This window comes from Monodelphis domestica, chromosome 7 (genome assembly GCF_027887165.1).
Source record: "Monodelphis domestica isolate mMonDom1 chromosome 7, mMonDom1.pri, whole genome shotgun sequence".
Lineage (NCBI taxonomy): Eukaryota > Metazoa > Chordata > Mammalia > Didelphimorphia > Didelphidae > Monodelphis > Monodelphis domestica.
Genome location: NC_077233.1, coordinates 247,201,185 through 247,264,565, shown reverse-complemented (window position 1 = coordinate 247,264,565; position 63,381 = coordinate 247,201,185). Strand labels below are relative to the sequence as shown.

The 63,381-nt window shown below is 34.7% G+C and overlaps 1 protein-coding gene across 1 annotated transcript; it reads right to left on the bottom strand.

The window, feature by feature from the left end:
- Window positions 1–4,330: 4,330 nt before the first annotated feature.
- Window positions 4,331–39,480, bottom strand: EQTN (equatorin). The gene is made up of 5 exons (XM_007498096.2): window positions 39,335–39,480; window positions 22,418–22,633; window positions 21,172–21,255; window positions 9,525–9,666; window positions 4,331–4,749 (listed from the first exon to the last, which is right to left on the bottom strand). Exons 1-5 carry the CDS (start codon window positions 39,402–39,404, stop codon window positions 4,377–4,379), a joined length of 885 nt encoding a protein of 294 aa, XP_007498158.2. The 5' UTR covers window positions 39,405–39,480; the 3' UTR covers window positions 4,331–4,376.
- Between the last annotated feature and the right edge of the window lie 23,901 nt (window positions 39,481–63,381).

The window sequence follows — 63,381 nt, the reverse complement described above, 5'->3', positions numbered from 1 at the left end:
TATTTTTATCAGTGACTTGGAATGGAGTCATCTTTGTAGATGATACAGAACTAGAAGGGAAAATTGTAATACTGGATAACAGTGCAAAAAGATCTTGGCAGTCTAGAGCACTGAAGAGACTCCAATAACATGAAATTCATTTGTGATATATAGTAAATATTGTAGTTGAGTTTAAATAAGCTAGAGGGGGAGGTATGATTAGATAGCAATTTGTCTGAAAAGAACCCAAGGTTTTGATGGACTAGACTTAGCATGAGTCAACTATTAATGTGGTAGCCAAATTAGTTAATGAAATCTTGAGCTGCATTGAGATATTTCATTTTCAGTAATAATGAGGCAATATTATTTATTTTCTCAGCTCTGGTCAGAACACATCCTGGAATACTGTGTGGGTGCTACAGTTTAAAATATATGCTCATAATCTGAAAATCATCAGAAGAAAACAGACAAAATCAAGAAGGACATTGTATTCATATATGAGGATTAATTGAAGAGAAGATTCAGAGGGTTAGAGCATTTGAAGTGTTTTCATGTCAAAGATGAGTTAGATTTATTCTGTTTGATAGAATAGAAGCAATGGATAGAAAATTTAGATGGATCAAATTTAGGTTTGTTATCATGAAAAACTTCATAATGTCGAGAGTAGTCCAAAAGTAGAATGATCTATCTTAAGAGGCATTTGGTCAATGGAGGGCTTCGAGTAAAAGTTTGATGACTTCCTCTCAGATACTTCATAATTAGATTCTCTTTTCACATATGAGTTAACTAGATTGCTAATGGGGTCCCTTCCAGCTCTTAAAATATATGATAGGTCAGTGATGGTTAACCAATGGCACAGGTGCCTAGAGTGCTCTCTGTGGGCATGCAGCCTCCCAAACCATCACCACCCCCAGTTTGTTATTAGAAAGGCAGAGGGCCTTGGGCAGAGCTGCTCTCTTATCCTTCCTCACCGTGCCTGAACATTTTTTCACATCATCCACCCCTCTGCCTAGCAGCCAAATGGGAGTGCTTTCTCCCTCCCCCTGTGTGGAGAAGGGTAGGGGCAGATCTCACCTGACACTCAATGGGGGGGGGGGGAAGGGGCACAGCACTTGGTCTGGATGTTGGGATGGGGATGGGGCTCGGCTCTCCACCTCTAAAAGGTTCACCATCACTGTGATAGGTCATACAGTAGGAGGGATCACAGAATCACAATAAATCTGAAATCCATTATACTGAGGACAAGGACTGTTTTTGCCATTCTTCCTTTTACTAGCACTTAGCACAGTGCCTGGAATATAGTAGATAATATACAAATATTATCATTATTATTATGTAATTATTATTGTCTAGTATTAGTCTGGGCCTTATTTTTCTCAACTGTGAAATAAAACAACACTCCCTACTTAATGATGTGATGTAGGTAATCCATATTAAATGTGATAGTGTATGTAATATATTTTGTAACCATTGATCCCTATAGAAATGAGCTGTTTTTAATATCATTAGGTAAGGGATAATACTGAAAATTCCAATTCACTTGTTTTTCTAAGCTCCCTACTTAAGAAAAATTGTCACACATCTTGAAAATGAGACATCCATGCTATTTGGAGATTATAAACTTTGAAATACCGTACCGGTATTTCAAATATACATACCGTGTCCCTTGGCAGCCTCTTCTTAGGAATTGCTTCAAAAAATTATCTACTACAGGGACTCATTTTAGATGCATTCTTTAACATAATGTCACACCTCCTAAGACATTATGTTAAAGAATGCATCTAAAATGAGATCATTCATATAATACGTTATAAAGCATCATCATTGTCCCTGCCTACCTAAACATTTGGAAAGGAGGCAGTATCAACATAATAATAATTTGCATTCATATACTGCTTTGAGGTTTGCAAAGTGCTTTGTGCATAACCACTCTGTGGGCTGGGGATGTTATTATTCCTATTTTATAGATGAGGAAATTTAGGTGGAAAAAAAGATTAAGTAATTTTCTAAATGACAGCTGGAAAATTCCAGAGCCAGGATTCAAACTCCTGTCTCTCCCAAACCTCAACTTTTCCCACAATGCTTTATTTTTCTTCAATATGATGGGAAGATCACTAGAGAAGGAGGCAAGACATCCTGATGCCGGTCCCAGTTATGTCATTTATTAGCTGAGTGCCTTTGGGCAAATTACAAGAAGTCTCATTAAATTGTGAGCTCCTCGGGAGCAGGGACTGACCTTTTCCTCTCTAGATATCCCTATCTCTTAGCACAGTGCCTGGCACATATGGTAGTCAGTTTATTAATTAACAACTCCAGGGTTCAGTTTCCCATTTATGAAATAAAAACTGAATAGATAATCTCTAATATTCTTTTTCATTTCTAATATTATATCATGATATGATTTATTTACTTTTAATATATTACTTTTTTCTAGACTTTTTAACAACTTAGACTTCCCCTACTTTGGGTACATTTAATTCATTTTCAATGGATTGAATATGAAACGATTATTTTCCATCTATTTCTTGATTTTGCAAGAGCATCTCAATTTGAGCTTTGAAATGTTCAATGGTAGAAATTCCTTCTACATGAATAATTCAGTCTTATCTCTACAATTAGGCAATTGATCTACCAACCTATGAAAAATCTTTCAATATGTCCCTATATGATCTAGTTTAAAGTTAATAATTTTCTAAAGTCCTTTTATATCTTCTTTTGTTCCTATTCACAAGTGAGGACTTGTCCACGTTGAAAACATCATTCTATAGCTTGTCCTTTCAAAAACAGATATTAATAATCAAGGAATTTCATTAATTTATTCATTCAACAAATAATCATTAGCTATTATTGGTAGGGAATAATTGAAGTGTTTTTGATAATAGAATGCTATTGTTTACCAAGAAGGCCAATCTAGCTGTGGTGTGTAGAGCGAATTAAAGGCGAGTACATGCTGTAGTACAGATTATCTATTAGTATGCTACAGTTATAGTTCAGATGAAAGGCTATAAGGACCTGAATGGTAACTTTGGGAATGGTAGGATGAGAACAAAGAAAAGAGAGAACCTAAGTATATTAAAAATAAAAATATTTAATGACTGGTTGGATGTGTAGAAAAAACAAGAGGGAGAAATCAAATATAACCTGGAGATTAAAAGAAATAGGTGATTTTATGATGACAAAGATAGGGAAATCAGGAAAAGGATTTGTGTAGTGATATGATAAGTTCAATTTTTGTTTGACATGTTAAACTTGCAATACTAGTTATGGTTGGAGAAGGCTAGTAGACAGTTGGAAAGATGAATCTAAAGCTTCCAAACAGAAATGTGAATATAGATTTGAGAGTCATCTGTATAGAGGTCACTGTTGAAGTCATATGAATGAATGTGTTCATCATTAGTTTAGAAGAAAGAATATTAAGTCCCATTTTGGAGAATGGAATGGATATGCAACCAGAGTATGATAAATGTTTTAACAATTGGCTTCTCATCTCCCCTAAAAATCAAATGTATTCAAGACATGCTTTAAAATTTAATGCAAATTATTGTCATTTTCTCCATCATTTTCTTGTATCTGGATAATCAACAGAACAATAAATCAAATCCCAATTTGTAGGGGGCAGCTGGGTAGCTCAGTGGATTGAGAGCCAGCTCTAGGGATGGGAGGTCCTAGGTTCAAATCTGGCCTCAGACACTTCCCAGTTGTGTGACCCTGGGCAAGTCACTTGACCCCCCATTGCCTAGCCCTTACCACTCTTCTGCCTTCGAGCCAATACACAGTATTGACTCCAAGACGTAAGGTAAGGGTTTTTATTTTTAAAAAATCCCAATTTGTAGCTGATTTCTGAGGTATAATTGCTCACATTGAAAATTTAGCAAGTGGCTCTCCCCAGACTGTTTTAGTTGGTTCCAGCACAAAGAAAAAGAAATGTTCCAAAGGAGCATTTAGAGAAGAAAATCAGATGTGCTGTGTTACAGAAGTCAAAGGAGGAAAGAATATATGGCAATTCTACAAAGAGATTTAGAAGAATAAAGAATGAAAAAAGGTCACTGGAGGAAGCAGTGCAATTTTGTAAGAAGACCACTGAATTAGAATTCATACTTGAGTTTAGTTGTGCCTTTACTATATACTAATGGTGTATCTATAGTCCCTTATTAACCTCCTTGAGCTTTAGTTATCTCACCTGCAAGATGGTGGTCTGGAATGGTTAGGGTTGATGGATTAGATGACCACTAAATTCTCTTCTTGATCTAATAGTGTGTGATTTGGATTTTAAGAAGTGAGTATGCTTGCATGGCCCATCCAAATAAAAATATGATTCTGCTAAGGCACATAATTAAAAGATAAAAATGGCTCACCAAGATAAATCATTTTTATTTTTATGAAAAAAAGATCTATTTTCAGCTATCTTGAGTTTTGGGGCAACTCCCCAGCTCCTCACTAGACATCTCCTTGCTATACATCTCATCATAAGACGTCTCCATGGTGTGTGGCTCAACACTACTTAGATCCAATTCTTTGCTTGGTACTTCATTGCCAAATACTAGCTTCATGCATCGTGCATCAGCGTCATGTAGAAGTGATAGTGCAGTTGCCTCCTTTGTTCTGAAAGTTTCTTTTTTTATTTCTCTATATTCAGGCTTCCAGACTGTGCTACTAGCTGGACTGTTAGAAAAGGAAGTGTCTGATATACCTTCTGCTGGTTGAAAATAAGACAGGTCTGCTAGTTCAGGTTTGGTGGTAACATTGTTTTGTTGTTTATATATTTTAGGACTGTAAAAAAAGAACACATATTTGGTATATTCACTAAAACATTATCTCCAAGTTTAAAGGCTTTTTCAGAACAACTAAAACATTCTTAAACTTCAGCAAATATTTTTGCAATATAATATTCAATGAAAATGCAAAAAATATTTCAATGTAAAATATACTATAATAACATGCATTATAATATAGTAATTATTATATCTAGTGATTTCTATCAGAAGAAACTAATTTTTTTTCACTTAGAAAATATGAAGTTTGGTCAGAATGTTGTGGGGCCATGTAAAAATATAAATTGAGCCAATTAAATGTCAATATTTAGCATTTTTCTCTATAGTGTTTATATAATATATATGCATACCTATATGTATTAAACACACATTTATTTATATTCAATTCATCTTGTAAGTATCATAGATCTAATGCTTGATGGGAGCTTAGAAACTTATTCCCTCATTTTATAGTTGAGGAGACTGAGACTTATGGGAAGTTAAGTGACTTGTAAGGAGCATCAAAAGCAAAATCTTGCCCCTAGTGCCTTTGATTCTGAAGCTAGTACTTTTCCTATGGTACCACCCATTCTACTTCCCATGTTAAGGCTATCTCTAAACAAGGGAACATAAATCAACAATTCTGACTGAATCAAATGATTAAGACAATCAAAGAAGTCAGTGCACATGAATATAATCTTAAAGGTTTTTGATTCTGAAATTATTCCGTAACTAACAAATATACATAAAGTTATTTTTCATATAAGAATCAAATCCATAAAAAATGTAGGCATGTTAAAATAGAAGAAGGAAGGAAACAAGCATTTATTAAATATCTGCTATGTGCCAAACACTGTGCTTAAGAGCTTTACAAATATCTAATTTGATTGTCACAATTAGGAGGTAGTTTCCATTATTATCCCCATTTTGTAGTTGAGGAAACCAAGGCAGACAGAGATTAAGTGACCTACCCAGGGTCAGACAGCTAATAAGTGTCTGAGGCTGAATTTGAACTCAAGTCTTCCAGAATCTAGACCCAATATTCTATTCATAGAGATGTGATGGAAATAGCACTGGATTTGGAATCTGAGAATTTTCTAGAATAACACTGCTAAACTACTTAATGCCAGTGTGACCTTGGGAAAATTATTGAACTTTTCTGGGTTTCTCTGTCCTCATCCATAAAACGAGTTGGTTGAAGTGGTTGGTTCCTTCCAGTCCCAAAGAATTCAAGTCCAAGCAGTGAGACCTTGGATAAATCATTGAACCTCTTGATGCTCCAAGCAATTTTATAAGGCACAGAACAATTGCTATCTGGTGTTGTCAGAGGAAGTTTTCTAACCAGTAGCTACCTATACAAATGAAATCTTAGCTTTGAGCTAAATAAAAACCCCTAAATCATAGATAACACTCTGCTACAGAAAAAATATTCCCACAGAGTTCATGTGATAGGTAACTGTTGCCAAAATTTTTCATCACAACACAGAGATTCCAGATGTTTAAAGGAGGTTTGAATAAGCTTTTCAGAATAGGTTCATGGTTTAAAAAATAACTTAGAACAAAGATTAGGATCCTAACAAAGCTTTTTATGAACAAAAATTACATCAAAGAGGCAGAAAGGTAACTTTTTGACATTTATTCCCATAATTCTTTCCTTAAAAGGCATAAAAATCACGTAGGCTTTTATTCAAACATAACTAGTTACAAGTAAGAAGATGTTTCCAAGGTTCAAAGGTTAATTGAGAGGAAGAGATTTACATGTCAAAAAGATGAGCAACAGGGATCCTTCCACAAATAAAGCAAATTAAATTATTTTGGGAAGCTCTACTTCCGTTTAGTCTTCTTATCTCAAGAATATGTTTTCAGTCAGTTTAATAATCTCTCAACTAGGAAAAAAATGGCCCTAAACCCCCAATAATAAAGATTAATCAAAGGAACTTAAACATTCTTAAAAGAACTCCTAGGCTCCTTCAATTTGCTCTCCCAGGCTGTAGGTTGAGTCTTCACTGGGATGTCTACTAAAATGTCAGAGGAAAAACAGTAGCTAGAAATACTCTCCTCCTACTCTACCCCCATTAATCTGCTGTGTAACCTTCCACAGACACATGTAGCAAGCATGCTATTCAGGGCCCAGAGGGCCTTTCTTCTCTGCATAGTCTTCTAGTTGCCCTCACTTGTAGCATCTCTACTGATGGAGTAGCCTCCTTTCCTAGTCTGGTCTTCTCCACAGCCACCTCTTTTCTTTGTTGCCACGGACCCTGTTTCATGAAGCTGTTTCCTTTCCGCTGCCATTCTGTATCCATATCCTAGAGCAGGTGTTTCTGTCCCCTTACATATGCCTCATATTCTCTCAAACCTATGAACTCTTAAACTTCTGGCTGCCAGCCTGGATGGTGGAGGGAGTGTGGAAATCCCTCCTGCCCTGCTTCAGGCACCTCCTTCATGAAGCCCTCAAGAGGCTCCATTCCCTCAGAACTGAGTTCTTTCCCCAGAGATTGGTTATTTCCATTCCTGATTATTCAAATTACTGTTGCTCCAGCCTGAAAAAGGTGTTCACATATTCCAAAGAGTTCAGGGAAGAGATGCGCATATTTATTATGTCGAAAAGGTTTTGTTTCTATTCTGGGTTTTCTGTGATTACACTATCAGCTGAGATGGGGAGAAGGAGCCACACTCTCCCCTTTTACACATTTACTGTCCCCAAGTCAATCAATCAGGGTATGTTGTGGCAAATACCATATGGCACTATTTACAAATTACCTAGAAATTAGCATCCTTCCACTAGGACGTGGGCAGTCATAACTTGTGGGTATAATTCGATTATACTCATATCCAAACTCAGAGTTAGATGCGAGCTCATTTTGCAAAATTCTCATAGGTTACTGCCTATCACTGTAATCACAAAAGATTCCCCCAGCCCAAAGTCAGTAAATAAAAAGGGAGGAAATCAAGCTTCCATTCTCAAAGGGAAAGCCTGACCCCTACAGAGCTCCAAGAATACCCTGTAATTTTCTAACAGTGATTAGGGACTTGGGGTCAATTTGAAGTCAGCCTCTCACCTTTCCAGTAAGAACCCTAATTGCCTTATCTTGGTATTTCCCTAACAACACCCTTTCGCTGGGCCCAAGGCACCTGGGATGCTCAACCTCTGGGGATCCTCTGCTTTGGACCCACTTATGTGGAACAGGTTTAATCCTGGGGGGTCCAAATTCTTCTGGACATAGGACAACAGAACAGCTCCACAGCTTCCTTAAGTACATAGGGAATCCACATAGACTACCCCATGGGTAATGGTTACCCATTCACTAGGTCCCTCAGAAAAAGCAGAGGCTTAAATTGTTAAAGCACAAAACAAATTGTTAAAAGACCCAGAGATCTGAGGTTTTCAAGTTGCCATTCAGCACTTGAGTTTGGTTATTTAGAGTTTCTAGGTCAATAGTGCAAATCACTCAAATTGTCTAGACTTACAGAACAATGAAACAAGAAGTCTTAATTTGACTTTAAATCCAAAAATGAACAAAGAAGTGTGAATTCCAACCTAGTATGTTTTAAGTGAATTGTTAGATACCAAGAATCTGGGATGTAAATATACACAACTCATATTCGCTTCCTTATTGATAATAGACATGAGAACATAATCAAAATTAATACCTAAGCTTTCAATCATACAAAAACGATCTCCAACATACAAACAAATAAAAAACAGATTCTTCTCAGAGTGAATATGAACCTCAGGAAGAATAGCCTTAAAATTGTAGTGTAATTGTAGTCTTATTAGTTGTCAGACTCCTTCATATTTGAAGAGGACCAAAATGACCTCACTGGTGACATTTGACTCACACATAATTTGAATTTAAATGAGGTAGAGATGTGCAGAATCATTGGTTTCATTCTTTCTTCCAGAATCATTGAAGTTCAGTGGCAAGACAAAAGTCAAGATGACTTAGTGATGGTTGACGATGCAGTGGATGGCCCTGCTTCCTTGATGTCTAACCAAGATCTAATGTTTCCACAAAGCTGTGGTCTCTGCTTGGAGTGTATGAGTTGTTCCAGGAAGACTAGTACCTCTGGTTGAGTCTAATGGAAGTGAGGCAAAAGAATAGCATGTATGTGTGGCAAAGGTAACTCCTGGTACCAGAGAGCCTGGACATCCTTTCTAGAGTCCTTATGCAGTTTCTTTTAGGTCAACATCTCCATTGGGTGAGTTACTAGCCGGGTTTCCAGAATCTACTCTTCTCCAAAACTGACTCTTTTCAGCTGAAAAAGGACCCATTCCTCAAAGAATATCCCTTTCTGTCTGGAGTGTATGTATCTGCTCATTCAATTGTGCCTTGAACTCTTTCAAATCACTGAACAACATGACTTGTGGATGCCATAGGCCAAGCAGGAAGGAAGAGAGAAAATCTCACCTTCCACTCATCCCACAAGTCTCAGCCAGAAACTGAATTGAGTCCTTAAGGGCTTAACAATTTAAACCTCTAAGGTCCAGTGACTTTATTCCATTCAATTTATTGAGAAAGAGCAATTATACTTGCAGAGTTCAGGGTAGAAAAGCATCTTTATATCTAGTTTAATAACTTATGATTACATTCTGGCCTTTCTTTAATTACACTAATTGAGTGTGGTACATTTTTTGTAAAATTCTATCAGGAGCTGATAAAAAGAATTATTATAAGTAGTTTTCTTTAGATCACAAGTTATCTCAAAAGAAATGTATTAGTCTCTAAATGATAGTGCTAGAGAACCATTCATAATGTGTCTTGAGTACTTATATCCAAAGTTATGAAAACTTACCATTCCTTCTGCCCTTGATAGAAGGCAAAACAACTAATAAACAAGAGGATTAGAAAAAGGAGGAGAGCCAACAATGCTATACCCAGCATTAATTTTATCTTTAGATCTTCTCTGTCTGATGGTTGGATGTGTTGCTTAGGATCTTTAGAGACAATAGAAAACAAATTAAATAAAAGTTATTAGTTATTTGAGTTACTTTCACACTGTCCACACTGAAAGAGTAAAATATTTTTGTAAAAAAATATTCCAGAACAAAAACTTTTAGAAGCTGAGATTTGAACAAAAACTATTATAATGATCTGACCATTCTACAGGGAACACCTACAGGGATTGGTTATGGCACCAAAATATTAGAAATTTGTAAGATACTATAAGCAAAAGACCAGTATTTACTAAAACAGTGGTTAACTTGTACACAATTGACCTGGTCCAAAAAAGAGAAAGAAGAAATCTTTCTTTTAGGGAGGTTTTTTTTTTGTTGTTGTTGTTTTAAACTGCAAAGTCATTTCTTTATTACACACCAAATCATAAATTCCTTCATGTTAAAGATTGTTTCTTTTGGGTCCTTGTATCTCCAGTGCCTACCATACATAGTTCTTGGACTTCGATAAAAGTTTTCTGATTTGCACTGTTTAAAAAAAAATAACACTGTGTGACCTTGGGCAAGTCACTTGACCCCCATTGCCTAGCCCTTACCACTCTTCTGCTTGGAGCCAATACACAGTATTGACTCCAAGACGGAAGGTAAGGGTTTTAAAAAAAAATACAGTATGCTTTAATACTGGCTTATTTTGCTAATTTTTTTTATTACTTAATGGGAAAGTAATTCCTCACCATTATTTTTCTAATTATTTCTTTTTGCCATAAACCTATATTAATGAACAATGTTTTATCCAATAGTGTTTATTTTTTCTCAGTTTGGAAAATTTTGACAACAAAACAAAGCACTATTATGCTAGATGCCTGTAGTACTAACTGCTCTCCAAAAAAGCCAGGGAGAATTAAATTGGATATCTTCTAGGTTCATATGAATTAGAGACGGAGAAGCATTTAGAATTTAGAAATCATATCTTTTCTGCTTTTTTCTTATAAAAGATGGCACTTTGAATAAGGAAGCTGGTAGTTGTTGATCTTCATAATCAAATAGGATGAAAATGGCATTGCTATGTTGTGATCATTGTACGTGTTTGAACTTCCAGATCACACTGTTATGAACTGGGAAGACTCGACCACAGGTCAGGCACACAATAGCACATATAAACATTTAGGATGGAGATGTCTCTAAATTTGCAGACCTCACATTTCTTTTGAGCTACTGCAGTTCTGCTTTGTTCATAGAGCACAGCCCACTTTTCAATGCAGGCATGCCATGCTGAAGAGCCCTTTGCCAGTACCTCCCATGTGTCACAATTGATTCGTGCTAGGAGACTAGCACCTCTTGTGTGAAGGTTTGCTTAATCCTTTTCATTGCTACTTTCCTCCTTTGGGGTCCACACGCCACCCAGCTCTCACTTGTGACTCCAGGTAAGCTGGTAAGGATATGTTGGACAATGAAGGAGATATGAAAACAAAATATATCAATAAAGTTGTTTAAAAGAAAAAATTGGGGGCAGCAGGGGGGCTCAGTGGATTGAGAGCCAGGCCTAGAGACAAGAGGTCCTAGGTTCAAATCTGGCCTCAGATACTTCCCAGCTGTATGACTCTGGGCAAGTCACTTAACCCCCATTGCCTAGCCCTTCCTGCTCCTCTGCCTTAGAACCAATCATGGTACTGATTCTAAGACAGAAGGTGTAAGGGTTGTACAATTTTTAAAAATTAACTAGTTGCATCTCCTTATTTCAGAGATACATATAGAAAGATAAAGATCACACAGGGGGAAAAAAAGGAATAGAGCTAAGATCTGACCCATTGTCCTCTGGCAACAAAATAAAATCTCAGTTAATTATAAAATTCTGTCTTCTGGGTCCTGTCAAATATGAATCAAGGAGTGACAGGTTCCTTGTCCTCTGTTTTGATATTAATAAATAACTCAGGGAGCAGCTGGTTAGTTCAGTGGATTGAGAGCCAGGCCTAGAGATGAGAGGTCCTATATTCAAATCTGGCCTCAGACACTTCCTAGCTGTATGACCTTGGGCAAGTCACTTAACCCCGGTTGCCCAGCTCTTATCACTCTTCCTTAGAACCAATACACAGTACTGATTCTAAGACAGAAGGCAAAGGTTTAAAAAAACAACAACTCACTTTGAAAGAGCCTAGTCTACAAACCAAGGGGATGAAATGCACACAATCATCACTTTAAGATCCTATTCAAAATCAGAAAAGAGTTGTTTTAATGATACATGTATAACCCAGTGGAATTGCTTGTCAGCTCCGGGAGGGAAGAAGGAAGAGGGGTGGGAGAAATCACGAATCACATAACCATGGAAAATATTCTAAATAATTTTTTAAAAACTAAAAAAAGAAAAGAATTGTTTTAGAAATAGCAGAAACAAATTACAGGAAAATAGATTATGCTACTGTCCTGTTTTCTGAAAAATCATTGCTCATTAGTTATTGCTTTCTTTACAAAGCAAGTTTTTGACTAAAATCAATTGTAGCATTTTATGGAGACTTAATAGAAAATAGTCTGTTAAATCTTTGACTAGAAGTACCAGAATTATAAGCAGTTTGTTAGTAGTTTCATCTTTCAAGTTTTGGTTGGTATCCCACACCTAAACAATATTACTGTAACTTGAAATTTCCTATGCCTTTCTGGTATATTAAACATCTCAGAGGGAATGAAACAAATATATGTTATCATTCTGAAGAACTTTGACTCCAAAGCAAAATTATTAAAGTGATAAATGATTAAAATATATTATGATAAAATAATAAAAATACATTATATACTATTATTATGAGTAAATTATGCAATTTGTTTCTATCTTAAAAAGTTATTTTCTCAGTTGTTGCAATTTTCTCTCTTCCTCTCCCTATTACAGTCCCTCTTTCCTTTCCTTTTTTCTCTTTCCACCTCTCTCTTTTTCTTTCTCTGTATTTCTCCCTCACTCTCTCCCCATCTATTTCTTTCTCCCCCTCTCCCTCTCTCCCTCTCTTTTCTCCTTTTGTTTAAAGTTCTATGAATGTCTGGGTAAAATGATATTCAGATGGTTTTTTCATGTGAATTTAGCTTTTGTTTTCAATTCTTGACTTTATATATATTTAATTGATTATTGAAATATCCAAATAGGACTCTCTCTTTCAAGTTTCTCCCCACTCTAACCCAACCTCCAGATGACTACCTTAAAGTCCCTAAAGTAAGTCTGACTACTTTATTGCTCTGCTCAGAAGTCTAAACTGGTTACGATTGCCTTTTGGTTTAAAATGCAAACTTCTTGATTTGATTAAAGCTCTTCGTAATCTGGCTTTGACCACATCTTTCCAGAAATAATTATTATTATTACTTTCCTCCATTCATTACTTCCAGCCAAACTGGCTTACCTACTGTTCCTCACATGATGCATTTAATCGCCTATCTTTAGCCTATAAACTCCCTTCTCATCCTCTTCTCTTAGAATCTCTGGCTTCCTTCTAAACAGTTCAAGCACTTTACTATTTTTTTTACTTTCCTTGATTTTGGAGCTGCTAATGCTATCCTTCCGTCCCAAATTTTACTTTGTATATACTTTGCATTTGTAAAATAAATCATTATTTATCCAATAAATTATATATTTCTTGGGATCAAAGAGAGTTTCATTTTTGTTCCTGTGAATTCTTTTCAACCTTATTTTATACATACATATATATACATATATATATATATATATATGAAGATCTTTTTGGACTCATATATAACACAAGCAAGACTCTGGCAATTAGATATGTTTGAACATTTGGCAAGACAGTATTCACAGAATCAGAATTAAAATCAGAATCAGTAATCATAGAATCAGAAAAACCTTGGGATTGCAGGGAAACTTAGAGATTCAATTGATACTTGCATGGAAATGCCATTTATGACATCCCCAACAATTACCCAACCTTCTCCCGAAGATCTCTTGTTAAAGACAATTCACTACCTCCTAAAGTATTTACTTCCATTTAGGGATAGCTTGAATTTTTATCAAGTTTCCCCTTACATTGACACTAAAAATCTGCTTCTCCAAAATGTTTGTTTTATCTAATGTTGCTCTCTGGGACCAAGCAGAATAAGTCCACCTTCTCTTCCATATGACAGCTGTTCAAAACTAGATTACAGCTATCATGTTCTCCTCCTGCCCTCTATCAAATCTTTCCTCCAATGGAAATCCTTGGAGCAGTTGCTACAACTTGGATGGCATGGTTTTGAGATTCCTCATCTTCATGGATACTCTCTTTAAAATACTCTCTGGATTCTCATTGATTTTCTTTAAAAAAATACATGGCACCTAGCACTGAATCCAGTATTCCATAGACCATAGTTAAAAAGATGAAATTGTATTTATTGTAATGTAAAATCAAATTATCTGATATATTTAGATCATAACTGTAACTACATGTTAGTTACATGATGTTAGAAACTATAGTCCCAGTTGTTGTTTAGCTGAGTATATGCAATGATAGAGAAGGAGAAAAGTTAGCTTAGGAGCTCCTATTATTAACCTTTAAGTACACAGTGGACTAAATCCTGTTTCTGGATAAAGATAACAGAAGTGATTACAGAGTCAGTTGTAAACGTAGGAATAGAACTTGATTTTCTAGGAATTTATGTGAGTAACAGGGTCGTCAGATTTTATGACTAAGAGAAATGATTCTGTTTATCTTTAAAGTGTCTTTTTAAGAGTTATTATCTGAATTATAAGATCAATAAAATGCTTGGACCTCATACTAGAATTGATCAACTACTAGATAGCACACTTCTGAGTATGTGGGTTTTGTTAATCACTTATTTGTATGAACTGTCAAAAGCCTGTAAAAAAACTGTGAACATCCACAAGATATCTTTCACCACAGACTGGGTGTGATGAGACCACTGACTGTATTTAACCATGACTAAAGTCTGTTTTTAGTTCAGAATTTTGGCCCAGAGATTTCTATGTTTCATATAGAGTCTGAGCAAGACACAGCATAATGGTTATTACTTACCTTGTTCTACTATGCAAATTTATTACTATATAGACCTCCCTTTTAAAACGATTTCATGGATCAATTTTACATTAAGACAAATGTCTTGATATCCCCCCTTGTCTCTTTTGTACCTCATTTCCTTACATTGTTTCTCACCTAAATTCTTTCCACAATTTTTCTCCTTTTAGTTCTTTTATTTCCTTATAAGAATATCTTAACATATGTTTCTCAACCACTTTCCATTTCTTTTGTTCCTCTTGAATAAATATTGCAGAGCTATATTCTCTTCAGGTGCCCCATTCCAGCAGATTTCAGTATTCCTGAGCAATAACTCTCCATGAATGTGGCTAGTTAGCACAATGGATAGAGCACTGGGCCTGAAGTCAGGAAGATTCATCTTCATAAGTTCAAATCTCACCTAAGACACTTGCTAGTTGTATAATACTGGGCATGTCACAACCTATTTGCCTCAGTTTCCTCTTTGGAAAATAAACTAGAGAAGGAAATGGAAAACCACTCCTGTTTCTTTACCAAGAAAACCTCAAAATGGAGTCACAAAGAATTAGACGTGACTGAACAACAGCCTCTTTATTAGAGGTAGAATGACATAACGGACCCTAATAGTACTTGTACCCATCACTTTTCCAAACAATTTTCCTGCCCCTAAATACACAATTCTGATTGCTTATACCAGGCTTAGGAATTCCAAAACAGAAATATCTGATGAAATGCAGAAATGAAAAAGATTTTGATTTACCACTCTTAGCTCTTGATGCTATGTCCTATCAGTCACTAAAATCTGCTATACTTTGTCCCAGCTAAAGAAAATAACATTAGTATATAAAACATCAAAATTAGCATATGATCTAATAGTCATTTACTTATAAGTTCATTTTGAATAAGCTTGTTCTTGGAGCTGGTGATACATTTTTATCATTAAACACTTACTTTTCCTCTTCCCTTTCCTTTCCATTTCCCAAATATCTTATTTTTATAGGCCTATGATCTATTAAATTAATAAATATGTGGTTGTGAATAAAAGTAAGTTACTGAAACATTTTCCTTTTTATTTTTATGAAGGTGTATGTATATTATTTGTGTGTGCACATCTATTAATCTATCCTTGCATTTTTCCTCCTCTTTCCTTACATAAAAGGCTCAGGGACTGAACACATTGAAAAAAAATGTCATTTCTCCCCCCAACCCCAAACATAATTAAGACTTTAAGGCAATGACTAAGAAATTACTCCTTCCAGCAAAATGTGATTCTCTTTTTTTTTTGGCCTTATTAGGTAATAAATGGCCATTTTACATAATTGTTTGCAATTTTATCTTCCCCTTTTATACACAAGATTAAGAACACAGGTACTGACATCTGGGCTCATGGAATTAGTGGGATTCATAGAAATGTCAGTTTTCATGAGCTTAAAATTCTTTTTGTTGGCGCATCATAAAAGAAAGGTCTCAAATTCTTCCTTGTATAGGTTTACCTTGATTTAACTGACATTGACCATGTGACTTTGGGCAAGTCACTTAACTTCTTTGGACCTCAGTTTCCTTATCTACAAAATGAAAGGCTTGGACTAGTTAACTAGTTAACCAGCTCTTCCCTACCCTTAATTGAAAGTGATCTTTCTCTCATATTTCTCATGGAACTTTTTCTTTCTACACAAAATTATTAGCACTAATCACCTTGTAACTTTTCTATTATTATTATATGTCAGTGTGTGTATACACATATACATACATAAGTATATATTACATTTTAAGGTCTAGATATGTATGCAACTAGACCTGTGATTTCATCCCTGTGTGAGGAATTCCTTCTACTAATAAAGATCAGCAACTTTTCTATAAGTTAGAGTCTCAGTTGTCCAAGATATAGAGAGATTTAGAGTCTTTTCTAGGATCACATAGTCAGAATAGATCAGAGGTATGACTTGAACCCAAGTTTCCCTGACTCAAAGGCTATATTTCCATCTAACATTTTCTTCTCCAATTAAATCGTCAGTTTCTTGAAGTCAGGGATTGTGTCATTTCACTTATATAGCCTCGACATATAGTACACCACCTAGTAAAAAGTAAGAACTTAGTGAATGTTAGTTGAACTTAATGGGAATGAAAATTATGATGTTATTGCTAAGTTATTCACATAAAGAACTAAATAATAAAAGTATCGTTCCAACCAAATTGACATTGTAAACTGAGCTCAATTCTAGACTTAGAGTTGTAGTAATAAGAAATTCTCCAAACATCCCATTTGAGTGTTCTCTATGATTTTTGCCCCTTTCCTGTAATGAATGTATTCAATATATATAGGATTTATATGTGTGTGTGTGTGTGTGTGTGTGTGTGTGTGATATTATATGTTTAGGATTTTGACTGTCTCAAACCTATTTTCTCATTTTAAAAACCCTATTGGGATTTCATCTCTAATTGTTATTGTGAATAATTATTATTATGAAGGTAGTTTCATTTGGTAAATCTGGATATGTGAGTACAGAGGGTACATTTGTTCCAAATCATTATCTATGAAGAGGCTGATTAAGTTTATTTTCATCTAAAATTATTGAGTCTATGATACTCTACATAAAACCATCAGCAAGTATCATCTGCATTGGGGATAAGTTAGAAGCCTTCCCAGTAAGATTAGGAGTAAAGAAAGAATGCCCATTATCACCTGTTATTTAATATTGTCCAAGAAATGTTAGCTTTAGTGATAAGAAAAGGAAGTTGAAGGAATAATTTTGATTATATTAAATTGAAAAGTTTTTGTACAAACAAAGCTAATGTAGCCAAGATTACAAGGGAAACAACAAACTGGGAAATTTTCTCAGAATTATAGAGATCTAAATCAACTTTATTAGAATAAAAATCATTCCCATTCTCCATTTGAAAAATGATCAAAGAATAACAAGCAACTTTCAGATGAAAAAATCAAAGCTATCAATAATCTTATGAAAAAAATGTTCTCAATCACTCTTAACTAGGGAAATGTAAATTAAAATAACTCTGAGGCACTACGTCATATACCTATCATCTTTGGCAATATTACAGTAAAGGAAAGTGATAAATGTTGGAGTGGATAAGACAAAATTGAGACACTAATGTATTGTTGGCTAAGTTGTGAACTGATCCAACCATTCTGGTGGGCAATTTGGAACTATACCCAAAGGGCTATAAAACTGTACATACTCTTTGATCCAATAATAATGGGTCTGTATTACAAAGAAATCATTAAAAAAAAAGAATCAACTTGTATGAAAATATTTAAAAAGCTCTTTTTGCAGTGGCAAAGAATTGAAATTGAAGGGATGTCCATCAATTGGGGAATGGCTTAACAAAATTGTGGCACCTGATGGTGATGGAATACTATTGTGCTATAAGAAAAGATAAGCAAGATGATTTCAGGAAAAAAATGGAAAGATCTACAGGAAATGATGCAGAGCAAAATAAGCAGAACTCGGAGAACATTGTACACAGTAACAATATTGTACGATAATTATCTGTGAAAACTTGGCTGCTCTCAGTAATGCAATGATCTGGGAAAATCCTGAAAGACTTACTACAGGAAATGCTATTTCTCTCCAGAGAAAGATTTGCTGAAGTCATCTTTTACATCAGTGTATTTATGGTTCTATTTTGAGTTTGTAGTTGTGTATGAGTGTGCTCTTACGACAATAATCAATATGGTAGTGTGTTTTGCATGACAATAACAATAAAATTTTTAAAAATGTATGATGCCAATCTTTTTTTGGTCACAAACCGAACAAGGAAAAGGTAAAAAGAACCATCATCATTATCATGATAGCTAGCATTTATATAGCACTTTCAGGTTCAGAAAATGTCACACATATTATTTTCATTTGATGTCTAAGGAATAAGAAAGAATAGGAAAGAAAGAAATATTGAACATTTTCCAAGTAAACATGACAAGAAATGGAAAAGGGGAAAAAGAAAACTCTTGCCTTGATAGGACTGTTTTGATTATCCAAAAAGGTAATATTAGTAATATGTTAATATTTTATATTTCATGTCCCAAATATTGTTCTTAATTATGGCAAAAACTCAGAGCCACAGAACAGCCACACTTATGTATGTGGGAAAGAGATAACTAAGATGTATCTACCACACTGTAAGTACTGATGAGGATAAGAAGAAGGGATGGGAGACACTGATGGCTGGCTGTGCATATGAAGATGGAGAGGTGGAATAAAGTTGGATCAGAAATTTCCCAGTGTGGCCACCAGGTGTCTCCATAAACCGAAAGACAGTTCTGGGAATTGTCCAGACAGGATAGCAGAGGGTAGAGTGGAAAGCAATATGAAATCAGCGCTTATTTATGTATGGAACATATGGAAATCCAGTATTTGTAACTCGGGTAATATATTTTAGGTATGCAGTTACAGAGACAAAATGCTGGTCCATGTGCCTTATTCTTTATGGTTCTCTCTGGATTTCTAGAGTCAAGAAAAGGAAATGTGGGTTAAAATGGACAAAAATTTAGATCGTAGATTATTTTTCCAGTAAGTTTTCCACATCATTTGCTTTTGCCTAAGTTGAAAGCCTAAAATAATCCTGAATAGTGTAGGTTATGCTGTTATGGAAAGAGCAATTAATGAATCCATTAAGAACACCCTGACAATGATCTTGCTGACAGAAATCTCCCACTTGGGAGATTGATTTAGAATAAGGTTAATAGTCCCATTGGCTAAAGATTTTTTTTAACTAAAGTTAAAAAGAAAAACAGGTAACCTCCTATTATATCATCCCTATCCTTTATTTTGGAGGAAGAGTGTCTAGATTAATTGAATCTATCCCTTTTCCCCTGGGTCTCAGGGGTGTACTATGGGAGTTCCACATCTAAAACCTCCTTTGGAATTCCTGGAAATGAAGTGATAAAATATACAGAAAGAATCAAATATCATTATCCTAGAGTGGGAATTTATTTTTTGACTGAACCAATGCAATGCCATTTGAAATAGCAAGAATCCCATGTTCTCTGGCAATCAGTTGAGGCAATATGAGAGTTGAAACAGTGTCACAGAAGCACCGGACTCCTACAACTTTGTTGAGAGTTCCACAATTTCCTTCAAAACTCCTCTCTCCAAAGCAAGAGTTGTTAACCTGAGAACTGCAGACTCTTTAGGTATACATGGATTGATTTCAGAGCATCTATGAGCTTGGAACCTTTAATATTTTTATAATTCTATTTTGTAATAGTTTCATATGTAATTCTTTATATTTTGTGCTTTGCATTTTAAAATATTATTCTGAGAAAGAGTCTATTGGTTTCACCAGATTAACAAAGGTATCTGTAACACAATAAAAGGTTCGGAATCCCTGCTTCTAGAGATCCATAATTTTCTAAACTACTTATGTTCTGACTTCCTACTTCTTAAGCTCCAAATGCCTTTTTCAGTATATTTTATATGTAGTTAATGAGATTCCTAATCTTGAGGTGCCTTCTTAAATGAGATGAGATGCCTCTACCCATCTTTTAAATCTTAATTCTGAAGCCTAAAATTGTTTCAAGTGCTATAAGAATAACTAGTTCTAAGAATGATTTAAGTCACTTATTCTTGTCTTTAATTCTTTGTAAACAATATTTTGTTTTTCCCTATTAAGTATAAAAACAATTTTTGACATTCATTTTTTTCAATTTTAAGTTCTAAATTCTTTCCCTTCTCCTGGCCCTCTCTCCCTTTCTGCTCTCCCTCTTCCCTAGGACAGTAAACAATCTGATATAGGTTTTTCATGTACAATCATGTAAAACAATTTTTTCCATATTAGTCACTTTGTGGAAGAGATCTCAAATGAAAAAAAAAAGAAGTATCATTATTGTCTTTTCAAGGTACTTAAACTTACCATTGAGAATCATGTCAAGAAATGTTCACTCATACTTATAAACTTACAGGCATGTATTTCAGGGAGATCTATTTCTTCATCAGATATTTCATTCAAAGGCTTTTTAACTTTGAAGTGACAGACATATAAATGTTTGTGGTCTTTTACGACTTTAGCTGATAATATTTAACCTTTACGAAGAAGTTGTGCTCGATGGGAGAGCACTGAAACAATGCCAAAGTTAAAAAGAGAAGGAAGTAGGGAAAATAAAAAGATGGGAGAATCATCTACTCTCTGACAAATTCTAGCCTCCTGAACGTCATTCATTGTAATTGTTCAAAGTCTTCTTGAAACACAGAGACACACATTCAATGATAGACAGTGTTAGTTTTTTGTCTTTGAAATTCATCCATACTGCCAATCACTGAGCTCTACATGTAGAGAGAAGGGCTTCCTACAAGATTATGCTACAGAGTGAAGTTGGTCTGAAAGTTGCCCTGTTGTAGGAAACTATCAATCAACGGATACCACAAGAGTAATCTATCTCTGCTTTCCAGGGAAATCATTTGGATTTGCTTAAATCATTTATAATTAAAAGAAAAAACTTCTTTGGTCTGTGCTGCTTTAATCCTTTTACTTCTCAATTCATTTTAGAGCCTTTTGCTCCTTATGAGAGGGGATCTTGAAACTTGAAATAGTAACTTTTAGTACTTACAGTACTTTAGCAAGGTCTGCATACTGTCATTTAATGTAGAACTCACTTCAGTAGAAAAGGAAGCTGAAGTTTCTTCAGTTGACACTAAAAAATAAAAAAAAAATCTTCAGCAATTTAGTTCTCGTTTTTGACAAATTAAATTTCCAAGGCATGTTTAGTAATTACAGCTGACATCTAAAGAGGGTTTTATGGTTGGTAAATCTCTCTACACACATTATCTCATTAAAGCTTCATAATAATTCTGGGTTGTACGCACAACAATATGACAGGTGGTATGGTGCATAAAGGCCTGGAATTAGAAAGACTCATCTTCCTGAGTTCAAATCTGGCCTCAGACCGGGGAGATTTCTGGATTTCTGGATTTTTCCCATAAACTGGAAGCCTGAAGAATTAATTTCAAATCTTAGTTTCATCACCAAGTCACAGTGGGACCTTCAGAAGGTTGTCCCCAGTTTCTTGTCTTCTAAAATGAGACCATAATATTTTCTTTTTTTACCTTACAAAATTCTTGTGAGGTTCAACTGAAGAAATATATGTGAGAACACCACAGAAATTTTATTATATTTCTGCCATCTTTTCTTTATATTTCCCCTGTTTTGCCAGACTAATACCTTTGATTAATAGTATAAAATAATGATGAAGTAGAATGATATTGAAATTTCTTCTGAAGAAATTTCCTTTAGTTCTTTTTCCATAAGATATATTATTATGCACACTTTATGAAATTGTATACTTGGTAGAAGGGGAAGACTTACTATGAATGTGAATGTATGGAGATTGGGGTTATAAATTGTATTTCTAAATTCCTGGAATTTAAAGGGACATTTGGAAGGCATCTCACGATACTTCCATGGATCCATTGACTCATTTGTTTGAATGCTTCCTCCACTCATGAAGATTGTAAGCCATACCACAAATCTTAGTCAACTCACCATAAGTCAGTTGTTGATTGTTTTAGTTGGTAATTAATCATGAGACCACAGCAAACTATAATAATCAAATAAGGGCTTCCAAATATTATTTCACTAAGATTCTTAAGTGAAATTAAGTAGGAATAAATAAGAGTTTTAGTTAATGAATGGGTTGGACTAAAGGATAAATGAGAATAAAAAAGAAATATAAAATGTAAAATAAATATACACACTTGGAAAGAAAAAATTATGACAACAAAATCAAATCATTGTAGATATTATAAGTACAATATTATTAATTTTTCCCTTTACATAAGAAAACTATAAAATCCTACATTCAAATGGAGCTATATATTCCTCAGTATCATCATCATCATCATTGTCATCATCATCATCATCGTTGTTTTCGTCATCATCGTCATCTTCATCGTCGTCGTCTTCGTCGTCATCGTCATTATCATTGTTGTTGTTAATGTCACTATTATCTTCAGTGCTTTTGTTACTGTATTCATTGTATCTTGATAAAAATGGAGTTTCTCTCCTATGGAGACCTAGGAACATAAGCATACCATGTATTAGAAATCAGAAAATAATTCCTTTGTGAAATATTGCATACATTTTTTCTTACCTATTCTTTCTGGTGAGACAATTTTGACAGGCCTTTTTTATTTCATTTTAGAAAAAAGTGTGGTAGCATTTTTATGGAATTTGAATTTCCCTCATATTCTGGTTTATACTTATGTCCATACATATATTACACTATTATTACATATGACTATTTACTTTTATTGATTTTATCTAGATCTTATGAAGTTCTCTGGATGTAATTAAAGTCAGGAAATAACACAATATATCACGTTAGAGGAAAAAAATGAAAGCCGTTTGTGAAGCAGGGAAGTAGGAGAAAGAAGGAATGAGTTCAATGATATCTTAGCCAGCAGGTAATAGAGAGTACAAAAGTATATATTTCCTTTCATCTAACTGTATCATGAAGGTTAAGAGAAGATAGAGGCATAACACTGAGTTGGAATCTCAGAGTCAACATATCAAAATACCCCTACTGTTGGCTCAGTTTCCTCATCTGTAAAATAAGCTGGAGAAGAAAATGGCAAACCATTTTAGTATCTTTGCCAAGAAAAACCCAAAAGGATCACAAAGAATCAGAGGACTAAAAATGACCAAACAGCAGTTACAGTATTCCAGATGACAGGAAAGGCCTTCACTACAGCTATGAGTGAAGAGAAGGGATGCAAGAAATGTTATGGAGACAGAATTGGCAAGACTTGTCAGTCGATTAAATATGAGGGACAAAGGAGAAGAAAGAATCTGAGATGATTATAAAGTTACTAATCTCAATGACTTAGAAGGATCAACAGAAGGAAGAAGATAATTATAGAACTATTAGAATTAGAGCTAGAAAGGGCTATGGATACCATTAATTTCAGTCCCCTCATATTTTTTCCTTCAATTTAAAAACTTATGACCTTTAAAAAATAACAAATACAAACATTGTAGTATATAAAGAAGAGAAAAAGAGGATTGTATGCAAAACGTATAAGCTTCCAATATTCAGTTTTTAAAGCATCTTCTAAATTTAATACAGTCCCAAAATAGCTTTACTTCTCTTTGATCCATTGTCTATTTTCTTATTTGTACTTTAAAATGTTTTAATACTCTTTTGTTTGTTTTTACATCACTATTAGTATTTAACCTGCTCTCCTTTACAAATCTCAGTCCCCTCTCCCTCCCTGATAAACGTTTTCCTATGTAACAAATAAGTATGGTCAGGCAGAACAAATCCACTTATTGACTATGCTTGAACCTCTCTTCTATCACCTCTCTGCCAAGAGGTAGAGGCATATGTCACTCTCCGTCTCCCAAAGTTATGATTGATCATTGATCAATATTCTTAAATCCTTCAAAGTAATTTTCCATTAAATTATTGTGGTCAGTGTATAAATTATTTTCCTGTGGTTCTCTTTCATCTGCATCAATTAATATGAATTCCCCAAGTTTCCCTAAATCCATTCATTTCCACATTTATTAGTGTCAGATTTCATTGCATTAATATACAATAATTTATTTTCCCATTAATCTATTTATAAGTATCTACTTTGTTTACAGTTCTTGAATACAACAAAAGATACATATTTCTGTGTAGATGGGTCCTTATTCTCTTTCTTTGACTTCTTTAGGGTTATATGCCTCATTTCACAGATGAAGAAATTAAAGACATAAAGAAATTAAATACCTGATATGTTCAAGTCACACTATTAGAAAGCATTAGTTTACATTCTACATGTACAATATATGTAGCACATATGTATTGAGAGTGGTATAGTTTTAATTCCATTCATCATTCTGGCCATCTTCCTCCAGGCATACTACAGCTTCTCAGTACCCTTTCTTAAATCTTGTGCCCCAAAGAGGAACAAATAAAATGCTAAGAAATCTGAGGGAGGAAGATTATGTCTGATCATGAGGAATGAGAAAAGTTTCATAAAGGAAAGGACATTTGAGCTGGTTCAAGAAGGATGGTAAAGTTAGTTAATAAACATCTATTAAGTGCCTATGTGCCAGGAACTATGCTAAGTAAACACTGCAATATAAAAAGTGGCTAGAGATAGCCCCTTCCCCTAAGGAGGTCACAGATATAATAAGCAAATAAGTACAAACAAGCTATATGCAGAATCAAAAAGAAATAATTAAAAGAGGGAAGGCACTAGAATTTAAAAAATTGGGAAAGACTTCCTATAGAAGATAAATTTTAGTTGAGACGTTGATTTGAAAATAGTTCAGAAGAGAAATAAAAATTAAGAGAGCAAGTCAAAGAAGCTAAAAGACAAGCATGAGAAGAGAAAACATCGCAGGAATGGGGGAAAGCTAGAGAAAATGCCTGGAGCTGAGAGATGTAAAAATGGAGATTTTTGAACCCCACACACAGTTCAAATCACCACATCCCAAAGTTCACTCTGGATCTTCTGGTGCAGTATGTGGTCGGTGGAGGCATCTTCATGGTGTCTTGTCAAAACAGTTCACTTTCTGGATTTGGAGAGGTAGCAGAGGGTCTTCTTTGTCAAAAAGCAAAGAGGCCATTGTCACTGAATAGAAGTGTGAGAAAGTATGAGAAAACTGGAATGGTAGGTGGCTGGGTTAGGAAGGGCATACCAAATAGAGGATTTTGTCATTCTGGAGGTGATAGGAACTCATTGGAGTTTGATGGACACAATTGGATTTATACCTTAGAAAAATCACTTTAGTTGCTGAATGAAAAGTGGATTGGAATGGGGAGAGACTTGAGGAAGACAGATCTCCCAACAGGCTATTGAAAAGGTTCTTGTGAGAAGTGAAAAAGACCCAAACCAAAGTAATATCAGTATTATAGAAGAGAAAGGGGCATATTTGAGATATTGCAAAGGTGAAATAGACATGTTCTGTCAATAGATTAGATATGAGAGGTGAGAGATAGTGAGAAGTTAAAGATGTCTTCTAGTTCCAAGCCTGACAACTTTGAAGGTTGGCATTGCCCTCATTAGTAATAGAGAAATTCAGAATAGGGGAAGGTTTTGAGTTTTGGACATGTTGAGTTTAATATGTCTATTGGATATCCTGATCAAGGTATCTAAAAGAGTTGGAGATACAAGACTGGAGGTCAGCAAAGAAATAGAGCAGGATTGGCAAATTTGAAAAACACTAGGATTCAGATGGCAATTAAATGCATGAAAGCTGAACAGCTCATCAAGTAATGTAGTATAGAAGGAAAAGAAAAGAAGACCCAGGTGTGATCTGGAGAAAGACTGAAAAAAGAAGATTTAGAAGGAACAGCATGATAGTTAGAAGAACTAGAACACAGTAATGTCCCAAGAAAAGAGAATATCAAAGAGAACTGACTGAATAACAATATTAGAAGCTGAAGAGAAGTTAAGGAGAATGAAAATTAAGAAAAAGTTATTGGATTTTATAATTAAAGATCATTAGTGGTTATTTCCAGGTGTAAAAAGGAATCCTTTATTCCTTTTTTTAATTTAATGGGGGACCTGGAGGTCCTTTTACCATAGAGATGTGTAGGGATTAACCAACTCACAGTGACAGGAAGTAGAAACCATAGAGAGGAAGTGAGATAGAAAAAGGGGAAAAGATGGGAGGAAGCATCAGTTGGTGAGGTCTGGCAGTTGCTGGCAGTTAGGGCTGGAAGTTGTGGGGAAGTTGACTGCTGGGAGTGAGTTAGGTTAATGGTTGGCATTTAGTTGCTGAAATATAAAGGCCGTCCTGAGCTTACTGAGAGTACTTTTGGCTTTAGCCTTTAGAAGAATTTTTTACTTTTAAGTTTTGGGGCTATTAGTTTTTTTTTTCTTTCTTGAACTTTTTGGAAGGTAACTGGTCTTCATTGACAGACCTAATTGGGGTTGGTTTAAACACTGCTTGGGTTGGTTTTGATTGGGTTGGAACTTTATGTGGTGGCTGTTATTATAGCTAGATATAGGTAGTTTAAGTAGTAATTATAGGTAGTTATAGCATAACTAGTATAAACACCAGGAATTTTTCCTTTCTCTACTTCTTTCCTATATTTCTCTCCTTTACTATATTCATTTTATTATAGTCTTTCACTATTTCTACTTTTATTAAACTAAATTGTTCATTGTTAAAAGCTTCTAGGAGTTTTCTTTACTATGGCTTAAAGGGATAATATTTACAACTCTACTATTTTCTCATTAAAACTTAAATTATTAAAAGTTGCTCTCTTATTTTGTCAAAATTCCTATTTTTACCCTTATACAGGTAATGTGAACAACAAGATAGAAGATTAGAGATTTTCTCTGCTTCTCACAACCTCTTAAGCCCCTCCAAAACAGAAATTATACACCAAAGATAAAACAACTTTGGCTGTTTCCATGACCTTAGATACTTTTTATTTTTATTTTTATTTTTTTTATTTTTTTCTTAGATACTTTTTAATCTAAAAGCAGATTAAAAAACAAAACTGAAAAACTGAAAAACTGACACTCATTAACCCCAAACTCATTCAGAACTCTTCTACCTCCTTAGCATACTTGAAGACATACTATTACATTAGCATACTTGAAGACATACTACTGGCTTACCCTGAAACCAATCACCTACCTTAATCTCCCCTTCCTCTTGAATTTTGGAGACCTCAACTCCAGGTTATGGAAATTTGCCCTCTGGACATAGTCCTTTGGGATCAAAAGCTAGTTGGGGAGGGGGACTATAATCCCTAAGTACCAGTGAGGCAAAACTCTGAACTGCTGGTGTAGGAAACTCTGAATCACTATTAGAACTGGAACCAGAGTAGACAATTCTGTAGCACACAGCTCTGAACTGCTAGTACTAGACCAAAGAAGGAGAGGGACAGAACACTATGTATGTGTATTGGGGGTGAGGGGTTCACAGAGTGAGGGAAGCTGTGTAGCATTCTCCTAAACTTGAGGGGGAAAGCACAACATATAGCTGGGGTCAGTTCTGACCACCCAAAAATCAGGCTGGTGAACCATGAATTGACTAGAGTGATAAAAGCTTGAGATGCTTTGGGAGTCTGCTCTTAAGGGAACTACTATCAAAGAGGAAGGATATTTACAACATGAGAGGGTCCATGAAAGTGAGGAAGGGAACAAGAAGATAGAGAGGAATGTGTGTTTTCCCAGGGCCAAATCAAGGGCTAGCAAAGAAAAGAAAGTGGCCTCTTTCTCAAAAAGAAAGCTCTCAGAGAAGTGAGTGAAGGGGAAGCAAGGGAAGGATTCAAAAGGTGGAAAAGAAGTTCTTATTTTGATAGTGGAAGGGTGTTCCACTGATGAATGCTCCCATTGGTGAAGAGAGATGGGAACTTTTTACCAGGTATATCTTGGCAGATTTGGTTTTTGAAAAGTTAGTTTATCCTACATTGGGAGGAGAAAGAGTTGGAAACACCATGGGTAACTAGCACCTGAAGAAGTGAAGGAGAATGATAAAGAGAAGAAATTTTAAAGCAATTGTGGGAGGGAAAAAAACCCCATCATACAGTAAGGATGGTAGGCTACATAATCAGGTATATTAATGATGAAGGGCCTATGATTATTGACATGGTTCTGGGAGTTGTGTAATTTGAATCCATTACCCTAAAAACTACTATTCCCCAGAAAAACTATGATTCCCAGCACCCTACTCACTTCCTGTCATTACTGAATATAAATTGGGTGGAGTTCCTTGTCTAGCTCTTTTTCTTTCCAGTGGTGGCTTTGGTGGAGCATGCATTTTGAGCAAGTAGAAAACTTAGTTATGTGGTTCTATTTTGTCAGATAATAAACTTTGTAAAAATAATACTTGAAGTATTAGATATTAATTTAAATCTTACAGAGTAAGGCACAATGGAAAAGGGAAGTCAACAGTCAGTTCTACAAAATTATGGCAGAAATCATCCAGGAGGAAGAGCCTACAATGGATAGCTTGAATCTTAGAATGCATGAGGACTATAGAGAATACAGAGAGATAAGATAATTAGAGGGGCCATGAATCAGAGAATGAGTGTCTACAGTAGACAGAAGGAGAATGTGGATAATGAAGGGAATAAGAGAAATCCTTTTTTGAATGGGGAGCAGAAAAACATGAAATTTGAAAGATTAATGAATAGGTCTAATTGAAAAAGAGGAGAGGAAAAGGCTATCTACTTGACTTAGATGAAAAGGGAAGAAGAATTAGATAATTAGATAAAATCAGGAGAGAAAAAGGAATTCCCCTAAAGGGAGAGGAACAACAAATTAGAGGAAGGGTTAGGGAGTCAGTGGAAGAAAGCCAGGAAGAACAGGGCTATCTTTTTAAAAGTAACTGAAGGAACATAATATTGTATTTGCATAAGAAGAAAGGGAGAAATCATAATTTGAAAAAAAAACCTTAAGAGACAGATTATAGAAAATAAAAACTAACCAATAACTATAAATGTGAACAGATTAAATAACCAATAATATGAATAAGACCAACAGATTGGATAAGAAAACAAAACCCTGCAATCTGTTTCTTACAATAAACATATTTTTTTAAAAAGATAGACATAAAATTAAGCTAAGACGATAAAAAATGATTGCTATGTAATAAGTAAATCCCAAAAGCAGGAGTTGTAATCATATTATCTGAAAAAGCAAGGACAAACATTCAAAAAATTAAAACAAGGAAACGATATTATGCTGAAAGAAATTAGAGATAAGAAAAATTAGAGATAACATCATTAATAAACTCATACACTAAAAAAAGCCTTAGCATCTAAATTCATAAAGAAAACATCTGAGCTTCAAGAAGGCATAGGAAGTAACACAATAGTGATAGATTAGTAATAGTGATATCCCTGCCTCAGTTTTGGATAAGTCTAACATAAAGATAAACAAGAGGGAAAACATGAAACTAAACCAATTGCTGGGAAGAGAATATATGCATCTTTCTTAGCACCACATGGAACTATTTGAAAAACCGGCCATGTACTAAAGTGCAGAGATAATGCACACTTGTGTAAAAAGGCAGAAATACTTAATGTAGCCTTCATAGAGCATTATGAAGTAAATGAAGAAATGAGTTCAGGAACTGCAAATAAAAGATTGAGATCCAAGTGGAAAGATAACAATGAAATCTCAATTTATAAGTAGGTCAAAGAACAAATTATCTGAACAATTTAACCCTTATCTCAAAGCCCATTGGTATGAAACATTCTCACTGGTGGAGATGAAGGCTCTGCCCTACATGAGTGGTGGGGCAGAGCTGGGGAGCAATAGACAGCTTCAGTTCTCAGAGTCTCCTCTTTGGGGATTAGTCAAGCTGCATGTTTTCTTTGAATGTTTAAGTCAACTTATAGCTTCAAGAGATTAGATAGAAGGAAAAGACTATGACAAAAATGAGAGGAGTGGATAGTCTCTATCAGGCCCCTTTTCCAGATTGCAACATTAGGGACTTCAAAGAGTTTCCCATTGGGTTAGATCTAGGACATTCTATTTTGGTTGAGCTGGGTCACCTCTCTCCCAATGGGAGATTCCTTTCATCCTGCATTGTCTGGCCTATATTCTCCAATGTTTACATTCTCTCAATTCTGTTTGGCTATGATTTGGATGAATGAATTTCTTTCCTATTCTCTACGTATGTTCATTGTGGAACTGGCATTTAGAGAGAAACAGGCCAAACCTTAGAGCTTGGGGTCTCCCTTCAACCCCCCAAATGACAAAGTGATCAGAAGTTGGATGGAATGCAATCACATCCCCTAGCCTATAAATATTTAATGAAGCAGAAGGCTATACTTCTAGCCCAGTATCCCTCCTTTGAAGAGTGCAGAATAGCCTTTGCTTCCCCTTTTTGCTTCCTGCTTCCCCTTCTGGCAGGAATGAAGTCTCCCTTTGGAAGACTTGTGGGAGAAGAGGACAGAGAGGTTTAATCTACCTCCCTTAAAGTCACACAATGACAGCCCTATTCCTACATGTGGATCTCTCTACACATGTGGAGTCCACTATTCCATTTTACTACACGCCTCATCTTTACACAATTAATAACTATGTAAAAGTGATAATGATAAAACAATATAATGAAATTTCTTGGTTGCAGCTAAAGTACTCAAGGGAAGAATCATATCTTTACATACATACATACATCAACAAAGTAGAAAAATAAAAGATCAATGAACTGAATGTGAATTTAAAAAAAATTATAAGGCCAACAAATAAATAAACCTAAGATAAGCACTAAAGAGAAAATATTAAAAATTAGAGGGAAAATCAATGGGAAGCATAAAACTTCTAGAAATGGTAAATAAAACTAAAAGCTAGTTCTTTGAAAAATCTAATAAAAATGAAAAACTTTTAGCTACTTTGATTAAAGACAGCAGAAAACCAAATTAAAAAAACAACAAACGAACAAGGTGAAATCACAGTAAATCAAAATTAAATACAAATATATCAGGATATATTATGAAAGCTATATGCTATATGAAATTGATGGAATACTGTTGTGCTATAAGAAATGACAAGAAAGATGATTTCAGAAAAAATCCAAAAAGACTCACATGAACTAATGCAAAGTGAAATTAGCAGAACCAGAAGATCATGATACAGCAACAGCAATATTTCTTTTTTTTTAAAAGATATTCATTTTCCCAATTACATGTAATAATTTTCAATAAACATTTTGTGAAATTATAATATCCAGATTGTCTCCTTTTCTCCCTTACCTCTCTTCTTCCTGAGATGGTAAGCAATTTGATCTGCATTATACATGTATTATCATGCAAAATGTATTTCTATATTGGTCATTATTGTAAGAGAATACCCATATAAAAACAAAACCCCAAGAAAAAAACAAATAAACTAATGTGAAAAAAAGTATGCTTTGATTTGCATTCCAACTCCATCAGTTCTTTCTCTGGAGGTAAACAGCATTCTTTGCTATAAGACCTTCAGAATTGTGTAAGTCTTTCACATTTGGTCATTGTACAATATTGCTATTACTGTATACAATGTTCTCCTGATTCTGTTTATTTCATTTTGCATCAATTCATATAGGTCTTTCCAGCTTTTTCTGAAGTCATCCTGCTCATCATATCTTATAACACAGTAGTATTCCATCACCATCATATACCACAATTTGTTCAGCTGTTTCCCAATTAATGGATATTCCTTCAGTTTCCAATTCTTTGCCACCAAAAAAAGAGCTATTATAAATATTTTTTTTACAAATAGGTCCTTTCCCCTTGTTTATGATCTCTTTGGGATACAGACCTAGTAGTGGTATTACAGAATCAAATATGTACAAAGTATGTACATACATACAAATACATACAAAGTATGTACAGTTTTATAGTCCTTTGGGCATAGTTCCAAATTTCCTTCCAGAATGGTAGGATTAATTCACAACCCCACCAGCAATGTATGTGTCCCAATTTTGCACACCTCTTTCAACATTTCTCAGTTTCCTTTACTGAGATCTCATCCAATCTGATAGGTATGAGGTGGTAGACAGCAATGTTTCTTGATGGACAATTGTGAATGACCTAGTTATTCTCAGAAATACAGTGATCCAAGAGAATCCCATAGACTCATGCCGGAAAAAAAAACAAACAAACAAAACATCTATCCTCCAATAAAGAACTGATGAAGTTTGAAAGTAGACTGAAACATACTATATTTCATTGTCTTTCTTTTTCTCTTTCTCCCCTTATCTTCCTTCTCCTCCTCCTTGTCCTCCCCTTCGTTCTCCACATCCCCCTCCTCTTCCTCACTTGAGATCTCTTGCACAAAATGACTAGTATGGGGAAAAGTCTGACAAGATTGCAGATGTAAAACCTAAATCAAATTGCTTATTGTTTCAGGGAAGGGGGAAGGGCAGGGAAGTACCTTGAGGATCAAAAGAAAAAAGAGAATTTGGAACTCAAAATTTTTAAAAAGTGAGTGGTAAAAAATATTTTTACATGTAATAAGGGGAAAATAAAACATTATTTTTTAAAAAGAAAGTGATATCCTAACCTTGAGAGCACAACAGAAATAGAATACCTTCAAAAATATAAAATTTCCAAACTATCAGCTGACCAGATAGAGATCATAAACAGCCCAATCTCAGAAAAGGTAATAGAATGAATAAATAAATAAATAAAATAAATAAATGAACCAAGGGAAAAAAATTCCTAGCCCCAATGGATTCACGGAATAATTCTATCAGACTTTTAAAGAATTAATATACATAATTAATAAATTATTCTTAAATTTTGAAAAAAAATGTCCTACAAGAATCCTTTTATGAGACAAATATAATCCTAAATGACTAAAATAAGGAAATATAAAAAATAAGGAAACTATAGACTAATATTATTCATAAACATTAACTCAGAAATTTTTAACAAAATCCTATCAAACAGACTATAGAAATTTATCTAAATTTTCCTTCACGATCAAAGGAGATTTATACCAGGAATGTAAAGATGCTTCAACATTAGGAAAACAATCAACATAATTATTCATATTAAAAACCAAAATAACCCAAACCACATGGTCATCTAAATTTATGAAAAAAAAAACTTTGACAACTATAACTTTTATATTATTAGAAACTCTACAAAGAATAGGCACAGAGGGACCTTCTTGATATTATAAAACTATATCTATCTATAACTAAAAACAAGCATCTTCTAAAATTAGAATATAATCAAACTTTGTCCAATAAATATAGAAATGAAGCAATAATGCCCACTCTCTTCACTATTATTCAATGTTCTGGAAATGCTAGCTATAGCAAGGAGGCAAAAGAAAGAAATTAGAGAACTAAAGATGGGCATAGAGGAGATAAACTATCCTTTTGCCCATGATATGATGGGCAACTTTACTTGGAATCAATAAAGATACTAACCGTAGCAAATTTGCAGACTACAAAATAAATCCTCAAAAATCAAGGGCATTTATATATCAGAATAAAATCCAAGAATCAACAATAGGAAGGGAAATCCCATTCCAAATAACTACAAGATGCTTAAACTATTTGGGTACTGATCTAGTACAAAGATTCAATTACAACGTATTTCTTAAAGAAATCAAGAACAATTTAACTACTTGGAGGAATTTTAGTCCTCCTGTTTAATTGATCATACCAAAAGATTAAAAATGACAATATTAAAAAATTAATTTATATTTTTAATGTTATGCCAATCAAATTACCAAGGGGATTCTTCACCATGATAAATTAATAACAAAATTAATTTGAAAAACAAAAGATCTAGAATCTTGAGGGTTATGATGAAAAAAAAGTAAGAACAAAGGGAAAAAGTACTTCCAGACCTCAAACTCTATTTTTAAGGAGCAGTTATTAATACCATCTGCTTCTTGGTTAAAGAAAAAAGGGAAAGATCAAGTGAACAGACTAGGCAAGGGAGATTCAGAAACAACATAACTCAATAACCCAAGGTTTGAAAATTACCTAGGAAAAAGTCCTTATTTGATAAAAACTGGTTAATATTAAATAGTATACTATAAAAAATGTATAAGAGAAACAAATCATGTACCTCTAACAGGTATGGATAACAGATATATTAATTACTTTTTTTAAACCCTTATTTTCCATTTTAGATCAATGTTGTATATCGGTTTCAAAGCAGAAAAGTAGTTAAGGGCTAGGCAATGGAAGTTAAATAATTTGCCCAAGGTCACACAGGTAGGAAAGGATTTGAACACAAGTCCTCCTGACTCCAGACCTGGCATTCTATCAACTGACCCACCTAGCTGCAGGAGATGTGTTCTTAACTACATACAAAAAAAGAGAGATAATTTTCAAAGATATGTCAGATTACTTGAAACTTAAGAGCTTTGATACAGATAAAATGAACTTGAGATAAGAAGGGAAGTGGTCTTTGTATCAAGTTTCTCTGATAAGGGTTTGGCATACTGAACATAAATAATTTAGTGCTTCAAAAGAACAGCCACAAAGTATTCACAGCCACATGAAAAAGTGTTCCAAATCACTAATAACAAGGGAAATACAAATCACATCAACCTTAAATTTCATTTCTCATACTATAAATTGGTAAAAAATGACCCTAAAAATAACAAGTTAATTTTGGAGGTGCTGTGGAAGGATCAGCACCCTAATTAATAGATTACTGGTGGAAGTGTGAAATGGCATCATTTTGTAAAATAAGCTGGAAATTATACACATAAAAGACTAAAATATCCATAACCTTTGAACCAGAGCTTCCAGTAAGTCTTTGATGAGAAAAAGTTCCTACATATACAAAAATATTTATTGCAGCACTTAACTGTGGTAGGAAAAGAATCAGAAACAAAGTAGATGCCCATTAATTAGGTAATAGCTAAACAACTGTGCTACATGAATGTAATGGAATAGTACTGTGTTGTAAGAAATTTTGTGTGTGGTGAATACATTTTGGATTCCAACTGTGATGGTGGCAAAAATATCAGTACAGTAACATCGTCTCTAGCAATGGCACACTGGATCTTTAGTATGCAGGTGGACTGAATAAGATCAAAGATATTCTTGCCTCAATGGTAATCCCATGTGGGGCCCATCACTTAGATCTATATGCTAGAAATGCTGATGACTCAATGAGAGCTGTGATCCTGAACTGTGGAAGTTGGCTATATGAAGAAATGGATCACAAAAATTCAGTCATCAATGAAAAGTGACATGGATGCAATATGATAATATCATGGCATGCTCCTTGCAAACATTACCCCCATACTTTTTTCTGTGTGCTCTAGATTGGAGACAAGAGAGAAAAAACACCTCTAATAAAATTCCATCAGTGGGATTTTTATTTTGCTGGTCCTAGACTTCTATGTTCTATGTCCATAAAGAAGTCCTTTTCCACTTTTACAAACCCCCATGACTGTTTTAGGAAAGACGAATGATTCTTTTGAGGGACTACTTGACTAAGTTGAGCAAAAAAAGCAAAAACCTTCCACTTTTTTTAAAAATAAAAATCCCTTACCTTCCATCTTAGAATCAATACTAAGGCAGAAGAGTGGTAAGGGGCTAGGCAATGGGGATTAAGTGACTTGTCCAGGGTCACACAGCTGGGAAGTGCCTGAGGTCATATTGGAACCCAGGACCTCCTGTATCTGGCCAGATCTGACTCTCAATCCACTGAGCCACGCAGTTGTCCCCAACCTTCCACTTCTAAATGACTCCATTTGGGGTTTTCTTGGCAAAAACATGGGAGGACTTTGCCATTTCCTTCTCCTGCTCATTTTATAGATGAAGAAACTGAGGCAAATAGAGGTAAGTGACTTTCTCAGGTAGTAAGTGTCTGAAGCTGGATTTGAACTCAGAATTTTCTGATTGAAGACTTGGTGATGGTCTATCCACTGTGCCACTTAACTGCCCCAGAGTAGCATGGAAAATATATATTTGAATTGATATAGAATGAAGTAAACAGAACCAAGGAAATAATATGCCCAGTAACCATAACAATGTCAATGGAAAGAACAACTGCACACCAAAAAATAATTTAAGAGTTTGTGTTTGTCACTTTTGACAAGTGGCAATCAAGTTGATACAATGGCATTTATTGTTAATATTTTAGCAACTCAATAATATCTTTACTATTCAAATAAAATTTTATAGTTCTTAATTAAGAGTTATAAAATTCCACAGGGAATTTTAACAAGTTCTTTGAGAGCAGGAATTAAGTATGTCTTTATTTTCACATTTTCACATCTTTAAACTAGTGTTTGAGGCACAGTAGAAACATAATATTTAATCTGCAATAAAGAAGGAAACAAGCATTTATGAACCACCTGCTGTGTGCCAGGGACTATGTTAAGTACTTTACAAATATCTCATTTGATCTTCCCAACAATGCTGGAGGATATCTCCATGTTACAATTGAGGAAAGGAAGTCAAGAAGAGGTTAAATTAATTGACCAATGTCATACATATAATAAATGGCTGAGGTCAGATCAGAACTCAGGTTTTCCTGAATCCAGTACAGTAATCTATCAACTGTTCCATCTTATCATCTCTTTCAATTATTTGAAATAATTTCATATATTGCTGGTGTAGTATAAAGTGTATTAGATTTGGCATCAAATAGCTTAGCTTAAATTTCTAATGACCTTGGAGAAATCTCTCCACTTCTTTGAATCTAATTTCTTTATTTAAAAATTGAGTTTAATAATACTTTTGGTAATTACCTTAGAGAGATTACAATGATCACATGTAATCACATACTTAAAGTGTCTTTTTAAAACTTTAAAGTGTTATAAACAGTTTTAGTGAAGCGTTAAGCTATTAAATACTTTGGGACACCATGTATAACTCTCAGCTATCATTATTAACTTTTTCTGAAAATGAGGATTAATAATGAAAAATATTTCTTCCATTAATACATTTCTTCTCATAAAAATATTCCCCTCAAAATAACCTAAAGGGAAATAGAGAAGGAGCAAATTGATTTTGTTATTGGCTTCCAAAATCCCTAGATTTTGTTATAAAACAAGGAATTGGAAGCAGAGGTGAAAAGAAAATGCTTTATTCAAGAATGTATTTTGATGAACACCACCATTTAAAATAAAGAAGCAATGTAGTTAAGAGGAATATAATGAAAAGAAAAATTTGATCAGAGGATGAACTAGCATAATCCCAGATTCATTCATCCATCCAACAAATATTTATTATGCACTCACTCTACATCATCATTATGATAGTTGCCTTTAATGCTTGTTGGTAATTATTGCTTTAATGTCAGTAATAACCTTTTCCTTCAGATCTTATTTAAATATTGGTTTTGGACAAAACTGGAATGCAAGTATGGCCAACAAACAGAGATGTCTACATAAATTTTGTTCCCAGAAAAAAGTTAATGACAAAACAAAATTAATTAAAATTTAAAATTTGACTTTGCATCCATTTCATACTTTTATCACATATATGACATAATTCAATTTGTGCATGTTCTGCTACTAAAAAGTCTACTTCCTGAGGACAGTTATGGTGTCTTGGTTAAATTATGTCCTGCCATCTAGTTCAGCACTCTGCATTTGGTAGATGTTCAACAAATGTAAGTTGACTTGAATGTCACTTGTAGGCAACCAACTGATAGACAGGAAGGAATCCTCAACTAAGAGGTGGGAGTCACTGAGGGCCTCTAGTCTTGACTCTGCTATCCATTAGATGACTTTGGGCAATTGACTTCAGCTCTCTGTGGTTCAGTTTTCTCATCTGCAAGAATAAGATGATCTCTAAATTCCTTTCTAATTCTTAACTTCTTTGATTTTCTTATTCTTCAATTTTAAATTTTTATTAAATTTCCATTTTAAGGCTAATTTAATTTTTTTGCCATAGTTCATATTGAGGAAATAAAAGACGTCTAAGATGCTTTACAAAAATGCCCCATGGGAGCCAAAAGGTTGATATTTTTTCCACACATTATTTAATGGCTTAGAAGGCTCAGAATCACCCAATGATACTATTAGCAAGTAAATATAGATGAACCAAAAGGAAATACCTTGTTCAAAGTATTGCCTGTGCAAGTCACTTCTCAAATTAGTGGGAAAATCAAACAACTAAGTTTGTTTAGAGGCCAAGTGAACTCAAAAACCAGTAGCTACTATCGGGTACACAAATAGAGACCTATGCTGGGCACCTACAAAGTAAAAGCACCCACTAATGTGCACTAGATAATACTTTGCAGAAAGCAAATCCTTTGCTATTGTAGTTCATATCATACATGGGGCAAAGCACATGGTTATGGTTAAATACTTGCTGGACATTCTTTGAAATATTTTACGAGAGATGAAAGAGAGGCAAATACATGATTAGACACCCTTTGTGTTCTTTCAAACTCTTCTCAACTTTTCTTTTTTCTACTTTCTCCTCTTTCCTACGCTCTTTGTTCCTCTTCTCGAGTCGCCTTCCTGTCCCTAGGAAGCTCAAGTATATGATAAAAGACAAGGGAGCAATAGTTAAAACAAGGACACCCACAGGCCAGGCTATTAGGGGATGGGTCTATTGGGTCACTAGCTTGTTTCTCCTGGGGAGGCAGAATAACATAGTGGAAAAGACTTTGGACTTGGGTTTGAATTCTAGGAACTCACTTGCCTATCAAGCCTTTTCATTTGTTTAATTTACTGGCGGATCTCATGCTCCATCATCTATTACATTTGATAAAGGCTGTGTTTATATGATCAACTATAGGCTTTTCTAGAACAATTATGGCAGATATTTATGGCCCCTATTATGAACTGCACCCACCCATGGGTAAGAAGAGGATGGCAGTTATTTTTCAGTCTTACTTCAATATATCATCATGTAAGAAGGATCTTTCTATGTTAGTTCTGTCATCTAACATGCAAATAATATGACAGTCTGGACTCAAAAGAGTAGTTCCCATAGGTTCTTACCACCTTCTATGTTTAAGAAATCTACTTATCTCATCAACTTGGTGAAGTAAAATGCTTATCACTGAAAAATAAAAAATAAAAAAGCCAAACTTTCCCCTGTACTCCAGCAAATGAATTAAAAGTAGAAACTCACTCAAATTATAGGACAAAGATTTGGAGCTGGAAATGTATTGACTGGCTATTTAGTCCATCTCCTTAATTTTATGACGAGGCCAGGGAGATCAAGAAATTGAGCCAAAATCACAGAGCAGCAGAGAGGGATTTGAACCAAGGTCTTCCCACTTCAAGGACAGTTCCCCTGTACTCTTATGCCTCAGAAAAGAGAGGTGGTGGCTTATCTTTATTCTCTACTATTACCATAGAAGGTAGACCTGAATTGTCGCTCACCTATTAAAGTGCTGAAATTTTTGTTAATCCCTGAAAGTCCAAATAAAAAAATGATCAGAAAGAACTTCATAGGGAAAATTAGGACTTATCTGGTCATTCTCTCAGATCTGCCTGGAGCTTCTGTTGTATTTCTCAGAGCATCCCATTACCCAACCAGAACATTGTGACCTCACCACTTGGTGGAAGTTAGAATGTGGAGTGAAATAAGACCATTTTACAACAGTACTTTTTTTTTAATATCACAGAATTATGTATGGAATATAACAGTTGAATCAATAAGAACACATTTGAATGACAAATTTGCTTGAGTCCTTTAATAATAAAAAAATCAGAATATTTACTTTTCCATTTTCAAATATTTCTAATTCTGCATAATCTTTGAAACAATGACAATTGAAATAATTGTCCTTTTAAAAATAATGAGAAATGATAGGGTTATGTTTAGTAAGATTTCACTCATGGACATGACCCCCCTTTTTCTTTAGGAAAAAAAAGTGTTGAATAAATTCATTGGAATTTTTAAGTTACTTAGTCTTTTTCTGTTATTATTACTCAATCATGTCCAGCTCTTCATGACCCCATCTGAGATTTTCTTGGCAAAGAAAATGGAGTGGTTTGGCGTTTCCTTCTCTAGCTCATTTTATTTATTTATTTATTTATTTTTACATTTGAATTAATTTATTTAGTCAATTTAGAACATTATTCCTTGGTTACAATAATCACATTATTTCCCTCCTTGCTCTCCACCCACTCTTCCCACAACCAACACACAATTTCATTGGGTATTACATGTGTCCTTGATAAGAATCTATTTCCATGCTATTGTTTACACTAGGATATTCATTTAGAACAACCATATCCCAACCATATCCCTTCAACCCATGTATTCAAGCAGTTGTTTTTCTTAGGTGTTTTCTAGATCATTTTATAGTTGAGGAAACTGAGGCTAACAGGGTTAAGTGGCTCATCCAGAATCACATAGCTAGTAAGTATCCAGGGTCTTTCTGAGTCTGTGACTCAGAAAAATGAGTTCTTGATTGCAGATCCATTACTCTAACCATTGGACAATCTAGCTGCCCTACTTTATCATATACCACCTATAATAAGAGAACCATCTCATAATAGGAAAATAAGATTCTCCAATAAAATCCATCATTTACTTTGTGTGTAATACAAAGATGAAATTAGAAAATGTCAGATTTAAGGTATAAGGAAATTCAGTTTTGAGGTTCTAAATGTCATATTAGTTGTCACTAAGAGACCATCTTCCCTAGTACCATTTTTTTTACTGTAAACCTTAAAATTTCACAGACTTATGAATGTTAAAAATTTTACTCCACATTGAGGAATCCTCCAATTCCCTACTTGAAATAATTCCCTACCAGATAGTGAGAACTCTACTTGAATGTGAAAACTCCTTGCTATGGGAGTATCCCTACTCCATCCCTACTTAAGACTGCTTTAGGACAGAAAACTCCTTGCTAAACAATGAAAGTACTTGAAAACCATACTTATAAAGGAAAGGAGTTCTTTGAGCCATGCCTGTTTTTGGAATTGATACAATGGGATGATAGGTGCCTATAAAGGTGGGGCAACTTGTAAACTACTTAGACCTAAAAGGTGAAAACTTACTCAGAGGTTTTCTCTTAATGAAATTAGTCGACACAGCAGCATTTTTTTTTCTGACTTACTAAAGAGATTAATCTACTCAGCTGTGAATTCAAAATGGGCTGTCTTTTGGAAAACATCTACAGTGATTGGTAGATGGAAGAACTTAGGGGAGGTGACATAGGAGATTTTTCCCTTAAAAATAAGAGCTCAGAGAAGAGCTGGAGGTCATTCTGAAACATCAGATTGAAGAGAGGTCATTCTGAAACATTCAGATTGAGGAGGCCTCTTTCTGAAACATTCAGATTGAGGAAGGACTGATTCTGAAACATTCAGATGGAGGAGGGAGCTGGTGAAAGCAGCTGAGATGATGCTGGCCTGGTGTCACTAGAGTCCTTGCTTAGGCAGACCTTGTGGTGAGAAGTAAAAGACTAACTGACTGATCTCTCTCTCTTAAGACTCAGGTCTAGGCCATGTTGGCTTAAGGCCCTTCATACTTATTTCCTTTTTCTCTCTTTCTCTCTTTTCTTTAATTCCACATTTGTATTAATTAAAATCTCTATAAAACCCAGTTGACTTGGGTACTTGAATAATTGGGAATATTTCCCTGGCGACCACCTTATATTTGATTTAAAAACCAAGACACTGTAGTGAAACATATTTTCTGTGGTCAAATTTACTCACCCTCTCTTATATCTATCACAATTTATATCTTCCACCATTTTAACTCACTACAGTTTATGGGATTCACTATTTTAAATCTCACATTACTAATGTAGTGCCTTATATCAGGCAACATTTATGACCTATCAGGATATCTTTATTAGAAGAAACAATGAATTTCAAGGGTTTAAATGATTATTCTTTTCCAACGATTTGTTGTTCAGTTGTGTCTGACTCTTTGAGATCCTGTCAGCCATACTGTCTATGGGGTTTTCTTGGTAAAGATAATGGAGTGGTTTGTCATTTCCTTCACCAGTGGTTTACATGATTTACATAGCTTATAAGTGTCTGAAGCCATATTTGAACTCAGGTCTTCCTGACTCCAGGTCCAGTATTCTATCCTTTAAGCTATCTAGATGCCACTCAGCTCTCCAATGATAACTTTATCTAATTCACTGTAATTCTAAATGTAGAGTACAAATAGATTGACAGAGTACACATTTTAAAATTACTTTATTTTTATTAATGCAATTCATTTTTCTTTTACATTCATTTCCAAAAATCCGTCTCTCCCTCCCTTACTCAGTAAGCCATTTTTTGATACAAGGATTAAAAATGAAAAGAGGGGGGGAAAGTACAGCAAAACCAATCAATAGCTAAGTGGTATCTGCCAGTGTGTCCACTATTCCATACCAATAGCCCTCCTACCTCCACAATGAAGGGAGATATCATAGGATCCTTGATATAGAGCTAGAAAGGCCCTTGGTGCCCGTCTAGTCCATTTCCATTTTGCAGATGAGGTCCAGGGAGGATGAATGACTTCCACAATGTCATCTTGTTAGAGTGGAATTTGAATCTAAGACTGCTGACTAGAGCCAGTACTTTTTCTTAAAACCCTCCTCTTCTGTCTTAGAATTGATACTAAGTTTCAGCAGAAAAAATGATGAGAGTTGTCTGTTGGGGTTAACTGACCTGTCCAAGGTCACACAACTAGGAAGTGTCAAAGGCCAGCTTTGAACCCAAGATTTCCTATCTCCAGACCTGGTTCTCTATCCACTTTGCCACCTAGCTGTCCCAGAGCAATACTCTTTTTAACTGCATAGAAAAGATCCCTGCATTTATTTTTCATGACACTGACAAATGTTATTTTATCTGATGTCTCATCTAAGCATCTCTATAACTTAAAATATTTAACAGAAAAGGTTTCATTACTCAATGCAGAAGATGGTTTATAATTCCTCCAGCACAATTATTATTTGACTTATCAGATTTAGGACAAGAAGAAATCTTAAAGATATAGAATGCAACCTCTTAATTTTCTAAGTGGTAAGACCGAGATGCAGAAAGTAGGAGTGAATGACCTGTCTAAGTTATATATAGGTATTAAGTTTAAAAATTTAGGACTAAAGCCCAAGTCTGTTTCTATATTCATCTATAATGCACTGTTCTAGGTACCAGGGAAGATACAGAAATGAACAAAGCAGCCCAATTTAAACTCTAGTAAGAGTGTGAAGAAGGGCAACTAGGTGGTGCCAGACCTGAAGTCAGGAAGAATCTTCTTCATGAACTCATGTCAAGTCTCAAACATTTAGTAGCTGAAAGACTTTGGGCAAGTCATATAAGCCTATCTTAGTTCCTCATCTATAAAATGAACTAGAGAAGGAAATGACAAACCACTGTTGTATCTTTACCAAGAAAACCCCAGATGAGGTCACAAAGAGTCAGATATTGCTGAAGTGACCAAACAACAAAAAAAGAATGTAGAGATTTAGGCACAAATTACCCTAAAAAATAATTAATTGTGTTATTAACTGAGATATCGGTGAGCTCATTATGGGCTGTAGATGCTGGAAAAGAAAGTTCTTGTAAGCCAAATCCAAATGATTCAACATCAGAAGCTGCTGTGACTTTATCTGTGGAAATGGCATTAAAGAAGAGGCATTAACATCTACTTTGCCCATGTACCCGAAGTATCATGGGAACTCTCTGATTTACAGTTGAAACCTTCCATATGTGTTTTCCACATTAGACTGTGAGCTGCTTGAAAGCGGAACATCTTATTTTTCTATTTTTATCTTCCGTGCTTTGTACATAATAAATATGTAATAAATGATTTATCCATGCATTTGTAAAGTCAGCCTTAATGAAGAAGGTGACATTGATGTTGGATCATGAAGCATGCAAAGAATTCCCCCTTTATGAGGTGGTGTGAGCAAAGTTAAAGAAATAGGAAACTTTACTAAAAAATCAAGGAATGGTTCTTAGTTACATTTGGTTAGAATGATAGAAAGTATATGAAAGAGAACAGAGTGACACACACAGAAAGATAATAAGCTAGTTTGTTGCAGCTATGATCACTGGGCAAAGGAATTGAGTACATACTTGTCAGGCAGTGGGGCTCTATTAAAATCTTTTTGAGTAGAGGAATAGTGACGACGAAATCACCACACTAGAAAAATTAACTTTGGCTTTTGATTATAATAATAATATACGATCCCCCCTAAATGATCCAGAAATTATTTAAATGGGCATCAGATGGAAAAAGTATCAAGAACACCAAACAGAAATACTAGTAAGCTCTTTCATTTAATCTTTTCATTTACAGTTATATGAGAAGATGGCTAGAAACCTGTGGGCAGCCAGAGAGGATTGTAGAGGTGAAGATGGAAACCGATATGAGCTCTTCTGATGAATGGGACCCAAAGCTAGTAGAAGGAAGAGAGAGAGAGAGACAAATTGGGTCATATAACTTCAGGAAACTTATCTGGAAAATTATTATATGTAATTGGTAAAATAAAATACCTTTACAAAAATTATTATATTATATTGCAAGTACATATGCTATCTACAGAGAAAGAACTGTTGGAATTTTAGATTGTGTTTTGGTCATAATGATATATGTATATTGTTATATGTTCATGTTACATATTATATATGAATAATATATAATATATTATAATATAAGTATATTTCCAGCAATGTTAAAAAGAAGTAATCACAATTTGATACTGATTTTAAAAATAGAAAGAAATTATATAGTGTAACAAATTAGGTACACAAGATCCAGAAACAATCAAGCATAGTAGCACATATTTGATAAAATCCAAGGCTACCAACTACCAGACTATTTGACAAAAACTACTGGCAAAGCTGGCAGAAATTAGGTTTAGATCAACATCTCACATTATCTACAACTCCAATAGGTTACAAATGAATAAATAAATGAGACATAAAAGGTCATAACACTAACAAATTAAAAGAGAAGAAAAAGAAATATCTGTCACAACTATGGTTAGGAGAGTTCTTGACCAAATAAGGGATAGAGATAATCACAGGAGATAACATTTTGATTAGGTAAAATTAAAAAGTTTTTATACAAATAAAACCAATCTAGTGTAATGACTGAAATTCTCAAGACAATATTTCTTAATTTTAAATTAATTTATTAATCAACCTCTCTAGACAATCGACACTCTCTTCATAATCAGAACAGGTACCAATGAGAGTAAGTGCAGTCAAAGAGAAGGGAAAAAGAGAAGAGCCAAAGAGCCTGGGAACCTCTTGCTCAGCCTATCATATACCCCCCTTTGACTTCTTCACCATTCATCCCTCCCTCCTCTAGAAATCTCAAGTTATCTCTGGTAAATAGCCACTGAGGAGGTAGACTTGGAGGACCTAACTCTTCCCTCATTGGTTCATCATAGGACCAGCACATCCCTTCCTTCTCTCCACATGGCTGGATCAGTCCAACATAGCTGCAGAGTACTTTGGCTTCTAATAGCTCCAGTCAAGTGGCAGTTCAGTCTTGCCCTTAATTCTTTTATCTTTAAAAAAATCATAACAAAAGGGAGATTCCAATCTAGTTTCATAGACTGGGAGAGAAACTTTTTCAGTCTCAAATGGGGGGAAAGGGGAAGGGGAGGGGAAAAATTATTTCATAATTCAATATCACAATTAGATATCTTTTCTCCACACTAGTTAGAATGGAAAATGAAATAATTAACTGGGAAAATATTTTTTCTCTGACAAAGGTCTGATATCAAAGACATATAGTGAATTGGTACATAAGAAGGAAAACCTTTGCCCAATAGATAAATGGTCAAAGGATATAGATGGGGTATTTTTTTAGCAACCATATTAAAAATGTTTCAATAATAAGAGAAATGCACATTAAAACAAATATCAGTTTCCATCTAACACTCATAAGATTTGCAATGGTGATGAAAAAGAAAAGGATAAGTTTTAGAAGAGATACAGGAGGATATGTACACAAATGCACTATTAATGGAACTGTCAATTGGTGCGTCCATCTGGAAATCAATAATCAAAAATAAATTAGAATGGAGATAGTAATAGCTAACACATATATTGTACTTGTTGTGTGCCGAGCACTGTGCTAAGCCTTTACAATTATTAGGTCATTTGATGCTCACAACCCTGGGAGATAGGTGCTATTATTGCCCCCCCCCCATTTTATAGATGAGGAAACTGAGGCAAATAGAAGTGAAATGTCCTGCCTGTAGTTCTACAGCTAGTAAATAATTGAGACCATATTTGAGTGTAGGTCTTCCTGACTCTGGGACTAAGCCAGTAGCTACTTAATTAAAAGGGCAATCTACCATGAATATTCAACACTGTGGAATATGGCAGAAGATGGAGAGGAGGGCAAGACCAAAAGCCAGGTGATGGATTCATGAGTGAAGGAAGGAGAATGTCCTCCTGTCTAGTAGACTATGACAATAAGGATAAAGAGATGTTTGAGGAGTTGTTTGAAGTTACATTCAAACACTTGAAGGTTGTTGACTTAAATAGGATAGTAGTCTAACAACAGCAGTGACAGCAAGGATAGAGGAACTGAATACCCAATACCGAAGAGTATTGCCCTGGATGTCTCTCTGAGGATGGCCAGGTCTCACTTATTGCTTGTGCTAAAAGTTGAGAAAGCTTTCCAGGAAGTAGGGATTCCAAGTCATCATTCCTTTAAGACTCATAAGGGCTGTGTTCACCACACTTGCATAATTCATTAAAGGAATCCTTGAACTGTTTACCAATATCACATGATAACTCATCAACTCTGACCAATTTCAGAGCTGAGTTTCATTGTGGCCTTGAAATAGGTTTTCCTCATGTTTTTCCTGCTTTTTTGTTCAATTCAGCTCATTGCATCCTTTAAGTATTACACTACTATATCCTATTAAGTATTATGGTTTGGGATTTACTTGTACCTGTGCCTATCAGACACTCCCATCTTTTTCTTCTTTTGAAATCATTCCCTGAATTGATTGTATTTGTTTTATTGACATCTTTTGTTTTTAAACCAGTCATTCCTACAAATTATCAATCTAATCCTACACCCTCATTGCAAGAGAAAAATTGTTCAACAAAAGCAAGTAACACCATGGCCATATCTAAGTGCCATCAGCCTCCAGCTCTCTTCTCAAAAGGGGAATGTGTTTCATTTTCTGTTTTCTGAGGCTGAGCTTGGCTTTGAAGAGTACCACGAAAATGAATTTCCAACAGCACATTTTTTATTTCTGCCTGCTACTTTTCACACAATATCAGCCCATTAATCTCCTCACTTCCTGCCATCACTGTCATCTATGCTGGGCTCTGACAAGTTTAAGAATGTAAGGAAATTCCAAAGGGCATCATATAAAGGACTATTGGGGAGAAAGGGGAAGATGGGTAGAACTGGCCTGGGAAAGGATGGAAATGAGTAAGATAAGAGCACGACCACAGGAAGAGATAGCAGAGAAAAAAATATTTTTTGCCTATACTCCCAAAGGATATAGTGTTTAGAGATCCAGTTAGAAAGGGTTTGTGAGAGAGATAGACAGACGGACAGAGAGAGAGAGTGAGAGCGAGAGTGAGAGAGAGACAGACAGAGACAGAGACAGAGACAGAGAAAGAAAGGCCAAAACAGCAGAAGAAAGAATTTGGCTGGGTTTTTTGATAAAGAGTTATAAGTCTTTTTCAGATTGAAAAATAGAAGGATGATATGATAGCATGTGACTCAGTAGTCTGACATTCTGGACTAGTTAGTGAGTTTTTCTTAGGGCGAGACACACACACGTGTGTGTGTGTATGTGTGTGTGTGTATATATATATATATACACACCTTTTGGTAAGAATTTATAACTAATACTCTTTCACAGATAACTTTGAAAAGTGCTATTTTTGAGTTTGGTTTTAAAAAGATTTTTTTTACAAATTGCTGAATCTTAGGAGAAGAGTAATTTTTTTATCATTATTTTATTTGGTCATTTCCAAACATTATTCATCGGAAACAAAGATCATTTGCTTTTCTTCCCTCCCCCCCCCCCCCCCGCCCCCATAGCCGATGCACGATTCCACTGGGTTTCACATGTGTTCTTGATTCAAACCCATTTCCCTGTTGTTGGTATTTGCATTAGAGTGTTCATTTGGAGTCTCTCCTCAGTCATATCCCCTCCACCCCTGAAGTCAAGCAGTTGCTTTTCATCGGTGTTTTTACTCCCACAGTTTGTCCTCTGCTTGTGGATAGTGTTTTTAAGATCCCTGCAGATTGTTCAGGGACACTGCATTGCCACTAATGGAGAAGTCCATCACCTTTGTACCACAGTGTGTCAGTCTCTGTGTACATTGTCATCCTGGTTCTGCTCCTCTCCCTTTGGTTGTTCCAGATCCCATGGAATTCCTCCACTTTATTATTCCTTTTAGCACAATAGTATTCCATCACCAACATATACCACAATCTGTTCAGCCATTCCCCAATTGATGGGCAGCCCCTCATTTTCCAATTTTTGGCCACCACAAAGAGCGCAGCTATGAATATTCTTGTACAAGTCTTTTTTCTTATTATCTCTTTGGGGTACAAACCCAGCAGTGCTATGGCTGGATCAAAGGGCAGACAGTCTTTTATCGCCCTTTGGGCATAGCTCCAAATTGTCCTCCAGAATGGTTGGATCAATTCACAACTCCACCAGCAATGAATTAGTGTCCCTACTTTGCCTCATCCCCTCCAGCATTCATTACTTTCCTTTGCTGTTATGTTAGCCAATCTGCTAGGTGTGAGGTGATACCTCAGAGTTGTTTTGATTTGCATCTCTCTGATTAAAAGAGATGTAGAACACTTTTTTCATGTGCTTATTAATAGTTTTGATTACTTTGACTGAAAACTGCCTATTCGTGTCCCTTGCCCATTTATCAATTGGAGAATGGCTTGATTTTTTGTACAATTGATTTAGCTCTTTGTAAATTTGAGTAATTAAACCTTTGTCAGAGGTTTTTATGAAGATTGTTTCCCAGTTTGTTGCTTCCCTTCTGATTTTAGTTACATTGGTTTTATTTGTACAAAAACTTTTTAATTTGATGTAGTCAAAATTATTTATTTTACATTTTGTGACTCTTTCTAAGTCTTGCTTGGTTTTAAAATCTTTCCCTTCCCAAAGGTCTAACAGGTATACTATTCTGTGTTCGCCTAATTTACTTATAGTTTCCTTCTTTATGTTCAAGTCATTCACTCATTCTGAATTTATCTTGGTGTAGGGTGTGAGGTGTTGATGCAAACCTCATCTCTCCCACACTGTCTTCCAATTTTCCCAGCAGTTTTTATCAAATAGTGGGTTTTTGTCCCAAAAGCTGGGGTCTTTGGGTTTCTCATAAACTGTCTTGCGGAGATCATTTACGCCAAGTCTATTCCACTGATCCTCCTTTCTGTCTCTTAGCCAGTACCAAATTGTTTTGATAACCACTGCTTTATAGTAGAGTTTGAGATCTGGGACTGCAAGTCCTCCTTCCTTTGCATTTTTTTTTCATGATTTCCCTGGATATCCTTGATCTTTTGTTCTTCCAAATGAACTTATTTATGGTTTTTTCTAATTCAGTAAAGAAATTTTGGTAGTTCATTGAGTATGGCACTAAATAAGTAAATTAATTTAGAAGAGGAATTTTTTAACAGATTAAAAATGTGGCCAATTTCATAGATGTGGTTCCTCCCAGGACTCATATTAGCAGGCCCCTTAAGGGAGTACCACAAGTAACTTTGTTCTTAGAAAATAGTTTGGGAAAAATAAGAATGAATGAGGGCCCTCTGGTGGCTCTAAAGATAAGATGCAATTTGTCTGTAATGTAGGAAAGGACTTGGCTTTGGTAAAAGCATTTCTAAAGCTCTAAATAGGTTTGTATATAATTTTTATAGAATTCCAAATTGAACAATATTTTAATTGCATTATGGAGAAATTTTTACTTAGAACTCTACAATGAATTCTCTACAATGAAAAAAGCTTTTGTAACATGAAAGACTGAAATTCAAATTCAATAACTTCTATTTGGAGAACATTATTATATAGGTTTGATGAAGAGTTCTTCACCTGATCTGTAAGCTCATTTTAGAAATTATTTAATAAAATAAAAAAGTAACAAAACTTTAATACAATAAAAATAAGCTTTTTAATAAAATAAAAATAAAATAGTTTAATAACTATTTCATTATCATTGGTTCTTATGTATCCTATATATTTTACTTTTTGCATTTAAAAATTAATTACTGGAAGAAGTCCATAGTGTATTGTTGTTTTGGGTTTTTTTAGTTACACTGCTAAAGTGACCAATGATAACATAAACATAAAAACAGCTATTTTATATATTATAAAGCACAACTTATGGAGTTAATTATCATTTATAGTTTTTGTATGGTGAAATCTAGCAATTGATTACATATTTCATATACTTGTCTTCTCTTCCAAGTGTCCTTGCAGCATTTATTAAATGTTTAATAAGGTTTGTATTATTCTCTCACACTCCCTTTGTTTCTCCCTCTCTGTCTTCCTCTCTGTTTCTGTCTCTGTCTGTGTGTCTCTTTTCCCCTCTACCTCCTTACCTTGGAAGTTTTTTGGAAATAAGGCCTCTCTGTCCTATTTCTTTGGTAACCCCAGTAATCTTATCATCTGCAGAGTAAGTACTTAATATACATTAATTAAGTTAATATACTAATTAATGCACATTAACTTGACCCCTTTTCCTTGTTAAATGAATATTTTGAATTTCATATATCAGGCTTCTGACAGTGAAGCACATATCCCAGAAAAATAAGTATTTTCTATTACAAAAGTTAATACAATTCAGAGGCAATAGGCTAAAGGGAAAGGGAAAAAGAGACACAGAGACAGAGAGGAAGTGAGAGAGGGGGCCATTAAATGTTTGAATTTAAGTCCTTCTTTCTTCAGGTCCAGTACTCTATCCCCTCTGCCATCTGGCTACTTCAATGGTGGAACATAAGTGTGAGTCCTGTATAACATAAACTAATTTTTAAAATACTTTTTATTAAATTTTATTTGAAAATTTTTATTTAATTTAGAATATTTTTCCATGGTTACATGATTGATGTTCATTCCCTCCCCTCCTTCCATCCCCCTTCCGTAGCCAACGAGCAATTCCACTGGGTTTTAAATGTTTCATTGATCAAAACCTATTTCCATTTTATTAATATTTCCACTAGAGTGATCATTTAGTCTACATCTCCAAGCATATCCCCATTGACCCATGAGCTCGAGCAGTTGTTTTTCTTCTGTGTTTTTACTCCCACAGTTCTTCCTCTGGATGTGGATAGTGTTCTTTCTCATAAGTCCCTCAGAATTGTCCTGGGTCATTGCATTGAAGCTCATAGAAAAGTCTATTACATTCAATTGTGCCACAGTGTATCAGTCTCTGTATATAATGGTCTCCTGATTCCGCTCCTTTTACTTTGCATCAATTCCTGGGGGTCGTTCCAGTTCACATGGAATTCCTCCAGTTTATTATTCCTTTTAGCACAATAATAGTCCATCACCAACAGACACCATAATTTGTTCAGTCATTCCCCAATTGGAGGGCACCTCCCTGTTTTCCTTTTTTTTTTTTGCCACCACAAAGAGCACGGCTATAATTATTTTTGTACACGTCTTTTTCCTTACTATCTCTATGGGGTATAAACCCAACAGGTGTAACCTGTCTTTTAAAACCCTTTGGGCACAGTTCCAAAATGCCATCTAAAATGGTTGGATCAATTCACAATTCCACCAGCAATGCATTAATAACCCAATTTTGCCACATCCCCTCCAGCATTCATTACTTTCCTTTGCTGTCATTTTAGCCAATCTGCTAGGTGTGAGGTGGTACCTCAGAGTTGTTTTGATTTGCATCTCTCTGATTATAAGAGATTTAGAACATTTTTTCATGTGCTTATTGATAGTTTCGATTTTTTTCATCTGAAAATTGCCTGTTCATGTCCCTTGCCCATTTATCAATTAGGGAATGGCTGCTTTTTTGTATAATTGATTTAGCTCCTTATTAATTTGAGTCATTAGACCTTTGTCAGAGGTTTTTGTTATAAAGATTTCCCCCCAATTTGCTGCTTCCCTTCTAATTTTGATTGCATTGGTTATGTTTGTACAAAACTTTTTTAATTTAATGTAATCAAAATTATTTATTTTACATAAAAATTATATTTTTTCTTAACATTTATATAGTATTTAATATGTGCTAGATAGGTTACTGTTATCTCATTTGATTTGAACCATCCTGGGAATTAGTTGCTAGCTCTTGTTATCCACATTTTACAGATAAGGAAATTGAGGCAAAGAGAGGTTAAATAACTTGCTCAGGGTCACAGAGCCAGGAAGTGTCCTGGCTAGATCTGAATATAGGTCTTCCTGACTTCAAGCCTGGCTCTCTATACACCCTGCTACCTAGCTGCCTCTTGAGTGGGACAAAGGTATGAATACTAAAGAACATAGGTAAAATTTTACAATTATAACAATTATATTAGGAAACTATTCATATTGTGACCTAGAGATCTCACTCCTAGGAAAATCTTTCAAGGGGATCAAAAACAGAAAGACTCCTTTTGCACCAAAATATTTAGAGTAGCATTCAATATAAGCAAAGAACTAGAAAACAAAATAGCTACCTATTGATAGGGATACAATGATGCAAAGAAATAATACTGTGCTATAAAAATTGGAGAACATAAATACAGAAAAGCATAGATGGATTTACATGAATTGATGAAAAATAAAATAAGCATTACCAGAAAAGCAACATACACAATGACTATACAATGTAAATGAAGGAAAAAAGAAAAAAAACTGGAAGAGAATATTGTAAAATAATAACCAAGTTTAATCTCAAGGACGATATGAGAATATATTCTCTTCTTTTAAAATTTTATTTTTATTATTAAGAACTTGACAAAATCAACAAATATGAACAAACAAACCAACCAGGAAAAAATGACTGCATATATAACCTAAGCCTCAAGCCCAATGTATGAGATTCTCCCCTCCCTGGTGGAGACTGATTACTTGGCTCCCCAAATTTGAGTGGAAGGCAAGGTTGCTGAAAACTAGGAGAAGAGATGCTGGTCTTCTGGCTTCCAGCTTGGAGAAAAGTCATGGAGCTCCAAACTCTTCAGATACCTGAAGGGGGAGAAACTCCAAGAAGAAGCCAACATGTAAAGAAGCTGGCACTTAAATGGTGGCCCTGTCTCTAATTTACTGCACTTTGGAGAATTTCTCCATGAGTGAAATCTAGAAATCTCTTGGTTGAACTTTTATCTTTTTTGTATACTACCTGGTATACATTTTCATATGTATACTTCCTCTATTTTTGTTTGTTATTTGCATAAATGGGCTTATTTGCTATGTGTGCTCAGTGTGGAACTGGCATCTGGTGGGAATGGAGCCAAGCCTTAAATATATAACTGGGGATATTCCTTCTCCCATTATAATATAGCAATCGGGCACAGAGCTTGAACCTAAAAATTATTTCCCCATCATTGATTTGCATCAAGGTCACATGTCCTAGACATAATGGAGGTGGTTCTACATTGAGCAGACATAAATACTTGAATGCTATAAATAACTTGTTTTCTTTTTCATTCTTAGTATGGGATTGATAGGAAAAATGAACAGAATTTAATAATGAGCAAAGTGAATAATAATACAACAAAATATCTATAAAGTGATTGTCACTATTTTCTTAAACCTTGAAAATTCCTCAAAAAGTAGAGAAGCTAATTCAGCTCAGGAGTTCTTGGAAATGCACCATTTGAATTTGTTTAGTTTCTCACTTCTATTTACTTTTGAGCTGGTAAGATGAGTGGCTCACTAGATAAAGAGGTAGAAAATCTGAAGGATCATGGAACCTAGGTCTCAAAGCATATGGAATGGATGTGGGATCTTGGCTCACCCCAGGAAATAAAACTTGATCCTCATATTCCTGTCACTGGTAGAGAACTCTGACCCTTCTAGTTGCAGATATTCCATCATGGAGCAGGACAAATAGGCTTAGCAGCAGCCAAAGCAACCCTCTCCACACTTCTTACAGATTCTGATTTTTTTTTTTCTGTCAAAACCTCCAGCTAAATCACCTCTCTTTGGTTACTAGGGCATGGGGCAGAAAACATATATTAGAAGACCAATGAGTATATATATACATATATATATATATATGTATATATATATATATATATTCTTCTCTAATAGTCTCTTTCCTATGTCAGTAAGATGGCTCATTATCAGTGCTTGACACATAGTAAGTGATACATAAATGCCAATCATCATCATCATCATCATCATCATCAATCTGTTCTCTATGACTACTACTTCATTTATTTATTTATTTATTTAGTCGGCAGTTTTTTTTTTTCATTTATATCACTATAGTAACTGTGCATATTTCTCTTTTGGATCTCTTATTTTGCTCAGTTCATACAATTTTTCCTGTTTCTCCTAATTTCCAAAATTCAACATTCTTTATACTAAAAACTCCAATAGATGCATTATTTCATCAATTTGAACATTTCCTTCAATACTGATCTCAACTCACCCATGTTTTCTCATCCTTTATAATTACTGCCCACTTCCTTCCAAAAGTTTGACATAGGGAATTCATTTGTAAAAATGGAGATTTGAACCCTGGACTTCAATTCCCAGAAGTCCTTGGTAGCTCCCAGAATTCACTATAATCCCACCTGAATTCCCACCTGAGCCGAGAACAGAAATTGTATTTTAACTGACTCTCCGACTACTTCTCTCTCAGCTTGGCTTCTAGGGACACGTGACTCCCAAGATGTAGTAAGTGAAATTGAATGTGCCTTTCGGCCCTCCTAGGCACGTGCTTTCTTATTTTGTATTTTTCTTTATTTCTTAATCTTTAATAAACCTCTAAAAATATAATACTTTTAGCAGAGAAACTAAATTTTAATCTTAACACATTGAAGTCATTGGAGACTTCTCTTGACTTCTTTCAACATCAAAAGAGTATCAGAAGGGGCAGTTAGATCTAGGTTCAGTGGATAGTCAGGCCTGGAAATGAGAGGTCCTGGGTTTAAATCTGGTCTTAGCTAGTTTCTAGTTGCGTGACCCTGGGTAAGTCATGTAATTTGAATTGCTTAGCCCCTACTGTTTTTCTGCTTTGGAACTAATATCAATTCTAAGGCAGAAGGTAAGAGTTTAAAAAAAGAATATCAGAGTGAATATGAAGAACATGGAAATTGTATGATAACACATGTACAACCTATATCACATTATCTGGCATCTTAGGGGTGGATGGAAGGGAGAGAGAACATGGATAGTAAATTTTCAGAGAATGATTATTTATAATTGTATCAATGTGTAACCTAGAAGAAAATAAAAATTAAAATAAAAAACATTATCAGAGGAGCATGATGGCCACCCACTTGTCATCTTTCACCCTCATCATGTGATCAGCCCATCTCCTCTTTATGTAAGGACCTGGAGCAGAATCTATATTGGTTTAAGTGAATTAAAAATGGAAGGGGGGGTATCAATTATGATTTCAGATGAAATAAAGTAAAAATAAATCAAATGAAAAGAGATAATCAGAGAAACTACATTTTGCCACAAGGTATCATAGACAATGAAATATCAGTATGAAGCATATGTGTATCAAATAGAATGGCATCTAAATTCTTAAAGTAAAAAAATGAGTTATAGGAGGAAATAGACAGTAAAACTATACTAGTGGGGGACCTCAACTGTCCCCTGTGAGATTTAGAAAATTTAACCAAAAAAATAAATTAAGGAGATACATAGAATTTTAGAAAAGTTAACAATGATAGATATCTGAAAAAAATTAAATGAGAATAGAAAGGAGAATATCTTTTTCTAGGCTATGCGTGACAACGTATCAAAAACTGATAAAGGACATAAAAATCTGACAAATTCAGAAAAGGTGAAATATTAAATGAACCCCTTTTGTACCAAAATGGAATAAAAACTACATTCAGTATAGAGTATTGGAAGCATAGACAAAAAATTAACTGAAAACTAAATAATCTAATTCTAAAGTGTGTGTGGATTAAAAAACAAATCAAAGAAACAAGCAATAATTTCATTAAAGAGAATGGCAACAATAATAAAAAAATATTTGTGGGAAAGAGCCAAAGCAGTTCTTAGGAAAAAATTCATATCTCTTAATGTTTAAGAGAGTAGATTAATAAACTAAACATATGACTAAAATGTAGAAAAAAGACAAGTTAATTAATAAATTAATTAATAATTAATAAAGTTGAAAATTTAAAAAGCATCAAACTAATAAATCAAATCAGGAGTTGGTTTCATGAAAAAAGTAGATGGTTAATTGTACTAGTAACTCAAAAAATGTTTTAATGAATTAAAATAAAATATAATTATTTTTAAAGTAGAGCAAAAAATACAAAAAAAGAAATAATTCTGTTTAATGACCCTCTGATAAAAATCAGCTGCTGCATAAAGGAAATTGATATGTTTCCCAAAAGTATTCGCTACTTGAATAAAGAAAAGTTGAAGCTGAGTGTAGGTAGAAGAGGATTCCCTTTCAATGGAGAGGTCCTCTAGATATTCCTGTTTTTAGATGGCATTATATTGATTGCATTAAGCCCCTGGACATGGCACCCCTTTTTGAAAGAGATGTGTCATTTGTTCTGTTCATTCATTCCATACAGGAAAAACCAAATGAATAAAGAAAGACTAATGGCCAAAGTTCAACATACACCTGAATGGACATTCTGTAGAGCTCATCTAACAGTATGTCTGTTTGGAACAAATCATATACACTAGAACAAGGAGCTGAAAAAGAGCTGAAAAAGAGGAGAGTAGACTGGATTGCCTTCAGGAAATCTCAGGACACTTTTACTGTGTTCACGTTTTCCATAACAGAAAAGACTCTTTTCAATACAAACATTTTACCAAAGTTGCTGCATGACAATGAGACCTGGAAGACCAATGATTCCAAAGAATGAAATGAGTTTATTCTGTATGTTTTCAGTGATTCTCTGATCAATGGGAACCCACATCATTCTCCTTTTCTTACTACAACAGTGTGGTGCTCTATATATTTTGGTATCTATTGGACCTTTGCTTCTGTCTTCGACTGCTTTCATAAATACTTAATTATTACATTTAATTATGCATTGTGGTTGTGTGTTCTAATCTAACATTGACTATTGTCTGTGTTTTATTTAATACTGCTTAGAATTATCTTTAGTATCTAAAGAAGCTAGTACATCTGGTCTAAAAAATATTTTTATTTAAACATTTCTGTGAATATTAAACCTTTGCCACATGGAGAAAGAGCAAAATCCTCCAAACAAGTTTCAGTGATTGCTAACATCATTAATTATTTATATAATTTCATTTTCATAATTTCATCTGGTCAGACAATAACTATAATTTTATTTTCAGTTTTAGACACTTAGTTTAGGAAGGATAGTGATAAAATTATGTTAAAAATCCTTATGTTCACATCCTATGAAGACTGATTTGAAATTACTGTTAAGAGAAGTCAAGAGAATGCAGGGGCAGTTGAGTGGCTCAGTAGATTGAGAGCCAAGCCTAGAGACTGGAGGTCCTAGGTTCAAATCAGATCTCAGACACTTCCTAGCCATGTGACCCTGGGCAAGTCACTTGACCTCCATTGCTTAGCCCATATCACTCTTCTGCTTTTGAACTAATACACAGTATTGATTTTCAGATGGAAGTTAAGGGTTTTAGAAACAAAAAAATTAAGAGAACGCTCAGAGAGGACATGATAATTGTATTCAAGCTTATGAGAGATTGGATTTATTCTATTGGGCCCAAAAGAACAGAACTAACGAACAATGAATAAGCATGTAAAGAAATAAACAGGCTGGATATCAGGGATAATAACTTCCTAATAATTAAGCCTATACATAAATGGAATAAAATCCTTCCTCAAAACAAATTTTCAAGTAAAGCCATGATGATCATTTTTCTGATACATTATGGTGGAGATTTGGGTTGGTGGATATAGGTTGGATTAAAGAGCTCTGAAGTCCTTTCTAATACTAATATCCTGTGATTTTGTGATATTTGCTCAGAGTTTCAGTACTTTCAAAATTGCCTCAGTGCTAAATATATGCACTAGTGTTATGGTAAATCTATAATTTATTGGAATATTCAATTTAATAAATATTGGCAAGCAGGCAGGAATTGGGTTCATCTTTCAGGTGATGATTACCTTCACCAAGAAAGGTTGAAGTAGATGTCAAGGACTACTGTCTCTATTGCCACCCAGAACCTAAGAAGCCAGACTTCCTGAACTTAGAAGGATAAGTGCTTTACCCTTTAATAGATATTCTTCACTTCCTAGGGTCTGAAGCTATTGGAAACAAGCCAGATTTAATATTTAAAATATCCCCTCCTTTGTCCTTTCCCTAGATATTCTGTCTCTTTGCCATATATTACACATAGGACATTTCTTTAATTTTAAGTCTAGTGGGTTGTTGGTAATTCAAAGTCAAAGGGACAGAAAGTTGCTGGGAGCCATCAGGCCACAATGTCTTGACAAGGTCATTTGTGGACAACAAGAGGTCACAAAGTGGCTCTTTGGTAGGATGAACTTGCCCACTCAGACCCCTTTGAATGACTTCTCTCATCAACACCCCTTACTAATAAAATTGACAAGATTATTGTCCTCTCCCTGTTCTCAGAAAAAGTAATACATGAGCAAAAAGTTTGCACATTATTTCCCCAAAACATCACCAAAAGATTAGACTCACAAAACCAAACCCCAAAGATTATTATGGGTTAATTTTTGCTTAGGTACATAATTCCCAGAAAAAGTCATACCCACAAGCCAAGTCCAGAATATCCCCTACTCCCCCGTACAGAAACTCATTCTCCTAAAGCCAGTACTTAAATAATTCATAAGGAAAGACTTTTACAGGTACATCAAGCTCCACCATCCTTCAGTGACTTGATTCTACCTACCAAAACTCCCCTTGAAGAACTCCCTAGTAAACCCTGAAAAATGATCAGCCTAATATTAAATCTGAATTGTGTTCTGAGTACCTCTCTGATCTCTCAACCTCACTGCTATGATTGTTGAATTGTCTCTAGAATTTCTGATTATCTATTTTTATTAAAGGCAATAAGTGTTTTTCCTTGATTGTCTGTAAGCTCAAAGCTCCTCACAGGTTAATGAGAAAATCAAGCCACCTGTGACAAAATCATTTTTCTTTTGTAGAACCTTTGTGTTTCTTGTCAAATCAATAGTTACCATACAAATGTATAGAATGACCTCAGAATGTTAATCAAACAATTTGTTAAAAGTTAATGTATCACTTATCCAATTATCTTTACTCAAACATGTATGTTGAATAATGTATCTGTGTGCCCAAAAAATGAGTATAAAAATAAAGGCCAAACCTGGGCTTGGCAAAGCAGCCATTTCATGCAGAGCATGCCCCTGGCAGAAACACATACACAGAACTACCTTCTGTCTCTCATTTTGCCTATCCACTCCACCTACCGAGGACCCCTGGAACCCAAGTGGGGCAGGACCCCGACCCGTGGAATATAGTCCTAGAAAATTCATTTCTTCTAGCCTTTCAATATGGTCTTATATTAGGTCATGACATATTAATGACATCCCTACAACTTTATATAGAGAAAAACACTAATGGTCTGCCTAGCTCCTACTGATCTAAAAGAAGTTAGGCAATGTAAAAGCTGGAAGGATAGAATTGATAGTCCTTTAAAAATTTAATGAGAATCCAATTGGCTTTTAAAGTTAAATTATTGGAATATTTGCATCCTTAAATTCTGAAAATATTCATCTTTCCATTTTCCTCAGTTGCTTCTTTTATTTGTATGCTTATATAATATATGTCAGATCTATAGACTGAATATTATTATCAGTGATAAGGAAGAATAATTAGCACAATTAATGTGGGGTTTTTTGCCCATACTTAAATGACAAAAAGAAAAGAGATTCTGTTTTAAGTGCCCTGTAAAAGGACATAAATACATTTGTATAAGTATGGAAAAGCAAAGTACACTCTAGTAGCCAAGAATATCAAGATGTTGGAGAGGGATGCTTGCTGTTTCAGCCAGATTCACAACCATTTCCCCCTCCTAAATCCTTTAGGAAATTCATCCTAACCTGGGGACTAGGGGAAAGGCTTTGGTGTAAGAAAGAGACCTCACCTCTCAGCCTAAGGGATTATAGACAGCTGGAGTCACATAAGATCTGGGGAAGAATGTTCCAGAATCAGAGTGGCTTGGGGAAGCCAGAGAGGGCCAATAGTCACTATGGAAAGCAGCAGAGCTTGAATAAATTGGTGACACTTAGCCTGGAGAAATAAAGATACAAAGGGAACATAAAAAACTGTCTTTAAAAATCTGAAATGCTGTTGTGTGGAAAAAAGTTGCAAGGAGGCAAATTTCAGATTCATGTCAAGGAAAAAGTTCCTTCCAAATAAAGTTGCTCAGAAGTGAAAATGGTTGCCTGTGAAGGTTCTAATTTTTTTTTTAATACTTCTTCTCTTGTGAACATTTTGTTTTCTCTAAATCAGTGACATCAAACTCAAATAGAACAATAAACTACATATGAGGATCTCTGCAGGCTACAAATTAGCTTAGAAAATCACATATTATCTAAATTTTATGGTATGTTTGTTAAATATTTCCCAATCATATTTTAATCTGTTTTAGGCCACATTTTTAAGTGTTGTGAACACTGGATATCCCATAGGCTACATATTTAACATTTTTGTTCCAGATAATTTCCTCCCCCTAAATATAATGAATTCACCAATCATCTCTTTAAAAAATTCAAAATGGAAACCCCTAAGAATATTATAACCAAAATCTAGTTTCCGGATCAAAGGAAAAAAATAATATGAACATCCAGGAATAAAGAGTTGAATTAAAATATTGCTCAGTACCAAAAATGAATAATATAGAAATAGGCATCAAATAATAACATTTCTACAACCCAGTGGAATTGTTTGTTGGGTTTGGATGCAGGACGGGAAGAAGAGAGGGAAAGAAAAGTAATCATGTCAACATGGAAAATATTTATAAATAAAAATTAAAGAAAAAGAAATAAAGAGTTCAAGAACAATGGAACCACAGTTAAGATCACAGAAGATTTAGAAGGTACAACTATAAGTGAGAAGAATGCATGGGATTCAATATTCCAAAAGTCAAAAGATATAGCCTAAAACTAAGAATAACTTACTCAGCAAAAGTGTGACCTTATGTAGGGAAAATGGTCCCTCAATGGAGGAAGATTTTTAAGCATTTCTGATATAAAGAGTAGAGTTGAGTAGAAATTTTGAAATACAAATATGAGTCAAGAGAGACATAAAATAATTATATCTGAGCAACCAGAAGGGATTATATAAGAATGAAGTGTATAGATTCTAATTGTGGAGAAGGGGAGTAGGTGGTTTTGTTACATTTTGATTTTAAAATAAGAAGGGAAAAGAATACACTAGGCAGAAAAGGATTGGAAGAGTGAGGGAACTTATCTCCTCTAAATGAGGATGTACAAGGAAGTCTATCCAAAAAAGGAAAAGGGGGAGTAGACAATGCTTGAACCTTGCTTTATGAGTACTTGTCAAAGGAGGGTAGGATAGCTAAACAGACTCATAAAATTATTTGGATACAGACATTAAATTCCCAAGGAAACAAGAGAACAGGGAGAAAAGAGAGGAGAGAAGATAGATTCAGGAAGGGATTAGTAATAAGCAAAACAAGTTCTAAGGTCAGAGTGAAGGCTGTGAAAGTAGGGGTTAAAAGTAAATAAAGAAGAAATAGGAAACTGTGTTTGGGATCCAGACAAGAGAATGAGAAGAAGAAATAAGGGAGCAGAAGCAGACAATACCAAACATAGAGCACCAGTGCTGAGTACCTTGGTTTTTGGTTGTCACCCTCTTTTTGTTGCATAATATAGAGAATATATAAAATACTTGTGAATCTTTCTACCAAAATACACAAAGAAAAATATGAATACAACAATTAAGAAGTCTTTATAGAAATATAGAACCAAGTAAGTTGAAAGATATAGATTATTCACAGCTGGGCCATAACATTCTAATAAAAGGACCATATTACTTAAATCAGTGTGCTTATTCCAACTGACAAAGAATTATTATACAGAGCTAGAAAAAGTAATAATGATAACATTCATCATAAAAAGTGAGGTATCTCAGGAAAAATAATTTTGAAAGTTAGAAGGAAGGGGGCCAAATTATCCTGGACCTCAAACTGTTCTACAAAGCAATAACCATAAACATATTTAGTCCTGGTTAAAAAATAGAGATGTTGTTAACTGAAACATAGAGAAGCAAAAGAACCTAGTAGTATAGTATTCAATAAAGCCCCAAACCTCCATTTACTAGAATAAGGACTTAGTATTTGTCAAAATCTCTGGGTAAAGTTTTAAACAGTCTGGCAGAAATTAGATTTAAACCAGTATCTCACATCATACACCACATACATTCCATGAATATATTACTTAGATATAAAATCTCACATCACAAATGAAATTAAGGAGCAAGGAAGAAATTATCTTCTGGATCAACAGGTAGGGGAAGAACTCATTACCAAACAATCAGTAGTAAGGAATACCTTAAAAATGGAGAGTTTTGATTACATAAAATTAAAATATGTTTCATAAACAACCAATGTAGTTAAAATAGAAAGGAAGCCAGTAAATGGGAAAATTTCTTTAATGATATTAGTTTCTATGGTAAAGGTCTCATTTTCAGGACATAAAACACTTATTCAAATTTATAAGAATAAGAGGCATGCAATAATTGATAAATGTTCAAAGGATACAAACATTGTTCTCAAGGCAGAAATGCAAGATATCAATGAATAGCCATATGAAAAAATTCTCCAAATTATTAATAAAGAAATAAAAATTAAGGTCACTCTGAGGTTCTGCTCCACACTTATCAGATTGGCAAAGTTGCTAAAAAAGTAAAATGGCAAATATTGGATTTTCCTAAAGTACATGTTCAATCATATCATCTTCCCTACTCAATAAAATGCAGCAGCTTCCTATCATCTCCAGGATTAAATATAATCTTCTGCTCAGCACTCAAAGCCCTTGATAATCTAGCCCTTTCCCAACTTTCCAGGCTTTTTACCATGCCTTACCATGAATTCTTCAATCCAGTGACACTGGCTTCTTTGCTGCTCTATGAATAAGACATTCCATCTCTCAGCTCTAAGCATTTTCTCAGGATTGTTCTCCATGCCTAGAATATTTGTTCTTCTTCCTCATCTCTTATTTACTGACTTCCTTGGCTTCCTTTAAGTCCCAACTAAAATCCTAATTACAGGAAGCCTTTTGCAACCGCTCAGTTCTAGTGCTTTCCCTCTGTTAATCATTTCCAATTTATCCTATATGTAGCTTGTTCAGACATATTTTTGTTATCTCCTCTATTAGACCCTAAGCTCCTTGAGGGCAAGGACTCTTTTACCTCTTTTGATCTACCC

Bases quoted from the DNA above. Each gene is read 5' to 3' on its own strand.
- EQTN (XM_007498096.2), bottom strand. From the start codon at position 39,404: ATGAAGTTCTTTCTGATCATTTTTTTATTTGGACTTTCAGGGATTAAC. The intron at 9,667-21,171 runs GTAAGTACTAAA...TTGTCTCTAAAG, and splicing joins GCAGACCTTGCTAAAGTACT to ATCCTAAGCAACACATCCAA. The intron at 4,750-9,524 runs GTAAGTTTTCAT...CTTTTTTTACAG, and splicing joins TATCAAGGGCAGAAGGAATG to TCCTAAAATATATAAACAAC.